Source organism: Pangasianodon hypophthalmus, chromosome 14 (genome assembly GCF_027358585.1).
Source record: "Pangasianodon hypophthalmus isolate fPanHyp1 chromosome 14, fPanHyp1.pri, whole genome shotgun sequence".
NCBI lineage: Eukaryota > Metazoa > Chordata > Actinopteri > Siluriformes > Pangasiidae > Pangasianodon > Pangasianodon hypophthalmus.
In genome coordinates this window covers 19485867-19555279 of record NC_069723.1, presented here as the reverse complement: position 1 = coordinate 19555279, position 69413 = coordinate 19485867, and the positions used below count along the sequence as shown (strand labels likewise).

Here is a 69413-nt window from a genome sequence, read left to right as displayed (position 1 = left end):
TTGATAACTAATAACTAACTAATGCAGGTCTTCTTTTTAATTACATATACAGTATCTAAAAATGAGCACATTTTGAGGAATCCAGCTGGCTATCATAAATTATGCTGTAAGATTACAGAGTGATACAATTAAAAAAAAAAAAAAAAAATTACAGACATGTGATGCTTGATTCAAACAGCTTTGTTCAACTTTTATATTTATACACTCAACCACTCGTACCATACTAAAGTAAACAATAAACTGAATGACTGAATGGCTTAACTGTCCTTTTGCAAAACAAAAGGCCACTAAAAAAATGACAAAAAAGTAACTTTTAATTCAATCAAACAAACAAACAAATAGAGGTCATTATACCAGTCCTGGCCTCTAAATAGGACTTATAAACAATGAACTGATGAAACATATAAATTTCAAAACACTTCCAGTTCTTATTTCCAGAGAATTGGAAGAAGTGGCCCATTTGCCTTCATGCGTTTAATTTTATTCTTTGTTATCTCTTGATGTGGGCAGCACATTGTTTTGCAAATGCAGCCAGGGTCTCATTATATAGCAAAAACAAAAGAATTAACCTTGCCATTCCAGTACTTATGAAGGGGACTGTACTTTTGTGTGCATTTATGGGGACTCATTTATAGCCACAAAATGTTTTACAAATCCACTTACAGAGAAGAAGAGCCCATGCCCTTATTCAGTCACAAATCTGGTCTTGGGAGAATATTAATCAAATGAACAACTGTAACGGACAAGTTACCATTAAATCCATATGCTGGAGATTTATTAACAATAATGTCGACAATCCAAAACTCTTTACCAGGCCAGGGTCAAATGCATTGGGCACAGAAAAAGAGAACAGATCCAAAGAGAAGTCAGAGAACCAGACAGGAGTCAAACACAGTGATAATCAATGAATTAAAAATCCAAGGGATAATCCAAATGAGTAAATGGAGAGTAAAGACAAGGGTCATATACAATAGGCAGATAATAAACAACAGCACAGAACATTAAAGGTAACGATCAGAAAGGTTTTCGCAGTGTGTGTATGTGACCATGTCCTTTATATAGTGTGTGAACAGGAAGTAATTTTCACAGCTGATTGGTACTTCCTCAGAATTTGGAGGAGGGTGCCCTCTTTTCTGTCATGGTGGTGAATTGTCCCAGACAGATGTGACAACAGCACACAGAGCATTATTAAACAATGGAAAGAATATGGCACAACCATAACACTGCCTAGGGGAGACCAGCCCCCAAAGTTCAGTGACCAGGTAAAGAAGCAACCAAGAGGCCATGGGTAATGCTTGACATGATGCTACCACCAACATGCTTCACTGTGGGGATGGTGTTCTCAGGGTGATGAGCAGTGTTGGATTTGCTCCAAAAGTAGCACTTTCTGCCAAAGCCTGAAAGTTCAATTTTGGTCCCATCAGATCAGAGATACGTTTCTACTTGTTTGCTGAGTCTCCAATATGCTGTTTGGCAAAGTCCAAACAAGATTTTATATGGCTTGCCACTCTTCTATAAGGGCCAGGTTTGCAGAGTATCTGGACTATGGTTTTCCTGTGAACAGCTGTAGATCTCTCCAGCTCCTTCTGAGTTGCCCTTGCACTCTTGGTTGCTTCTCTAACTAATTCTCTCTTAATATGATCACAGGATTTTGGTGGACAGCCTCATTTAAACAGAATTGCAGTTGCACCATATTCTATTAATGTTTTAAAGGATTTAAAGGTGCTCCCTGGCATGTTCAAAATTTAGGATAGTCAATAGTGTGACTCATATTTGTATATTCTGAGTGGCTAAATCAGAGAAAGTTCAGGAGAAGGAGGTATTCTGTATTTACATACAGAATTTGAAATTGTGTATGCAGCATTTGGCTTATATTAGTGGAGAAGTATGAGGACTAACAAAGGTGCTATTATTTGTGATCAACTTATTATTATTAAACAAACACTAAGTATGATATAAATATTACACACCTTTTTAAAAATATTGAATGTTCTAGAATTATTTTGCCATTTCTGAATTTACCATTTGCCATATAGTCCTGAGTGGATCTTCATTCTTATTTTCTTTTAGACAGATATTCATGTGCCATAGGATCTAGGACATCTGATGCTGTAAACCATGAGCTGTAAAGAGCTATAAAGATCGTGTGTGATTTTTGAAAATCATATTAAAAATAAAATTAAAGAAACTTAATAACCATGTCTGTCCATATACTGTATGTGCTGTGGTAACTAACATCAGTTTAGACTTAATATGCACTCACAGATTTAATATGATAGAAACATTTAAAAGTTTTAAACACATATTCTTATGTTTTTACTGAGTAATGAGTGTTGTGTAATTAGTGTACAAATGCACTAATTTCAACCCTTAATTTTATTTGGGTGTTACCAAATAAGGACAAGTAAAATGTAAAAAATAAAGATGAAGAAGTTTTAAAATATTTTTTCCTCTTCAGATTTTTGTTTCTTCTAATATCCTTTTCTTCTGAGTGCTACTCATTTTCCATGTGACACTCAAAGGGCAGATCTTGACTTTGATAGGACCCAGACCTCTCTGTAAACCAGCCAGTTAGCATTCTGTTACTGCTTGCATTTTAATCAAGACAAATCCCCAAATGATGTGATATTGCAGTGGCTGCCAGGTCTGAAGGGTTTAAAGCATTAAAATGTCTTTTAATCCCATTAGATTTATATTATTCTTCTCACCCATTGGCTTGCCCTGTGTTTTTCCCATGGCAAGTATCCATGAATCTGTTCACTTGGGCTTTAACGAAAGGACTACCCATGAATTATTTACTTATAAAACAGCAAGCTGAGATAAATTGTAATGACTTTACCTATTCTGAAATGATGGGCATTTGAACGGTCCCTAACATAGACTTAAACTGTACAATATTTGGCTAAATATTGTGATCAGAGATCTGGGGTTAGCAAACTACTTGTCTTTTTGAAACACTTATTTAATTAAAAAAAAAAAAAAAATCAGCACATATTTTAGGAAATCTGTGTGTGCATTTGCATTTAGATAACTTTTTTCTTTTTTTTTTTTTTTTTTTTTAGGTTATTTCATCTTGCCACACAATAAAAAGAAGGATAATGGATTCCAACATGTCAATATATTCAACTGTTCTTACTTTGGAATCACTGGACATATCACCATCTAACATTTTACCAGTGTTCATGTTTGGAGCCCTTACATATTGTGCTATTTTGTTTTTCAATATGACATTACTGCTAACAATTGCTCTGAACCAAAAACTTCATAAACCTATGTACATACTGTTGTTTCACATGCCAATCAATGACATTGTAGGTGCCTCTGCCTTTTTTCCTCAGATGATTTCTAGTATACTGTCACAGAATAGATCAATCACTTATTCTGCATGTTATGTGCAAGCCTTCTTGGTACATTTGTATGGGTCTGGAACCCTTCTGATACTGACTGCTATGGCATATGACAGGTATATTGCAATTTGTTACCCATTGAAATATAACACCATGATGTCCCCAAATAACTTGTTAAAGATAATCCTTACAATATGGTCCCTAGATTTTACAATGATTGGTTTACTACTTGCACTGAGCTACCGTCAAGAGATTTGTAACACAAGAATAGTAGACACTTTCTGTAATAATCCAAGTTTGATGAAGCTAATTTGTGGGGACATAAGGTTGAATAACTATTATGGACTGTTTATCACTGTTTTTCTCCAAGGACTATCAGTGTTCATAGTGTTATTCACATACATCCAAATCCTAATCACCTGTATCTCTAAAAGACAAACTGATGCGAAAAGCAAAGCAATTCAGACATGTGGTACACACCTAGTTGTTTTTTTATGTGTAGAGTTCAATGCACTCTTTGCCTTAATTTCACACAGGTTTGAGAATGTATCCCAGTACTTAAGAAGGGCCTTTGGTATGTCTGTAATGATATTTCCTCCTTTTCTTAATCCTTTAATATATGGATTGAAAACAAAGGAAATTCGACAGAACATTACTGTCTTCTTCCATAAAAAGATCTTTCAGTCATAACAAAAAATCATTATTTAGTGTGATGTTTAATACTGCAATGCAATATTTATATGTAATTTAATATTTATAAGTATTTATTTATTTATTAACCACACTATTAAGAATAAAGGTGCCAGAAAAGGTCTTTAGAGCAATGCTTTAAGAGAAAAACAAATAATACAAAAACATTTTTGTTTCTCTAAAGAATCTTTCAGTCCATGGTTTGTTAACCATTTGTCTTGTTATTACAATGAAGCTACAATGAATAGTCATTTTTCATAACAAAGGTCTTTCTTTATATTGGTTATATTTATAGTTTTCTGTGGCACCATAACTGGATAAAGATCAATAAATAAAAATGTTGTTTAGCATTAGCAAAACATTACAGCATAATATTGTATTGTATTGCTTTTCTTTCTTTCTTTTGATTCTGTTTTGCTGGCATCGTTTGGGTCCACTTAACCTCTTAGAGGGAAGATTTGCTGCAAATTAATACAAGGTTTTTCTTCATCATCATTGTTATCGTATGATGAAACATTTCTATCTTGACCAGCTCTTGGTGGCTCATCCCCTGACCATGACACTTTTTTTTCTCCACCTTAATTTGTCATCCATCTGTACAAGCACATGATCCAGAGAGAGTGAATGCCATGCTCAAGGGCACAAAAGTGGGAGCTTGCTGTTGCTGGGATTTTAACTTACCACATTTTGATCAGTATGCCAGAACCAGAACTGTTTTTCTACACAACCATTACAATTTTTACTTGTCTCAATAAACCTGCCTGCTCTTTGAAAAGTGTGCTGAAAATCAAAAATTATGAAGTGATGAAATTGTACTTTGTTCAGGTTAAGTTGTCAGAAACACATATTCATTCCACTTGTGTTTAATTGTGATTGTATCTACTATATTGTTCCTTCTTTTAACTTAAGCGCTTTATCCTGGTCAGGGTAAAGGTGCATCCAGAGTCTATCCCAGGGAAGCTGGTAGGGAAGCAGTTACTGGGTCGACCTATTGGATTTCTATTTTATGATCTGTGGCCTTATCCTTTTTGATGTATTTTTTCACATATATTTACTAATTCAAGTACAATTTTTATTTGAAGAGTTTTTTAACACCCATATTTTGCTGTGGCCTCAGATAATGTAGGCCTTTGCAAATTAAGTTTGCAAGGCTGTGAAGGAAGTAAGACAGGGGTAACTGTAAAGAAAAAAAATAAAAATTACAGACAATTTGGCACCCAATAAAATGTGTCTCTGGAAATAGAAGTACTTTGCTTAAAATGGCTGTAATTCCTAAATGGTAAATGTCATATTTTTGTGGAACCTCTTAAAATAAAGCTGAAAATCTACACTTCGATCACATCTTGATTGTTTTATTTCAAATCCATTGTGGTGGTGTATAAAGGCAAAATCACAAAAACTCTTTCATTGTCCAAATACTTCCGGACCTGACTGTATATATATATATATATATATATATATATATATATATATATATATATATATATACACGTGTGTGTGTGTGTGTGGACAGGGGTCAGCACCGGCACTCTGACTGGTCTGCAGCTATGCAGCTTCATACGCAGCAATCTGCGATGCACTGTGTGCTCTGACACCTTTCTATCATAGCCACCATTAACTTTTTCAGCAATTTGTGCTACAGTAGCTCCTCTGTGTGATCAGACCAGATGGGTTAGCCTTCACTCCACAAGCGCATCAGTGAGGATTGGGCGCCCATGACCCTGTCACCAGTTCACCAGTTGTCCTTCTTTGGACCACTTTTGGTAGGTACTAACCACTGCATACAGGGAATCTTGACCCCACAAGACCTGCCATCTTGGAGATGTTCTGATCCAGTCATCTAGCCATCACAATTTGGCTTTTCGTGATCTATTTTGTTAATTCTAAACAAATCAACAGGGGAACATTTGTGTATTGTGGTTGAACTCATTTTAACATGGAGATCATGCAAAATCTGTAGTAGGAAAACCCGGGAAGGGAACAGAAAAATAATTGAACCAAAAAAAAAAAAATCTTTGTCTTGCTTGTTTTTGATCAAAATATCACAATCAATCATTTATTCATTACTTTATCAAAAATATTTTATCAAATAATTCCATTTGTATTCAAAAATCAGATTACTCTAATCTACCCAACACTGGTAACACAAACACATAACACTTTTTTCGTAGATAACTACTCATTAATGGCCACACAGCAAAGAATAAGGTTATCTGTCGTATCTGAGTGCTTAATATGGTGACCATCACACACAGTTCAGTTATTTACGAGAGTGACAACAGCATTTTATAACCAAACTCACATCCGTACATATTCAGAACTCACAATCGCATTTTCAGCGAACCCCTGCTGTGTGAACTAAACTGCACTGGTCAACTAGTTGTCTGTCATGTCATACAATGACCTTTGTGTTGTATGTTTTTTGTGTGTGTGATGCCAAGTTAGGGGCATGTCAATTAAAGAATCAAGGTGCAAGCTAACAGTTTTAAATCATGGGAAATTGTAATTGTGAATGCTGACAGTACAATGTACGGTACTGTGCAAAAGTCTTAGGCACCCTATTTTTTTAGTACAAACTTTGTTATAAGTTTTTATTTTATGAGTTCTGTATTATCGAGTCAGTACAAAAGCATTTTAGATTTCCAAACATTAGTTTTCCAGCACAAAATTGAATGTTACAGAAAAATTTTGTATGTCAGTAAAGAAAGCAGCATATTACATAAGAGACACTTTTCAGACAAAAAAACATAATAAAGGCTGCTGGGTTTTGCTGCAAAAATAAGAAGCAAGTGTGACAGTCAAAGTCTCCAGAAGAACTGTGGCTGGTTCTGCAAGATGCTCAGTAAAACTTACAGCTCATTTCCTTATAAAACTGCACAAATTGTACCAGAGACTACTATTTTTTTTTTAAAGTGAAGGAATGTCACACCAAATATTGACTTTGTTTCACTTATTACTGTTTACTGCTCTTTATGGTATTTTTTTTAAATATAGAAACATTTAATTTCATTATTTTTGAAGGCATCTTTGCTCTACAGCATTTCTTTGCATGTGGCTAAGACTTTATACACTATATTGCCAAAAGTTTAGGGATGTCTGCCTTTACATGCACATGAACTTTAATGACATCCCATTCTTAATCCGTAGGGTTTAATATGGAGTTGGCCCACCCTTTGCAGCTATAACAGCTTCAACTCTTCTGGGAAGGCTTTCCACAATGTTTAGGAGTGTGTTTATGGGAATTTTTGACCATTCTTCTAGAAGCACATTTGTGAGGTCAGGCACTGATGTTGGATGAGAAGGCGTGGCTCGCAGCCTCCGCTCTAATTCATCCCAAAGGTGTTCTGTCGGGTTGAGGTCAGGACTCTGTGCAAGCCAGTCAAGTTCCTCCACACCAAACTCGCTCATCCATGTCTTTATGGACCTTGCTTTGTGCTCTGGTGCGCAGTCATGTTGGAACAGGAAGGGGCCATCCCCAAACTGTTCCCACAAAGATGGGAGCATGAAATTGTCCAAAATGACTTGGTATGCTGAAGCATTAAGAGTTCCTTTCACTGGAACTAAGGGGCCGGGGCCAAGCCCAACCCCTGAAAAACAACCCCACACCATAATCCCTCCTCCACCAAACTTTACACTTGGCACAATGCAGTCAGGCAAGTACCGTTCTCCTGGCAGCCGCCAAACCCAGACTCATCCATCGGATTGCCAGACAGAGAAGCGTGATTCGTCTGCTCTAGAGTCCAGTGGCGGCGTGCTTTACACCGATGCGTTGCATTGCACTTGGTGATGTAAGGCTTGGATGCAGCTGCTCGGCCATGGAAACCCATTCCATGAAGCTCTCTACGCACTGTTCTTGAGCTAATCTGAAGGACACACGAAGTTTGTAGGTCTGTAGTTACTGACTTCTGCGCACTGTGCTCCTCAGCATGCGCTGACCCCGCTCTGTGATTTTACGTGGCCTACCACTTCATGGCTGAGTTGCTGTTGTTCCCAATTGCTTCCACTTTGCTATAATACCACTAACAGTTGACCGTGGAATATTTAGTAGTGAAGAAATTTCACGAATGGACTTATTGCACAGGTGGCAACCTATCACGGTACCACGCTTGAATTCACTGAGGTCCTGAGAGCGACCCATTCTTTCACAAATGTTTGCAGAAGCAGTCTGCATGCCTAGGTGCTTGATTTTATACACTTGTGGCCATGGAAGTGATTGGAACACCTGAATTCAATGATTTTTGTATATATATATATATATATATATATATATATATATATATATATATATATATATATATATATATATAGTTTATAAGTTTACATATGTCTTACTGAATCTGCAAAATGTTACAAATTAAAAAAAAAGATCATAAAAATTGCATTTTTTTTTTATTGAGTACTGCCCTGAATATGCTATTTCACAAAACAGGTGTTTACATATAATCCACAAGACACAATAATAACTGAATTTACACAAATGAAACAGTTCAAAAGTTTACATATTCTTGATTCTTAATACTGTGCTGAAACCTGGATGACCTCAATTCTTCCCTTAGCATTGGCTATGTACCTAAATCTTTTAAATTAGCAGTTATCAAGCCCCTGATTAAAAAACCTGACCTCAATCCCTGTCAACTGTCCAACTACAGGCCAATATCAAACCTCCCCTTTATTTCCAAGGTCCTTGAAAAGGTTGTAGCACAGCAGCTATGCTCATACTTACATAGGAATAACATTCATGAAATGTATCAGTCAGGATTTAGGCCTCATCATAGCACAGAGACAGCACTGGTAAAAGTTGTAAATGACCTACTACTGGCCTCTGATCAGGGTTGTGTCTCCTTGCTGGTGCTGCTTGACCTTAGTGCAGCTTTTGATACCATTGATCATGCTATTCTCCTCAATAGACTAGAAAATGTAGTAGGCATTAAGGGAACAGCCCTTTCCTGGCTCAGGTCTTATTTGACTGATCGTTATCAGTTTGTAAACGTAAATGGTGACTTCTCTTCTCATGCTAAGGTAAAGTTTGGTGTTCCGCAAGGCTCTGTTTTAGGCCCACTGCTCTTTTCTTTATATATGCTACCTCTGGGCAAAATTATTCGTAAGCATGGTATTAGCTTCCACTGTTACGCTGATGACACACAGTTGTATGTTTCAGCAAAGCCAGATGACAGACACCAGCTTAATAAAGTTGAGGAATGTGTAAAAGACATTAGAAACTGGATGCTTATTAACTTTCTCTTACTTAATTCTGACAAGACAGAAGTACTTGTACTAGGACCACATGCAGCTAGAAGTAAGCTTTCTGATTACATAATAACTCTGGATGACCTTTCTGTTTCATCATGTGCAGCAGTAAAAGACCTTGGTGTGATTATCGACTCTAGTCTTTCTTTTGAAGCTCATGTAGATAATATAACTAGGATTGCTTTCTTTCATCTCAGAAATATTGCTAAAATAAGAAATATATTGTCACTACACGATGCAGAAAAATTAGTTCATGCTTTTGTTACCTCTAGGTTGGATTATTGTAATGCCTTACTGTCTGGATGTTCCAGTAGATGCATAAACAAGCTCCAGTTAGTCCAGAATGCAGCAGCGAGAGTCCTTACTAGAACCAGAAGATATGACCACATCACCCCTATCTTATCCACACTGCATTGGCTCCCAATCAAATTTCGTATTGATTATAAAATACTACTATTGACCTATAAAGCACTAAATGGTCTCGCGCCACAGTACCTGAGCGAACTTTTGGTTCAGATCAAAAGATGCAGGCTATTTGTTGGTACCTCGAATAATGCGGGCTACAGCTGGGGGTAGAGCTTTCTCATACAAAGCCCCACAGTTATGGAACAGCCTTCCACTTAGTGTTCGGGGCTCAGACACAGTCTCAGTGTTTAAGTCTAGGCTGAAAACATATTTGTTTAGTCAAGCCTTTTGTGAATAGTTTTCTTAGGTACAGGGGCAGGTCTGGAGGGTTTCACAGGCATAGAGTGTTGTGGTGAAATGGGATGTTTGGATGCTGTCGCCCCCCCACTCTCACACGTTCACTCAGGTTTGTCGACGGTGGAGTGGCTGGCTGCCTTATGTCCCAGGGTGCCCTCATGTCTGTGTTAGCTTCTGGCTCTCCCTTTCAGTTATGCTGTCATAGCTAGTCTTGCCGGAGTCCCTGCTTGCACTCTGCATGCAAAGTACATCGTGCTTAACCATTAGAGGACAAAAGCTCACCTAACAATCTCTTCCTTTCTCTCCATCTCTCTCTCTTCCTCACTCTCTGTCGAGCTACACATGCTACTTCTGAGATGCCAGTGATGCCAGTGATCCTGACCCCTTCTGCTCCTCCTCGCTGCCTGACCCATCCTGATGCCCTACTTCTGGTTGGAGTTCTCATCGGTTGAGTTCGCTCGCTGCTGCTGGGGGTGGCCCCATATGGACTGCGTGAAGAACTGTTTGGATTGCTGGGGATGGCGCCACCTGGGGGCTGTGGAGATGGCTTGGGGATCACATATGGGGAGCTGTACTGTAATGGCTTGGGACTGCGATTGCTGTAGTGGCTTTGGGGCTGCAGTTGCCACGAGCAGCTTCGTACTCAGGACTCCATCAGTGGACAGTGGATAGATTTTAACCAGCCGGACCTCTTGCAAATACTGTGATGAATTTATTGGTTGCACAATTGCACTATTTGTCCATATAGTACACAATAGAAGGGATTTATTTATAATTGCACTATCCGTTGCACCCAGATGAGGATGGGTTCCCTTTTGAGCCTGGTTCCTCTCAAGGTTTCTTCCTCATATCATCTCGGGGAGTTTTTCCTTGCCACCGTCGCCACTGGCTTGCTCATTAGGGATAAATTCACAGTGATTAATTTAAATATTTACAATATATTTTTGTGAATCCATTTATTTCTGTAAAGCTGCTTTGTGACAATGTCCATTGTTAAAAGCGCTATATAAATAAAATTGAATTGAATTGAATTGAATGACGATCAACGACTGTTTTTATGTTTCATGATAGTTGTTCATGAGTCCCTTGTTTGTCCTGAGCAGTTAAACTGCCCACTGTTCTTCAGAAAATCCTCCAGGTCCTGCACATTATTTGATTTTCCAGCATCTTCTGCATATTTGATCTCTGTTCCACAGTGTTTACATGATTATTTGATGGTTATTATTTTGTTTTAAGGTCTTTTTTTTATTTAATACTGCCCTTGAGAAGCTACATAAGATACTTACATGTTTCCCAGAAGACAAAATAATAACAATTTACACCGATCATCCTGAAACATGAATTGAAGTACCATGATATATTAGAGGAGAATTTAACCTTATCGGCCAAGAAATTGAATCTGGGGAGAAGACATTTCAACAGTCAGTGAATTACCCCAAACATACAGCCAAAATAACTCAATAATGGCTTGCATGGCCTAGCTGAGCCCCTGGTTTAAATTAAATCCCATTAAAAATTCTTTGAGGATTTTGCAAGTCAAAAGACATTATTTTTCAAGTCAAAAAATATTATTGTAATTTTATATACATACATATATATATATATATATATATATATATATATATATATATATATATATATATATATATATATATATATATACACACACACACACACACACACACTGAAGGTATATGTAAAGTATTTTTATATTTGCAAAATGTGTAAGCAATCAGAAACATAAGTATAAAGAGGACATGTATGTGTACATCCATCTATATTGGACATTTTATAAACGTTGTTATAATTCTATAAAACATTAAATATTTTCATTTGCTTTCTACATAATTAATGCAAAGTATCAGCCAATTGTTTTATTTATATTATTTCTTTCATCTACATTAAACACACACACACACACACACACACATACATACATACATTATTATTGATGCCTGTTAAAAGAATGTGAAACATTGGTTTATGAAAGTTTCACAAGAAAAAAGGGCCTTTTTTTAATATTGGTTGAATGAGACATTTATAGAAGTCAAAATCCATTGCAAATTGTTATTTTTATCAGGTAAAGCAAAACTGAATGTTTTCTATTAAAGCTATTGTTTATTAAAAGTTAAAATTTAAAGTAATGTCTGTTGTGCCTCTATTAAGTGAACATAACCTTTCGTTTTTTTAACACTATCAAGAATGCTTTTCTAATGTCTCTTGTTTTTGCCCCATATAAAATTGGATTAACAACTGGAAGGAATGTGAAAATCAACATACCGAATATCTTTCGTGTATTCGGGTGTACATTCTGAAACCGATATGAAAGTATTGCAATACTAGAAACTAGTTCATACAAAATAAATGAAATTACTTGTGCTAAACATGTGTTTACAGCCTTAATTCTAGCATCGGTTTGTGTGTGATGAAGGCAGACCTTAAGGATTTGTACATAGGAGAATAACTGAATGATCAAACTAATGCCCTGCATAAACCCTGTTATTCCTAACCCATAGATATTGTTCACAGTAAAGTCACCACCACATGACAGTTGGAGCAAAGATACATTATCACAATACACATTAACAATAAATGTCTTACATTTTGGAAATCTTGCCTGAAGGGCAAACAACACAACTATCATGACAAAATCAAGGCCCCAAGCCAGAGTTATGACACTACTAACTGTGTATGGATTCATTATCGAATTATATCTGAGTGGCTTGCATATTGCTATGTAGCGATCAAATGACATGGCTGCCAGAATAAAAAGTACACTACCTCCATACATGTGAAGCAAAAAAGCCTGTAGGACACATGTTGGATAATAGACCACACTTGTTTGGGTTACAACATCCACGAGCACCCTGGGAAATGCACATGTGATCCCTATTAGATCTGCCAGAGGAAGGCTGAACAAAATGTAAAACATTGGTTTGTGAAGACTTTGCTGAGTAACAATCAATGCTAAAATAGTTACATTACAAAATACAGCAAAAAGATATATCAAAGTTCCAGTGACAAAAACAGGATAAATAGCTTCTGGTGAGACATCAAATGTGGCAATTTGGAGGGTGAAACTAAATGTGTCATTTGAAGGTTGTAGCTCCATTCAGAATCTTTGGGGAAAAAAAAAAAAAAAAAAATATAATATCAGTTCCTGATTTGCCAGTGTGCACATGTCCCTATCATGACACCCTATTCACAATATTGATTATTTAAATCAATCCAATTACTGTCTAGCAATTATTATGTCTTTTACATTAGCCTTACCCTGTAGAAGATCTTCTAGTTGTATTGATAGAAGACAATGACACAGTACATTTATATGCATCTACAGTATGCCCTCCAAAGACCATGTGAGAGACTCACACGTCACCAGAGGATATCAGCAATCTTTACTTGAAACTGAGTAGAACTTTATCTCAAACTTTGGATGTGTAACTTATAATAGCAAATTGATTAATACACATGTTAGCTTAGAAAACATTAATTGGGTCTTTTGCATTACAGAATTTATATAATGCCTGCCAGTTTCTTTTGGGCCACCATCATTTTCATTTGTTTGATAGCTTGGCTAAAAGAGCTTCTGGAATGACTTATGTAATATCTCAATATATTTATGTCTGAGCCATGATTTCTTTGGTTATTAATTACAAAATCCAACTTAATTTATTCTTGTTTTTTGTTTTTTCAAAGCAGCAGTCTTTTCATCGTCTAGCAGCTAGACATGGCCATGTAGAATAAGCCTTCTATTCCCATCGTCAATAAAGAGATGTCTCATCATTATGAAAATATGGTAAGAGGAACAGCGCTTTGTTTTTTATGATTTTATTGGATTTTGAAAATTTCATACTGCAAGATTTTTGTTGAAGACACTTAATAATAAAATTCAGTACAGTGTGATGGTGTAATGTGACTCATGATTGCCTCACATTGTTTGGACATCTTCCAAATCGGTCCAAAAGTTTGAAAATGTTACTCTGTACTTTATCGTATACGTGATAATGCATTAAATTGCCAAAATTATTGTAATACTCTACAATGCTTGTTACTTAACAGCTATAAAGAGAGTAATGCTAACTAGTTTAATGTTTATATATGTTAGGTAAGATACAATTTATGCTAATTCAAATTGAAGCTGAAAGTGAGATGAAGCTAATTATCCAGCTAAATTAGCTAATTGGCTGCAGTGTTCACATAAATGTAACTCGGAATCACTTATGTTATATGCTATGCATTTGTCTTTAGTGTGCAATTGAGGACGCCAGTAAAAACAGTTTGTGTAATCTTCAGGGTTGCCAGGCCATGATGTTCCTGTAGAATAAGGATTTATTTATGTATTTCTTTATTGCTTACTTGCTGATTTTGTCAATGGGTTGAAGTCATCGTGTTTTGCATACCTGAAAGCAAAGATAAGTAAGTAAAAGAAATTATTAATTCTGATTGAATTTAGTTGTTTAATTATACTCGGATCTAGTCGATCCTCACAGCAGTCACAAGAGAAGGCCGGTCACTCACTGTAAAGCAGTTCCAGAAACTGCTGGGTCTGATGGCAGCTGCGTCCAATGTGATAGCTTTTGGCCGCCTGTACATGAGACCCCTACAGTGGTGGCTCAAGACCAAGGGGTTCTCCCCGAGGGGAAGCCTGCTTCACATGATCAAGGTCACGCGACGATGCCTACGTGCCTTAGACATGTTGAGGAAACCTTGGTTCTTGTCTCAGGGCCCGGTGCTGGGAGCGATCATGGCGATCATCTCCAGGTGTTTACATATAGTCCACAAGACACAATAATAACTGAATTTACACAAATGAACCAGTTCAAAAGTTTACATATTCTTGATTCTTAATACTGTGCTGAAACCTGGATGATGATCAACGACTGTTTTTATGTTTCATGATAGTTGTTCATGAGTCCCTTGTTTGTCCTGAGCAGTTAAACTGCCCACTGTTCTTCAGAAAATCCTCCAGGTCCTGCACATTATTTGATTTTCCAGCATCATCTGCATATTTGATCTCTGTTCAACAGTGTTTACATGATTATTTGATGGTTATTATTTTGTTTTAAGGTCTTTTTTTTTATTTAATACTGCCCTTGAGAAGCTACATAAGATACTTACATGTTTCCCAGAAGACAAAATAATAACAATTTACACCGATCATCCTGAAACATGAATTGAAGTACCATGATATATTAGAGGAGAATTTAACCTAATCGGCCAAGAAATTGAATCTGGGGAGAAGACATTTCAACAGTCAGTGAATTACCCCAAACATACAGCCAAAATAACTCAATAATGGCTTGCATGGCCTAGCTAAGCCCCTGGTTTAAATTAAATCCCATTAAAAATTCTTTGAGGATTTTGCAAGTCAAAAGACATTATTTTTCAAGTCAAAAAATATTATTGTAATTTTATATACATATATATATATATATATATATATATATATATATATATATATATATATATATATATATATATATACACACACACAAACACACACACACACACACACACACTGAAGGTATATGTAAAGTATTTTTATATTTGCAAAATGTGTAAGCAATCAGAAACATAATAAGTATAAAGAGGACATGTATGTGTACATCCATCTATATTGGACATTTTATCAACGCTGTTATAATGCTATAAAACATTAAATATTTTCATTTGCTTTCTACATAATTAATGCAAAGAATCAGCCAATTGTTTTATTTATATTATTTCTTTCATCTACATTAAACACACACACACACACACACACACATACATACATACACACATACATAATTATTGATGCCTGTTAAAAGAATGTGAAACATTGGTTTATGAAAGTTTCACAAGAAAAAAGGGCCTTTTTTTTAATATTGCTTGAATGAGACATTTATAGAAGTCAAAATCCATTGCAAATTGTTATTTTTATCAGGTAAAGCAAAACTGAATGTTTTCTATTAAAGCTACTGTTTATTAAAAGTTAAAATTTAAAGTAATGTCTGTTGTGCCTCTATTAAGTGAACATAACCTTTTGTTTTTTTAACACTATCAAGAATGCTTTTCTAATCTCTTTTGTTTTTGCCCCATATAAAATTGGATTAACAACTGGAAGGAATGTGAAAATCAACATACCGCATATCTTTCGTGTATTCGGGTGTACATTCTGAAACCGATATGAAAGTATTGCAATACTAGAAACTAGTTCATGCAAAATAAATGAAATTACCTGTGGTAAACATGTGTTTACAGCCTTAATTCTAGCATCGGTTTGAGTGTGATGAAGGCAGACCCTAAGGATTTGTACATAGGAGAATAACTGAATGATCAAACTAATGCCCTGCATAAACCCTGTTATTCCTAACCCATAGATATTGTTCACAGTAAAGTCACCACCACATGACAGTTGGAGCAAAGATACATTATCACAATACACATTAACAATAAATGTCTTACATTTTGGAAATCTTGCCTGAAGGGCAAACAACACAACTATCATGACAAAATCAAGGCCCCAAGCCAGAGTTATGACACTACTAACTGTGTATGGATTCATTATCGAATTATATCTGAGTGGCTTGCATATTGCTATGTAGCGATCAAATGACATGGCTGCCAGAATAAAAAGTACACTACCTCCATACATGTGAAGCAAAAAAGCCTGTAGGACACATGTTGGATAATAGACCACACTTGTTTGGGTTACAACATCCACGAGCACCCTGGGAAATGCACATGTGATCCCTATTAGATCTGCCAGAGGAAGGCTGAACAAAATGTAAAACATTGGTTTGTGAAGACTTTGCTGAGTAACAATCAATGCTAAAATAGTTACATTACAAAATACAGCAAAAAGATATATCAAAGTTCCAGTGACAAAAACAGGATAAATAGCTTCTGGTGAGACATCAAATGTGGCAATTTGGAGGGTGAAACTAAATGTGTCATTTGAAGGTTGTAGCTCCATTCAGAATCTGTGGGGAAAAAAAAAATTTAAAAATATAATATCAGTTCCTGATTTGCCAGTGTGCACATGTCCCTATCATGACACCCTATTCACAACATTGATTATTTAAATCAATCAAATTACTGTCTAGCAATTATTATGTCTTTTACATTAGCCTTACCCTGTAGATCTTCTAGTTGTATTGATAGAAGACAATGATATGGTATATTTATATGCATCTACAGTATGCCCTCCAAAGACCATGTGAGAGACTCACACGTCACCAGAGGATATCAGCAATCTTTACTTGAAACTGAGTAGAACTTTATCTCAAACTTTGGATGTGTAACTTATAATAGCAAATTGATTAATACACATGTTAGCTTAGAAAACATTAATTGGGTCTTTTGCATTACAGAATTTATATAATGCCTGCCAGTTTCTTTTGGGCCACCATCATTTTCATTTGTTTGATAGCTTGGCTAAAAGAGCTTCTGGAATGACTTATGTAATATCTCAATATATTTATGTCTGAGCCATGATTTCTTTGGTTATTAATTACAAAATCCAACTTAATTTATTCTTGTTTTTTGTTTTTTCAAAGCAGCAGTCTTTTCATCGTCTAGCAGCTAGACATGGCCATGTAGAATAAGCCTTCTATTCCCATCGTCAATAAAGAGATGTCTCATCATGATGAAAATATGGTAAGAGGAACAGCGCTTTGTTTTTTTATGATTTTATTGGATTTTGAAAATTTCATACTGCAAGATTTTTGTTGAAGACACTTAATAATAAAATTCAGTACAGTGTGATGGTGTAATGTGACTCATGATTGCCTCACATTGTTTGGACATCTTCCAAATCGGTCCAAAAGTTTGAAAATGTTACTCTGTACTTTATCGTATACGTGATAATGCATTAAATTGCCAAAATTATTGTAATACTCTACAATGCTTGTTACTTAACAGCTATAAAGAGAGTAATGCTAACTAGTTTAATGTTTATATATGTTAGGTAAGATACAATTTATGCTAATTCAAATTGAAGCTGAAAGTGAGATGAAGCTAATTATCCAGCTAAATTAGCTAATTGGCTGCAGTGTTCACATAAATGTAACTCGGAATCACTTATGTTATATGCTATGCATTTGTCTTTAGTGTGCAATTGAGGACGCCAGTAAGAACAGTTTGTGTAATCTTCAGGGTTGCCAGGCCATGATGTTCCTGTAGAATAAGGATTTATTTATGTATTTATTTATTGCTTACTTGCTGATTTTGTCAATGGGTTGAAGTCATCGTGTTTTGCATACCTGAAAGCAAAGATAAGTAAGTAAAAGAAATGATTAATTCTGATTGAATTTAGTTGTTTAATTATACTCGGATCTAGTCGATCCTCACAGCAGTCACAAGAGAAGGCCGGTCACTCACTGTAAAGCAGTTCCAGAAACTGCTGGGTCTGATGGCAGCTGCGTCCAATGTGATAGCTTTTGGCCGCCTGTACATGAGACCCCTACAGTGGTGGCTCAAGACCAAGGGGTTCTCCCCGAGGGGAAGCCTGCTTCACATGATCAAGGTCACGCGACGATGCCTACGTGCCTTAGACATGTTGAGGAAACCTTGGTTCTTGTCTCAGGGCCCGGTGCTGGGAGCGATCATGGCGATCATCTCCAGGTGTTTACATATAGTCCACAAGACACAATAATAACTGAATTTACACAAATGAACCAGTTCAAAAGTTTACATATTCTTGATTCTTAATACTGTGCTGAAACCTGGATGATGATCAACGACTGTTTTTATGTTTCATGATAGTTGTTCATGAGTCCCTTGTTTGTCCTGAGCAGTTAAACTGCCCGCTGTTCTTCAGAAAATCCTCCAGGTCCTGCACATTATTTGATTTTCCAGCATCATCTGCATATTTGATCTCTGTTCAACAGTGTTTACATGATTATTTGATGGTTATTATTTTGTTTTAAGGTCTTTTTTTTTATTTAATACTGCCCTTGAGAAGCTACATAAGATACTTACATGTTTCCCAGAAGACAAAATAATAACAATTTACACCGATCATCCTGAAACATGAATTGAAGTACCATGATATATTAGAGGAGAATTTAACCTAATCGGCCAAGAAATTGAATCTGGGGAGAAGACATTTCAACAGTCAGTGAATTACCCCAAACATACAGCCAAAATAACTCAATAATGGCTTGCATGGCCTAGCCAAGCCCCTGGTTTAAATTAAATCCCATTAAAAATTCTTTGAGGATTTTGCAAGTCAAAAGACATTATTTTTCAAGTCAAAAAATATTATTGTAATTTTATATACATATATATATATATATATACACACACACAAACACACACACACACACACACACACTGAAGGTATATGTAAAGTATTTTTATATTTGCAAAATGTGTAAGCAATCAGAAACATAATAAGTATAAAGAGGACATGTATGTGTACATCCATCTATATTGGACATTTTATCAACGCTGTTATAATGCTATAAAACATTAAATATTTTCATTTGCTTTCTACATAATTAATGCAAAGAATCAGCCAATTGTTTTATTTATATTATTTCTTTCATCTACATTAAACACACACACACACACACACACACATACATACATACATACATACATAATTATTGATGCCTGTTAAAAGAATGTGAAACATTGGTTTATGAAAGTTTCACAAGAAAAAAGGGCCTTTTTTTAATATTGGTTGAATGAGACATTTATAGAAGTCAAAATCCATTGCAAATTGTTATTTTTATCAGGTAAAGCAAAACTGAATGTTTTCTATTAAAGCTACTGTTTATTAAAAGTTAAAATTTAAAGTAATGTCTGTTGTGCCTCTATTAAGTGAACATAACCTTTTGTTTTTTTAACACTATCAAGAATGCTTTTCTAATCTCTTTTGTTTTTGCCCCATATAAAATTGGATTAACAACTGGAAGGAATGTGAAAATCAACATACCGCATATCTTTCGTGTATTCGGGTGTACATTCTGAAACCGATATGAAAGTATTGCAATACTAGAAACTAGTTCATGCAAAATAAATGAAATTACCTGTGGTAAACATGTGTTTACAGCCTTAATTCTAGCATCGGTTTGAGTGTGATGAAGGCAGACCCTAAGGATTTGTACATAGGAGAATAACTGAATGATCAAACTAATGCCCTGCATAAACCCTGTTATTCCTAACCCATAGATATTGTTCACAGTAAAGTCACCACCACATGACAGTTGGAGCAAAGATACATTATCACAATACACATTAACAATAAATGTCTTACATTTTGGAAATCTTGCCTGAAGGGCAAACAACACAACTATCATGACAAAATCAAGGCCCCAAGCCAGAGTTATGACACTACTAACTGTGTATGGATTCATTATTGAATTATATCTGAGTGGCTTGCATATTGCTATGTAGCGATCAAATGACATGGCTGCCAGAATAAAAAGTACACTACCTCCATACATATGAAGCAAAAAAGCCTGTAGGACACATGTTGGATAATAGACCACACTTGTTTGGGTTACAACATCCACGAGCACCCTGGGAAATGCACATGTGATCCCTATTAGATCTGCCAGAGGAAGGCTGAACAAAATGTAAAACATTGGTTTGTGAAGACTTTGCTGAGTAACAATCAATGCTAAAATAGTTACATTACAAAATACAGCAAAAAGATATATCAAAGTTCCAGTGACAAAAACAGGATAAATAGCTTCTGGTGAGACATCAAATGTGGCAATTTGGAGGGTGAAACTAAATGTGTCATTTGAAGGTTGTAGCTCCATTCAGAATCTGTGGGGAAAAAAAAAAATTTAAAAATATAATATCAGTTCCTGATTTGCCAGTGTGCACATGTCCCTATCATGACACCCTATTCACAACATTGATTATTTAAATCAATCAAATTACTGTCTAGCAATTATTATGTCTTTTACATTAGCCTTACCCTGTAGAAGATCTTCTAGTTGTATTGATAGAAGACAATGATATGGTATATTTATATGCATCTACAGTATGCCCTCCAAAGACCATGTGAGAGACTCACACGTCACCAGAGGATATCAGCAATCTTTACTTGAAACTGAGTAGAACTTTATCTCAAACTTTGGATGTGTAACTTATAATAGCAAATTGATTAATACACATGTTAGCGTAGAGAACATTAATTGGGTCTTTTGTATTACAGAATTTATATAATGCATGCTAGTTTCTTTTGGGCCACCATCATTTTCATTTGTTTGATAGCTTGGCTAAAAGAGCTTCTGGAATGACTTATGTAAGGTCTCAATATATTTATGTCTGAGCCATGATTTCTTTGGTTATTAATTACAAAATCCAACTTAGTTTATTCTTGATTTTTTTTTTTTCAAAGCAGCAGTCATTTCATCGTCTAGCAGCTAGATATGGCCATGTAGAATAAGCCTTCTATTCCCATCGTCAATAAAGAGATGTCTCATCATTATGAAAATATGGTAAGAGGAACAGCGCTTTGGTTTTTTATGATTTTATTGGATTTTGAAAATTTCATACTGCAAGATTTTTGTTGAAGACACTCAACAATAAAATTCAGTATAGTGTGATGGTGTAATGTGACTCATGATTGCCTCACATTGTTTGGACATCTTCCAAATCGGTCCAAAAGTTTGAAAATGTTACTCTGTACTTTATCGTATACATGATACTGCATTAAATTGCCAAAATTATTGTAATACTCTACAATGCTTGTTACCTAACAGCTATAAAGCGATAAAGTAATGCTAACTAGTTTAATGTTTATATATGTTAGGTAAGATACAATTTATGCTAATTCAAATTGAAGCTGAAAGTGAGATGAAGCTAATTATCCAGCTAAATTAGCTAATTGGCTGCAGTGTTCACATAAATGTAACTCGGAATCACTTACGTTATATGCTATGCATTTGTCTTTAGTGTGCAATTGAGGACGCCAGTAAGAACAGTTTGTGTAATCTTCAGGGTTGCCAGGCCATGATGTTCCTGTAGAATAAGGATTTATTTATGTATTTATTTATTGCTTACTTGGTGAATTTGTCAATGGGTTGAAGTCATCATGTTTTGCATACCTGAAAGCAAAGATAGGTAAGTAAAAGAAATGATTAATTCTGATTGAATTTAGTTGTTTAATTATATCCATGCAATCTGAGGCAACTGAAGCTGTAGTGGAAATTCATGCTGCCCGTATCATACACTAAAATGTGATTAATTCCAAGTTTTTACAGTAAAGATGGTTAAAGTAAGACACAAGGCATTTATGGTATGAATTGAATTGAGAGTACTGTACAGTGATAGTACTGCATATTCCAGCATTATCATACTCTTCTTAAACTGTGACATTTGCAGTACATATAGTTTTATAGTTGTAGATTGTAATTATTGCAAAGACTTACTGGCTACATAATTGCCAGTAATTTACTGCACACACTACAGGACATTTTTGTACACTGTGGATACTAACGAAAATACAAATTATATAAATGGATGTGTCTGTGCAAGTAATTCACAGCATCAACACTCTTAGTCTTTTAAGATAAGCAGATAACTTGAGCCTAAAATGAACATGATTTTCAGTGAATTAGTATTAATACAGGTGAGATGTGATCATTTTCATAATTAATGATAATACAGTTTCTACAGTTTGTTGTTGTTCTTTCCAGGGACTTAATTCATAGACAATAATTGCAATTGCAAATAGAGCAATTTGTTTAATTTTCATATTTCTTTGGCTTAAGGAATGAAGCTGACACATAATTTTCATATATTCATATATTCTGACAGACCTATTAATTAGGATATTATATTTGTCATTTGTAGCAAAGACAAACAATGATAGCAGAATTTATACTTTATGTAATTATCCTTGCATAGTGTATTTACCAAATAAAATCACAGTACATTACAGTTTATGGGTTGCTCACAACTGAATTGAATGTTTAATGTTTAAACAGATCCACCTGAGCCTGGCCAAACAATCTCCATATCTGCTTCACCACCTCGGGGTGAAGCCTCCATTCCCCGGGCCTTGGCCCCTGCCTCGACAGGAAGTCTGCTCCCATATTGAGATGTCCAGGGATGTAAACTGCTCTCAGTGAGAAGAGTTTCTCCTTGGACCACACAAGGCTCTGGTGCGCCAGCCTGTAAAGGAGGCGCGAACGCAGACCTCCCTGGTGGTTGATGTAAGAGACCACTGCTGTGTTGTCGGTGTGCACCAACACATGGCGATCTCTTAGGTCCAGGAGAAAGTGTTTCAATGCTAGAAACACAGCCATCATCTCCAGGCAGTTGATGTGCCACGTGAGATGGCAGCCGCTCCACATGTGTCCGTCGCTAACAGCAACAAGGAGCTCCCTGAGACAAGAACCAAGGTTTCCTCAACATGTCTAAGGCACGTAGGCATTGCCGCGTGACCTTGATCATGTGAAGCAGGCTTCCCCTTGGGGAGAACCCCTTGGTCTTGAGCCACCACTGTAGGGGTCTCATGTACAGGCGGCCAAAAGGTATCACGTTGGACGCAGCTGCCATCAGACCCAGCAGTTTCTGGAACTGCTTTACAGTGAGTGACCGGCCTTCTCTCGTGACTGCTGTGAGGATTGACTAGATCCGAGCAGGAGACAGACATGCCTGCATCGTGGTTGAATCCCACACCACGCCCAGATAAGTGGTTCTCTGTACTGGAGAAAGCACACTTTTCTTGGCATTTAATCTTTTAACCCCAGCTCTTTCATGTGGGCGAGAACGACATCTCGATGCTGAACCACCGCCTACTTTGATTGAGCTAATATCAACCAATTGTCGATATAGTTCAGGATGTGGATGCCCTGGAGCTTCACAGAGGAGTCAGAGCAGCATCCACACACTTCGTGAAAGTGCAGGGTGAGAGTGCCAGGCCAAACAGAAGAACTCGATATTGGTAAGCTTTGCCCCCGAAAGCAAATCTCACGAACTGGGGAAGGGTGGAGATATGGAAGTATGCGTCTTTTAGATTGATTGTGACAAACCAGTCCTCAGAGCTGATCTGAGGCACAAATTGTTTGATTGTGAGAATCCTGAACTTTAGTCGGATGACTGGGCGGTTCAGTTGGCGCAGATCTAAAATGGGACGCAACCCTCCATCCTTCATTGGAACGATGAAGTACCAGCTGTAGAACCCGGACTCTCTGTTGTGAGGAGGGACCACCTCGATGGCCTCCTTCCTCAAGAGAGTGTTTACTTCTTGTTCCATTACCAGAGCCTGCTCGGGGCCCACCAGAGTGGGAAGAACCCCTCAAAAACGAGGCGCTTGTTGGCGAATTGGATTCGGTAGCCTCTCTCAACAGTATGCAGGACCCATTGAGACACATTTGGCAGAAGTTTCCACTCTACCAAATAGTCTACTAAGGGAATCAGTCTCGAGAGACTGACCTCTGGTGTAATGAGAGCGGCTAGCTCGGTGCCCTGAAGTGGCGGACCGGCAGGGGATGGCCGAACTAGCTGCTCTGGAGAACTCCGAAGAGGTAGCAAGCCTCCCAGTACCTCTATGTTCCCGGGCGGAAACTGAGAGAAGCGCTTGCCGGAGACTGCTGCGCCCTGAAGCACCATGGGTGGCAGGATTGGCAGATCGATCTCCTGAGGGCACTGAGGAGAGACAAGCACCGTATGATAAGGTGTACACCGCTCTTCCCCTGCCCTCAGAAGTCCTGGGCCTCCTGGTATGAGGAGCTAGATGACCGGGGCTGCTCCCGCTCAGCAGCCCCAAAGACCCAGGAACAGCGAGGGAGGAAGCGCTGGAATGCCGCCGCCTGCTGCTTTGCCTAGATCTTTTAGCAGGTCTGCCTCGTACAACTGCAACAGCACCATGGTGTGCAGACATGCACCGGCCTGAACTGCCACCGTATAAGCTTTCCCAACCAGGCTGGACATCTATCTCATCGGCCTGGGGGGACGCTTTGGGGCCTTCGGGGACGATGTCGAAGATGAGGAGAGATAGCTCGTGAACGTCTGCTCCACCTCCGGCATCGCCCCGTATCCACTCTTTTTCAGCCCCGTGATGTTCGAATAATTCGAAACAGTAGAGCTGAAGAGTCGGAAAGAATATGGTTTCCCCCACGATCTCAACAACTCGGCATGGAGATCAGGGAAAAACGGAAGGCCCCATCGTGAAGGCTGTGACGTAGCTCCCAGGAAGTGCTCGTCCAGCTTGCTTCTGGGACAAACGTCCCACTTCCCGGCCGGCCAATCGATGTTGAGCTTGGCTACGGCACGAGTCACAACCTCCACAAGCCCCTCATATGCGAGCTCACAGTCTCCACAGTATCGACGCTCATCACGTCAACCTCCTCGGAGGAAGACAGATGAAACGTCTCGCTCTCTCTCCGGGGGGAAGAAACTGCGGGGTGGGCTTCCAGCTTTTTTTTTTTTTTCGAGAGAGAGCCATGCATCCAGCGGGTGAGGACCGAGAAAAGGACAAGCCCGTCTCGGATCCCCTCGGGCCCCGTCTCGGACCAGACCCAGCGGGATCGCGAACCTGGCAGCTTTCATCAAAGACGGCTAGACGGGAGCGGAGCACTCGGAGAGGAAGAAGCTCACAATGATGGCAGTTAGCCCCCTCCCAAACAGACGACGTACAAATCGCGTGTATCCCCACTCGAGAGATAGCATGGGCAGGGAGGAACACATGATATGAAGCGCCGTCCGCCGTCCTGGTCGCTATGTCACCCCACCTGTGATATCTTGCCCATCCATTGGACTGATTACACATGTGATTCAGAGCGTGGTCACGCTGAGGGCATTCCCATAGTGTAACACGGCAGGTGCCTTCTCAGGCAGATCCGCGGCCACCTGCACAGGCTTTTATAGCGCGGCGATCTCAAGAAGGTAATCAGCGTAAACGTGCAGCACCTGGCCGCGCCTCTTTATAAGCCCTCTGATTGCCTCACTCTGCGTGCGGACATAGATCTGTGCCAGGTAACAGAGCAGCGCCACGCTACTCTGATTGGTGATTTTGATATGTAAAAAAGAAAAGAAGAAAAGAAATAAAATAAAATATTTATGTTTAGAAGGAAAAGGAAAGGGAGAGAAATTATTGAGGGAAAGAAAGAAAAGGGAGCTCAGGATTAAAAGAGGAAGTAGGCACAAAACTAAAGAGGAGGACAGACTGAGAGTCCTCACTCCCAAATAAAGATTCAGCCATCTTAAGTTAGAGATTTTATCTCATTTGGTGCCTTTAAGTTCGGCCAGAAGGAGGGCCAGTTTTGAGTTGTGTTTTTCCGCTGCGCTGCGGCGCTTTGAGTTCAGCCGTTGGAGCTGAGCTTCCCAATCCAGTTTCACAAACACTGCAACACTCACAAACTCCTGCTCAATATAATTAGCACAGTGGGTAACGTTACGGCTTGGGGTTCACGACCTCCCCGGTTCGTGTCCTGCTTTAGACAGCCGTGATTTTGGCGGAGTCTTTTGATCCGTCTCCGCACTTGGCTCCTCTCATACTATATATGGTCCTCTCGGGCAAGCAGGGCCTGCCCGACACTTTTTGAACATCTTATCGCCTAGCCCCATAACAGTATGTCCGCACCAACACTGGAACCAGCGGATTTAGGACGGATAGCGGAGATTGTGGCCGGTCAGGCCACTGCTCTGGGGAAGCATGAGCAAGCGCTGGCGGCACTGTTTTCAGAAATTCAGGGTGTGTCTGAGCGGGTTGCACAGATTCAGTCCATATTGCAGCCCCAACACACTTCCCCAGTGGATACAGAGCAAGAATCGACCCGTCCAACCCCTCCCGACCCGTGGGTCTCCCTCTACCCCTGCTGAGACAAGGTTGCCCGCTCCCCAGCCCTATGCTGGAGAGGCAGCGAAATGTAATTCTTTTATAATGCAGTGCTCACTGGTGTTCGAAATGCAGTCCTCCCAGTTCCCATCTGAAAGGGCGAAGATCGTCTTTATGATTTCTCTCTTAACTGGAACAGCGCTAGCATGGGCCACAGCAGTGTGGCAGAATAGATTAGCTGACCACCCCACTCTGGATTCATTTGTGTCAGCACTAAGGAGCACCTTTGACCATCCACTCACGGGGGGAGGCATGACATCATCCCTTCTGCGACTCTGTCAAAGTAGCCGCTCAATGGGTGATTATGCTGTGGAGTTCAGGACTCTCGCGGCAAGCTCAGGTTGGAATACCCAAGCTCTCCTAGCTGTATATGTGCAAGGCCTCTCTGAGAAGTTAAAGGATGAACTGACTACTCGTGACCCTCCTGATGATCTAGAAGCATTATATGATTTGTCAATCAGAATTGATAACCGCCTGCGTGAACGACGCAGGGAACGCCGTTCAGCCACAGGGAACATGCTGGCTAACAAGTACAGACAGGCTTCCATAGGCCTCTCCCGTGGGCCCGAGTCTGACGACTCTTCGGTAGAGCCTATGCAATTGGGCGCCGCTGGCTTGCCTCCTCATGAGAGGGAAGCTCGTAGAAGTGAGAATAGGTGTTTGTATTGTGGGCAGATGGGTCACTGGCGTTCACGTTGTCCCCGCCTGATGCCAAAAGGCCAGGGCCATCCCAGGAAAAGGGACCTGTGATGGCCCCAGACACTGTTCCTCACCCGTCTGGCCTCTTCATTCCCGTTGTCATTGATTGGGGAGAAGGCAAAGAAACCATTCTGCAGGCCTTTGTTGACTCAGGGGCGGCTGGCAATTTCATGGATGAGACTCTAGTCAAGCGACTAGGGCTCCCAGTAGACCCACTTCCCCATCCCATACCCGTCTTCGCACTTGACGGACGGCCATTAGGCTCGGGACCCATAACCACCCAAACGTCACCGGTCACTCTACAGTTAGGCCACCACACAGAACGACTGACGTTCTATGTGACTCGGGTTGCTCCTAGTGCTCGGGTTCCCTTGGCTTCAAGCACATAACCCCCGCATTGACTGGTCTACCAGGTCCATTTCTGTTTGGGGCTCTAGGTGTTCCCAGAGCTGCCTCAAAGGAACACACACTCTACCTCCAACTACTGTGGAACCAGTCGATTTATCCCACATGCCCCAAGATTATTGGGACCTCCAGGAGGTCTTCTCCAAACAAAAGGCCTAGACACTGCCGCCCCATAGGTCCTTTGATTGTGCGATCAACCTACTCCCAGGATCTGCTCAACCTAGGGGCAGGTTATTCTCCTTGTCACCCCCAGAACACCAAGCCATGGAGGACTATATTAAAGAAGCCCTGTCCTTGGGGTTTATCCACCCATCCACCTCCCCTGCAGGGGCGGGGTTCTTTTTTGTCAAGAAAAAAGAAGGGGATCTGCGGCCTTGCATTGATTACCGCGGCCTTAATGCCGTGACGCAGAAGGATAGGTACCCACTGCCTTTGATGAATTCTGCATTTGAGCGCCTACAGAAGGCGAAAATTTTCTCAAAACTGGATCTACGAAGCGCCTACAATCTGGTCCGCATCAGGGCAAGGGATGAGTGGAAGACCGCGTTCATCACGCCGTCTGGGCACTATGAGTATTTGGTCATGCCCTTTGGCCTGATAAACGCCCCCGCGGTCTTCCAGCGGTTCATTAATGAGGCCCTCCGGGAGGCCCTGAACCATTACGCCTTCGTCTATCTAGATGACATTTTGATTTTTAGTAGCTCGCTGGAGGAACACGTGGTTCATGTACGCCGGATCCTTCAGCTCCTCCTCCAGAACCATCTATATGTCAAGCTAGAGAAGTCCCAGGTTCATGTAACCACTATCTCCTTCTTGGGCTTTGTTGTGTCCCAAGGGAGACTTAGTATGGACCCAGACAAGGTAAAGGCAGTCACACAGTGGCCACAATCCACCTCAGTCCGGCTGGTACAACGCTTCCTGGGGTTCGCAAACTTTTTTCGACGCTTTATTCGGGACTTTAGCACCCTGGCTTCCCCCCTTAGCGCACTGACCAAGAAGACCCAGGCTGGGTTCAAGTGGACTAGAGAGGCACAGCAAGCCTTTGAAACTCTGAAAAGGAAATTGACGACAGCCCCTGTGCTGCACATGCCTGATCCTGAGGCTCAGTTCATAGTGGAAGTCGATGCCTCAGATATAGGAGTGGGTGCCATCCTCTCCCAGCGTTCAGGGCCAGACCAGAAATTACATCCGTGCGCATACTTCTCCCACCGTCTAACCCCGTCAGAGAGGAATTATGACGTTGGGAACCGTGAACTCCTGGCTGTAAAACTGGCATTGCAGGGGTGGAGGCACTGGCTGGAGGGTGCCAAGCACCAGTTCCTTATTTGGATGGACCACAAGAATCTGGCCTACATTCAGGAGGCCAAGCGTCTGAACCCTCGGCAAGCCAGATGCTCCTTGTTCTTTACACGTTTTAACTTTTTCTTGTCTTATAGGCCAGGGTCCAAAAATCTTAAACCGGATGCACTCTCTAGGCAATGGGATATACCCTCACGGGAACCCAGCCATGAGCCTATAATTTCCCCTCCCCGAATAGTGGCTCTCTTGCGCTGGGGCCTGGAGGAAGCCATCCGCACGGCACTCTGTCAGGAGCCGGACCCGGGTGGAGGTCCCCCAGGAAAACTGTATGTACCATTGACCATACGGCCTCAGGCCCTGTCTTGGGGTCATACATCTCCATTTGCAGGGCACCCTGGGGTCACCAGAACCCTGGAGTTTTTGCGCCGACGCTTCTGGTGGCCCAATATGGAAAAGGACGTCCGGGCCTATGCGGCTGCCTGTCAGGTCTGTGCGCAGAACAAGGAGCCACATACTCGCCCATCTGGTTTGCTTCATCCCCTTCCCATACCCTCTCGCCCATGGTCCCACCTTTCACTGGACTTCATTACAGGTCTGCCATTGTCCCAGGGGATGGCAGTTATACTGGTCATCGTGGATCGGTTCTCAAAGGCCTGTAAATTCATTCCCTTACCCAGAGTCCCTTCAGCCAAGGAGACGGCCAAGCTCCTACTGCAACACGTGGTCCGGGTCCATGGCTTTCCGACTGACTTGGTCTCCGACCGGGGACCACAGTTTACCAGCCGATTCTGGAAAGCCTTCTGCCATCTCTTGGGGGCTACAGTTAGTTTATCCTCAGGTTTCCATCCTGAGTCCAATGGCCAAACCAAGAGAGTCAACCAAGATTTGGAGCGCTCCCTCAGGTGCCTGGCCTCCTCCAATCCTTCATCCTGGGTGGAGCACCTCATGTGGGTGGAGTATGCCCACAACACTCTCTGGCACTTTTCACTAGGTACGTCACCGTTTGAGTGCCTATCCACCACCCTTGTTTGCAGAGCAGGAACAGGAGGTTCTGCCAATCGTCCAGGACAGCGGGTGTGGCTGGCGACCAAAGACCTTCCATTGCGGCTAGAGTCCAAGAAATTGGCCCCACGGTATATTGGGCCTTTTAAGATCCTTAGGAGAATCAATCTGGTGGCATACCGCCTAGCACTCCCCCGCACTATGAGAATCAACCCTACCTTCCATGTCTCACGTCTAAAACCGTTCCTGTGCAGCCCCCTGGTGACTTCCACCCACCCATCCCCACCTCCTCCTCGTTTTATTGATGGGGCCCCAGCCTTTACTGTGAGGCGTATCCTGGACTCACGCCACCATCATGGGGGCACTCAGTACTTGGTGGACTGGGAGGGTTACGGTCCAGAGGAACGCTCCTGGGTCCCAGCTCGGCACATCCTGGACCCGGCGCTCATCGGGGAATTCCGCAGGAACCAAGCAGCTGGTATGGGAACGTCAGGAGCCGTTCCTAGAGGGGGAGGGGGGTAATGTAACGCGGCAGGTGCCTTCTCAGGCAGATCCGCGGATACCTGCACGGGCTTTTATAGCGCGGCAATCTCAAGAAGGTAATCAGCCTAAACGTGCAGCACCTGGCCGCGCCTCTTTATAAGCCCTCTGATTGCCTCACTTTGCGTGCGGACATAGATCTGTGCCAGGTAACAGAGCAGTGCCACGCTACTCTGATTGGTGATTTTGATATGTAAAAAAGAAGAGAAGAAAAGAAATAAAATATTTATGTTTAGAAGGAAAAGGAAAGGGAGAGAAATTATTGAGGGAAAGAAAGAAAAGGGAGCTCAGGATTAAAAGAGGAAGTAGGCACAAAACTAAAGAGGAGGACAGACTGAGAGTCCTCACTCCCAAATAAAGATTCAGCCATCTTAAGTTAGAGATTTTGTCTCATTTGGTGCCTTTAAGTTCGGCCAGAAGGAGGGCCAGTTTTGAGTTGTGTTTTTCCGCCATGCTGCGGCGCTTTGAGTTCAGCCGTTGGATCTGAGCTTCCAAACACTCACAAATCCTGCTCAATATAATTAGCTCAGCGGGTAACGTTACGGCTTGGGGTTTGCGACCTCCCCGGTTCGTGTCCTGCTTTAGACAGCCGCGATTTTGGCGGAGTCTTTTGATCCGTCTCCGCACTTGGCTCCTCTCATACTATATATTGTCCTCTCGGGCAAGCAGGGCCTGCCCGATACTTTTTGAACATCTTATCGCCTAGCCCCATAACACATAGCGTTTCGATGCAGCTCGAGTTCCTGAAGGGGAACTATATTTACTGCAAATGTCACAGTTTAAGAAAAGTATGATAATGCTGGAATATGCAGTACTATCACTGTACAGTACTCTCAATTAAATTTATACCATAAATGCCTTGTGTCTTACTTTAACTGTAAAAACTTGGAATTTTACTGTATGATACGGGCAGCATGAATTTCCACTACAGCTTCAGTTGCCTCAGATTGCATGGATATAAATAAACAACTAAATTCAATCAGAATTAATCATTTCTTTTACTTACCTATCTTTGCTTTCAGGTATGCAAAACACGATGACTTCAACCCATTGACAAAATCAGCAAGTAAGCAATAAATAAATAAATAAATAAATAAATAAATAAATAAATCCTTATTCTACAGGAACATCATGGCCTGGCAACCCTGAAGATTACACAAACTGTTCTTACTGGCGTCCTCAATTGCACACTAAAGACAAATGCATAGCATATAACATAAGTGATTTCGAATTACATTTATGTGAACACGTATGGAACCAATTAACTAATTTAGCTTGATAATTAGCTTCATCTCACTTTCAGCTCAATACCATATTTTCATAATGATGAGACTTCACTTTATTGGGCACGGTAGCATACTGTACAATTTTTGATTTAGGGAAATGTGAATCCATGTGCAAGATGCTTTAAATACAGTAAAATAGTAAAATGCACACAATCAAAAATGTAAAACCCAAAATGTCTTCATATATTGTAAAAGGAAAAAAAAATCACAAGCAAACAATAGCAACAGAGACGTCCACAGTCAGATGGAGATAAACAATCCAAAAAAAAAAAAAAAAAGAAAAAACAACTACAATCCAAAGAAATTATTAATAAGCTGCACATGAAATTAATCAGTGTCCATGGTGACAATAAATACTCTAGGGAGCACTACCTGTGTTGGGCAGATGGGGCTTAAACATGGGCTGGTGAGATAGACCCTTGTCCCAAATAGAAGTCCAGCAGAGCCCAGATCAAGTATAATTGAAACTGAAATTTTATCAGAAGGGGGAAACTGTAAGAGATAGAAAGAGGCTGAGTACCCCCCTGAGAGGATGGGAGGAGAAGGCTCATTCTACATGGCCATGTCTAGCTGCTAGACAATGAAAAGACTGCTGCTATGAAAAAAAAAAATCAAGAATAAATTAAGTTGGATTTTGTAATTAATAACCAAAGAAATCATGGCTCAGACATGAATATATAGAGACCTTACATAAGTCATTCCAGAAGCTCTTTTAGCCAAGCTATCAAACAAATGAAAATGATGGAGGCCCAAAAGAAACTGGCATGCATTATATAAATTCTGTAATACAAAAGACCCAATTAATGTTCTCTAAGCTAACATGTGTATCAATTTGCTATTATAAGTTACACATCCAAAGTTTGAGATAAAGTTCTACTCAGTTTCAAGTAAAGATTGCTGATATCCTCTGGTGACGTGTGAGTCTCTCACATGGTCTTTGGAGGGCATACTGTAGATGCATATAAATGTACTGTGTCATTGTCTTCTATCAATACAACTAGAAGATCTTCTACAGGGTAAGGCTAATGTAAAAGACATAATAATTGCTAGACAGTAATTGGATTGATTTAAATAATCAATGTTGTGAATAGGGTGTCATGATAGGGACATGTGCACACTGGCAAATCAGGAACTGATATTATATTTTTAATTTTTTTTTTCCCCACAGATTCTGAATGGAGCTACAACCTTCAAATGACACATTTAGTTTCACCCTCCAAATTGCCACATTTGATGTCTCACCAGAAGCTATTTATCCTGTTTTTGTCACTGGAACTTTGATATATTTTTTTGCTGTATTTTGTAATGTAACTATTTTAGCATTGATTGTTACTCAGCAAAGTCTTCACAAACCAATGTTTTACATTTTGTTCAGCCTTCCTCTGGCAGATCTAATAGGGATCACATGTGCATTTCCCAGGGTGCTTGTGGATATTGTAGCCCAAACAAATGTTGTCTATTACCCAACATGTGTCCTACAGGGCTTTTTGCTTCATATGTATGGAGGTAGTGTACTTTTTATTCTGGCAGCCATGTCATTTGATCGCTACATAGCAATATGCAAGCCACTCAGATATAATTCGATAATGAATCCATACACAGTTAGTAGTGTCATAACTCTGGCTTGGGGCCTTGATTTTGTCATGATAGTTGTGTTGTTTGCCCTTCAGGCAAGATTTCCAAAATGTAAGACATTTATTGTTAATGTGTTTTGTGATAATGTATCTTTGCTCCAACTGTCATGTGGTGGTGACTTTACTGTGAACAATATCTATGGGTTAGGAATAACAGGGTTTATGCAGGGCATTAGTTTGATCATTCAGTTATTCTCCTATGTACAAATCCTTAGGGTCTGCCTTCATCACACACAAACCGATGCTAGAATTAAGGCTGTAAACACATGTTTAGCACAAGTAATTTCATTTATTTTGTATGAACTAGTTACTAGTATTGCAATACTTTCATATCGGTTTCAGAATGTACACCCGAATACACGAAAGATATTCGGCATGTTGATTTTCACATTCCTTCCAGTTGTTAATCCAATTTTATATGGGGCAAAAACAAGAGACATTAGAAAAGCATTCTTGATAGTGTTAAAAAAACGAAAGGTTATGTTCACTTAATAGAGGCACAATAGACATTACTTTAAATTTTAACTTTTAATAAACAGTAGCTTTAATAGAAAACATTCAGTTTTGGTTTACCTGATAAAAATAACAATTTGCAATGGATTTTGACTTCTATAAATGTCTCATTCAACCAATATTTAAAAAAAAGGCCCAACAAATCTTTCACAAACCAATGTTTCACATTCTTTTAAAAGGTATCAATAATGTGTATGTGAGAGTTTAATGTATATACAACATCTTACTATATATGTTCCAAATAGATCATATAAAAAAAATAATTAGATAAAAGAAAATTTATAAGTAAAATAATTGGCCCATTCTTTGCATTAATTACCTAGAAAGTAAATGAAAATATTTAATGTTTTATGACTTATTGTTTATAACTTATTGTTCTTTTGATTGCTTACACATTTTGCAAATATTGTTTTACTTTTCATATACCTCCAGTATATGTGCGCATATATATATATAGTGTATATATATATATATATATATATATATATATATATATATATATATATATATATATTACAAAGATAATGTCTTTTGACTTGCAAAATCCTCAAAGAATTTTTAATGGGATTTAATTTAAACCAGGGGCTTAGCTAGGCCATGCAAGCCATTATTGAGTTATTTTGGCTGTATGTTTGGGGTAATTCACTGACTGTTGAAATGTCTTCTCCCCAGATTCAATTTCTTGGCCGATAAGATTAAATTCTCCTCTAATATATCATGGTACTTCAATTCACGTTTCAGGATGATCGGTGTAAATTGTTATTATTTTGTCTTCTGGGAAACATGTAAATATCTTATGTAGCTTCTCAACGGCAGTACTAAATGAAAAAAAAAAGATCTTATAACAAAATAATAAGCATCAAATAATCATAAACACTGTTGGAGTTCAAATATGCAGAAGATGCTGGAAAACCAAATAATGTGCAGGACCTGGAGGATTTTTCTGAAGAACAGTGGGCAGTTTAACTGCTTAGGACAAACAATGGACTCATGAACAACTATCGTGAAACATAAAAACAGTCGTTGATCATCCAGGTAACAGCACAGTATTAAGAATCAAGAGTATGTAAACTTTGAACTGGTTCATTTGTGTAAATTCAGTCATTATTGTGTCTTGTGGACTATATGTAAACATCTGTTATGTGAAATAGCTTATTCAGTGCAGTACTAAATAAAAAAAAAAATGCAATTTTTATGATCCCTCTTTTTTTTAATTATTAACATTTTCAGAATGTCAGACATTTTGGAAATCTTGCCTGAAGGGCAAATAACACAAAAATCAAGGCTATGTGAAGTCCCCAAGCCAGAGCTATGAGACCACCAACTGCATATGGACCCATTATAGAGTTATATCTGAGTGGCTTGCAAAATGGCTGCCACAATAAAAAGTACACTACACATAAAAATGAAGCAAAAAGCCCTGCAGGACACATATTGGGTAATAGACCATATTTGTTTGGGTTACAATTTCCACGATCACCCTGGAAAGAGCACATGTGATTCCTATTAGGTCTGCCAGAGGAAGACTGAACAAAATATAAAACATTGGTTTATGAAGGCTTTGCTGAGTAACAATCACTACTAAAATTGTTACTTTGCAGAACACTGCAAAAATCCAGTGATGAAAACAAGATAAACTGCCGCTTAAGACCTGCAGTAATACTGACAATATGCCCGAATGCTAGAAATAGAAAAAGGCCTTTCTGAATTGACAGGCAACATAGTTGTTCTTTGCACTGATTGGCTGGATGTTGGTGATCTACATAATTTATATTCTAGCTGATTCCACTGTGCCAAAAGAGACAGGAGCTTCTTCTCTGAGCCGAGACAGTGCCCCTTGAACATTTCCACATTTGGTAGTGTTACAATGTGGAACTAACTGACTTTTTTCATTTATATATGACTTTGTTAATTAAGAATCTACACAAAATAGCCACTGAGATCAAAGTGGTTGGAAAAAATAATATAGTTAGCAAAAAAGCATATGAAATGCCATGTTGGAGACTCAGCAAACATGTGGAAAAATATTCTCTGGTCTGATGAGACCAAAGTTTAACATTTTGGCCCTGGTACAAAGCACTATTGTTATGGGGCTAGGCGATAAGCTGTTCAATAAATGTCGCACAGGCCCTGCTTGCCCGAGAGGACAATGGTTTGAGAGGAGCCAAGTGCGGAGACGGATCAAAAGACTCCGCCTAAAATGCAGCTGCCTAAGGCGGGATGCAAACCGGAGAGGTTGTGAACTGCAAGCAGTGATGTTACCCACTGAGCTGATTTTATTGAATGAAATTTATGAGTGTTGCAGTGCTTGTGATACTGGATCGGGAAGCTCAAACCTAACGGCTGAACTCAAAGCGCCGCAGCGCGGCGGAAAAACACAACTTAAAACTGGCCCTCCTTCTGGCCGAACTTAAAGGCACCAAATGAGACAAAATCTCTAACTTAAGATGGCAGAATCTCTATCTGGGAGTGAGGATTCTCAGTCTGTCCTCCTCGTTAGTTTTGTGCCACTTCCTCTTTAATCCTGAGCTCCCTTTTCTTTCTTTCCCTCAATAAATCTCTCCCTTTCCTTTTCTTTCTAAACATAAATATTTTTTAATTTTATTTCTCTTCTTCACTTCTTTTTCTTTTTACATGTCAAAATCACCAATCAGAGTAGCGTGGCGCTGCTCTGTTACCTGGCACAGATCTATGTCCGCACGCAGAGTGAGACAATCAGAGGGCTTATATAGAGGCGCGGCCAGGTGCTGCACGTTTACACTGATTACCTTGTTGAGATCGCCGCGCTATAAAAGCCCGTGAAGGTGGCCGCGGATCTGCCTGAGAAGGCACCTGCCGCGTTACAACTATGTTTGGCGAAAACTAAGCACTACTCATCACTCTGAGAATACCATCTCCAAATCGAAGCATTATGGTGGGAGCACCATGTTGTGCAGATTGCTGTCAAATCTTGAGCAATTTTTCCAAGAAGAATGGGGAAGAATATCAGAATCCAGTTGTGCAAAGCTGGTAGAGACCTGCCCCAGACAACTTGAAGCTGTGATTGCAGCCAGTGGTGGTTCTACCAAGTATTAGGGGTTCACAAAGGTTAAGTAAATGAAGAAAAAACATGCAGGGCACCATTCACACATACAGTCCCCTCTGAAAGTTTTGGAACAATTCTTTTATTTTTGCTATACACTGAAGACATTTGAGTTTGAGATCAAAGGATGAATATGGGACGATAGATCAGAATTTCAGCTTTCATTTCCTGATATTTACATCTAGATGTGTTAAACAACTAGTTAAACCACTGCAAGGAACCATAGACACATATTCACGCACTTATTCATACCTAGGGGACATGTACAGTAACCAGTTCACCTATTAGCATGTTTTTTTATACAACAAGGGGAAACTGAAAAACCCAGATGAAACCCATACTGACACGAGGAGAATATGTGCAACTGCACAAACTATAATGTGAGCTCAGGAGCCCTGTAGCTGTGAGGCTGCAATTTTACCCACTGCACCACTGTGCAGCCCTAATCCAGATAATTATTTATTCATCTTCAGTAACCAGTTTGTCCTGATCAGGGTCATTGTGGATCTGGAGCCTATCCCGAGCCTAACACTGGGCCTGGGGCAGAAATGCACACTGGATGGAATGCCAGTTCACTACAGGACACCATGCACACACATTCATTCATATAATGAAATAAATTAAATAAGTGTTTGAATGTTAAAGACTTAAAAACAATTACAACTATTTGATGCCCACAGATATCAGAAAAGTATCTATATTAAAATAATAGCCATGAATTTCAGAATACCAAAATTAACAACCTATGCCATCATGTTACAAGTGTTGCTTTTCTTGTCTTCTGGGACATTTTTAGCAAAATCTTACATCATCCTAATACAAGCTTTTCATTAATGAGACAAATGGGGAATTCCATTAATGAAGTCCTAAAAACATAGGTAAATAATTGACCTTTAGGGACATGTTCCCAGTCTCCCAGTTTCTATCTTGTACATAGACTATCTACTAATAAACAATGTTGCTAATAATGCCACTGGGATGGGGTACCTTGAGATTGAGTTTGAACATGTTTTATTATTATTATTATTATTATTATTATTATTATTATTTGAGATAAGGTTATCCAAATAATCTTATTAGTTTTATTTTTTGCAAAACTTTTACTGTAGTTAAAACACAAATGTAGTACATACCTTAAGATACTGGCAAGCTATAAGGTATTTTTTTTGTTTAAGAGCAATTTTTTTTCTATTGTAATTCTTACTGTGAATGTGTGCAATAAATGTAAAAATATTATAAAATGAACAAAAAAAATAGCATAAAGACATGGACATTCGACCACTGTGGGTTTTCTTTAATTGATTTTGATACATAGTTTGTTGGAAAGTGTAATCATCCTCAAGCATGTATTATGGGGTCACTGCATTGTGCCCACTTGTATGTCTTTTGCTTTGCCAAGTTGCAGCTATAAAATTTGAATTGCATATCTAAATTCATTATTCTTATCATTCTTCAGAAACAACTTTATTTTGGTCAGGGTTATCGTGAATCCAGAGCCTATCTCAGCTACACTGTGTGCAAGGCCAGAGAATTCACCCTGGATGAGACCACAGCCCATTACAGGGCACCATGCACACACATTCATGTACTCAATCACACCTTGGGGCAATTTAGCATAACCAAGCATCTTACCTGCATGACAGATGAAACTAAAAATTAGTATATGGATGCAAGGACCATCTGGACTATTGTTTCCACGGAATGTAAAAATAACCTTAACAGAATAGCTGGTCTAGTTGTATTCTGATGTCAAGGCAGCCACTAAAAAAGTTTCATGAACAGATTAAATTCCTTGAATGATTGTATAAACTTGGTCAACTCCAGTCACTTTGACATGACATTTTAGATGACCTAGGTTTCTAATCATTTTTATTGACATCAAAATAATGTTTGTCCTCAACATATAATAATAATAATAATAATAATAATAATAATAATAATAATGTTATACTCATTTGAATATGGATTTGAGAAAGTATGTTAGAGACTGGAATCTAGCAAATTGGTTTGGGAGGCACTTGTCACCCACTGAAAAGCTGTCTTGTGGTGGTGGTTGCCACTTATATCACTTACTAATCATACTGGGCTAAAACATTGTCCTGGACTACTGGGACTAAGGGGCCAAGGGTTCTTCAATTAGTTGCCAGCGCCTTGGTCAAGGAACACCCAAGAGGACTAGAAAGTAATTTAATTATGCTATAGTCACTGTTATCTGTACAGAGGTTTGAGTATTAGTATTAGCCAGCTGTGTACTGGATGGATCTTATAAGCAGCTCTAATTGTTCCTCTGAAAAGGCCATAATTGCCACTGAGGCCCTTGAACCAAAGGCTCAAAATGCTCTATTAACATACAGATCATTTCCCTCAGAAAACCATACTATAACTTTTATATTAGGCTGTTCTTCTTGCAAATGTCACTTTCTTTTGGTCTTTTTTTTTTTTGTCATCAAAACTTTTTACAGCTTTTTTTGCACTTTGATTGGATTCTGTTTTATGAACACTGATTTAGATACATGTGTCAAATGTGTACCCTTTTGTGCTATAGTTAGTGTTTCAAGCAGCATTGCACAGTTGTTGAGAAAAGCAAAAAAGACATTTTTGTATTTTTTTTCTAAACCAGAGCATGGCATTATCTTGCATATTTCTCAAACCTCAGCCAAAATCAACAGATGTGTGATCAACAGAAACTTATGCACATTAAAGTCCATTTACTTGTCTTCAGTGTCTTGAGCCTATTATCCAGGGAGCAGTCTAATTGCTCTCATGTGTTTTGTTATTGTTTCGAAACACGTTGCTACTGGAACAGTAGCAACTGTTATTCTCACAGCTATTTCAGGGCAGTTACTAATAAACATAACAATAATAGGTACAGATATTTGACCTCAGAGATTGTTAATCCCATGTGAATATGCAAAACATTGTGAAATACAGTGCTGTCCAAAAGCCTTAGGCACCCTAATGTTTTATACTATTTTTTATCTTAGATGTTCTTTTTATGATCTCTGCATTATTGGGTCAAAAAAAAAAAAAAAAAAAAAAAAAAAAAAAGAATAAAATAAATAAATAAATACTTTTTAAATAAAGTAACATGTAATATACATTTTTTCAGGTGAAAAAAAAAACAAGCAAGCAAACAACAACAAAAATCCCGAAGCAAATGTGACAGTCAAAGTCTCCAAAAGAACTGTAGCAGATTCTCCATGATGTTTACCAGCCAATTTCCTTATAAAAGTGCATAAAGTGTACCTTAAACTACTGATGTGTTTTTAAAGATGAAGGGTTATCAAACCAAATATCGATTTAGTTTAGTTTAGTGCTGTTTGTTGCTCTTTATAGACTTTATATATATATATATGTAGAAAATACATTTTTACAAAGTAAAGTATAATTCTGTATTTTATAGAATTACAGAATTTATACAGTTATACAGAAATAAAATTGGAATAAAATTGCTTCTATAAATGGATTTAGGATCTCAGCAGTACAATACATTTGAAAAAGCAGTACCTTTCAATTAACCAAACTTAAATTCTTGTAACAGATAATTTGCTCTCTTTTTTTTAAGAACACTTACAAAGATGGAGTAGTTCACAAACATTGAGGACAGTGTGGTGTGGAAAAAATTTCTTGTTAGTGAAGGCTAGGCCTAGGGTGGTCTGCAGCTCTACTCCATGCCAGTTACTGCTCTGGTTTGTTGCCCATCAGGTTAAACGCAGTGGTAGGAGATTACCATTGCAATATCCAATGGCACTCGATGTGGAGTCACATTTTAACTGTGGCTGCGTATAGTTAAGATTTACAAGCAGCTCCGCTTCTTTTGATTTTCTACCTCTAAAGGCAAACAACCTTATCATTGCCATAATTGTATAATGTTTATTTAAATTTTTATTACAGATAATAATAAATCTATTCTAAATTACAAGCTAGGCTATTTAGTTAGCTAATACTAGCTAGGACCAATGAACGTGCTATTCAGTACATGAGCCTTCTTTAAATTCATATCAGCACAAAAATTGCTCTGGCCAGCACTTTTTTTTTTTGTAAGAAATAAAAGTCAAGTGTGAAAGCAAACTTTGACTGCAGATCCTCTTTATTGTGCTCCCCAAAGCTCATGGTCAGTGACCCTCCATCTGGCTAGCACTTCCTCATAACATACAGCTGGACTAAGTGGAGTCACATCTGCAAGAACTGATAGGTTTATTTATTATATACTGCAACATTAACAGCTTTGGCAGAAATGCTGGTTTCAGTCACAGCATGACATTATAACTCTAGCACCCAGTGCAGGCACTGCATGTGACCAATAATCTGCCGATTTCACTGACTAAGCTTGCTGTAGTGATGGCCAGTAAACAAGCTGGTAAAACTTTATGATAACTTTCATGAATACATCATTTATAGACATGAGGAAATTCAATATTCAGAATTTGACAGATTACAAATGAAATGAAATGTTTATAAATGACACTTGAAGTAGTTGTTAATGTGTGTAATACATGTATACACCTGATTTATATGGTGGACAGAATGGCAGTTGTAAGAGGGCATTTAGGATTCATAGCTCTAGAATGGAGTGGATTCTCCCTCCTTTGTTTTAAATTTGAAGTTAGCTTCACACACGATACCTTGGAACAAACAAGTCTCAGACTTGTATTGTTTAAAGACAATCACAAGTGGGCAACAACTTACCAATTAGGAGAAAGATGAACATGATGGGGAACCAAATTTACCACAGATACATGTTCTGGTAGTAATTATAATGCTTTAATTCGTTAATTGTAAAAGCCATGAATATATCTCATGCATGACCTGAGTGCTAAGAAAAAGCAACAATGGGCTAGAGAAAAATCTTCATGCCACTGCTGTGAAATGTATAATAACAAAAGAAATAGTTTGTCTCATGAAGACAAATAAACTAACCTGGTGGTTTTGAGCTACTGCATATAAATTGCATATTAAGACTTTATAAAGCAGCAAAATTCACAAAATGCATTTCATATATACTGTAAATATTCAATTCAGTCAGTACCTATAACTTTGAAAAGTGCTTTGTCTGCACAGTTGCAGATGATGAAGGACTCTTATCCACAATGTCCTATTTATTAAGAAACTTTGCATGATACTGGAATAAATTATTCTTTCTTTCTTTCTTTCTTTCTTTCTTCTCTTGCTGTATATACAATGTCCTAACTTAATATTCAATCTTTTATTTGAACTGATCAACATATTGTTGTGAGTAGGCTGTACTAAGGTACTCCGGTAAATACTTTTGTTTAAGAACACCATTCAGTTTGAGCAGACATATAAACTAAGAAAACTGAAAAACATTTAACATGTTAAATGAAAACATTTAACATAGCATGCTATGTACATTATGCTGTTTTCTTAAAGATCCTGTTATTTGCTACTGTGAAAAGTTTTCTTATGTTTTTCTATAGTAGTTTAATATGTGCTAGATAATTAGTCTTTATTAGTCTTATGCCCTTATGCCCACACTATAATATCCATCTATCCATTCCATCCATTCTCTGTACTGCTTACCCTACACAGGGTCACAGGGTAGCCTGGAGCCTATCTCAGGGGACTTGGGGCACAAGTTAGGTGACACCCTGGACAATTGCAGGGCACAATAGCACACACACCCACACACCACGGACAATTTGGAAATGCCAATCAGCCTACAACACATGTCTTTGGACTGGAGAAGGAAACGGGAGTACCCAGATGAAACCCCTGAAGCACGTGGAGAACATGCAAACTCTGCGCACACAGGGTGGAGGCGAGATTCGAACCCCCAACATGTGAGGCAACAGTGCTAACCACTAAGCCACCATGCTCCCCACACTATACTATTTCTTTATCTTTGATCCTGAACACAGAGAGAAATGGCTGGTCAGAATGTTCTGGCTCTTATGCATGGCAGGTGTAGAGGTAGGTGCTGCTCAGGCTCCAGTTAGGGGGGAAGTCCTGACTTGGATGACCTTTCAGGTGCTTCTGCATGGTGACTAGGCTACTGCAGAACTCTAAACACAATGTGCACTGATATGGTGTGGCGCCCCCATGAGTACGCAGGTGCTTGATCATAGCAGAGTAGTCACGTGACCGCTGACCGCACAGCCGACACTCAAATGGCTTCTCACCTGGAAAAACAGTGAATGAAGGAGAAAGAAATTACAGAAACATGTTAACTTCAAGAGACAGAAAAAAGTGAAGCTGGAGTGAATGACTTTATAGCTTTATAATGTAAGTGATAAGAGGAACTTACTTGCTCCATTGACATTCCATAGCATTAAACATAACTTTAAATGGATAAAACATTTTTTAATAAACTAAAAAAAATTTTATTGTTGGCAAATTGTTGTGGTCCAAGAGGAATGAAACACTGAATGCGCTTTTATAGGAAAATAATCAACTTTGGGGTAACTCTGCTTTTCGTTGGACCGCATCACACCACCCTTTATAATTGGTCATTCCCCCTCTATCCTGTCTATCAGTGAAAAATTGACTACATATTATTCTAGTGGTAGTCCATTCTCTGACTTGGTAGTGTGTGCAGTGCTGGGTGAATCATGAGTGTATCAGGCCCAGAGGCGTTATTACAACCATTTGTGCACTTTCTGACAGTTGAGGAGGCTGTTGATTATATATATATATATATATATATATATATATATATATATATATATATATATATATATATATATATAGTGTATATATACACACACACACACATAACCTACATAAATAACTCATTGTCCTGTCCTTTTTTTGTAAACTTTTCTTCTTTTTCTTCTTCTTCTTCTTAATAAATTTTTTTTAGGTAACTTAAATGATTCTGTGTTTGCACCTGACATCAAGACAAATTCCTAGTACTGTAGAGTGTCCTTTACTGTACCTGGCAATAAATTGTTTCTGATTCTGATTCTGATTGTTTCGTCATTGACAATTTCTGATTCTGATTTTTTTAGTCATTGACAATTTCTGCCCACTAGGGGAGGCCAAACACAAAAAGAAACTTGAAGTCACTGCATCACAGAGCACCTGATCACACTAAATGCTCTCTTTCATATACATATCTAGTGCAGGGGTTTTCAAACTTTTTGTAGCCGTAGAATAAATTTCACAGAACGCTTCAGTACAAGTTTATTTCAGGACCGTTATTTCAATCTGTACAATAATATTTTGTCTATTAATTAGAGCCATAGTGATTTTTATTCCTGAAATATATTTTCTGGTAGAATATATTATTTGTAGGCTACTTGCTTTTATTGTTAGACCTATTCATTTTTTGATTAAACCCTTACAATCCATTGACAAGTCAAATAGGCTAAAAACTACACTTTTGATAATGGCGGGTTGTGATTTTTTTTAAATATATATATATAAATATATATATATATATATATATATATATATATATATAATTATATAAGTATATATCATATTATTAATAATATAAAAAAATACATAATAATAATTTACTTATTTTTTATTTAATTTCACCTGTGAAAATCACAACCCGCCATTATCAAATTTGTCATATTTTCTTATCGAGTTATTGTAGTTTTTTAGCCTATTCGACCCCTGCACTAGATATGTATATGGAAGAGAGCATTTAGCGTGATCAGGTGCTCTGTGATGCAGTGACTTCAAGTTTCTTAAACGAAGCATGTGTTTGGCCTCCCCTAGTGGGCAGAAATTGTCAATGACTAAAAAATCATTTAAGTTATCTAAAAAATTAATTAATAATAAAAATAATAATAATAATAATAAGAAGAAAAGTTTAAAAAAAAGGATAGGCCAATGAGTTATTTATGTAAGTTATGTGTGTGTATGTATATATATATATATATATATATATATATATATATATATATATATATATATAATAAAATTTATATATAATAAAAATAATATCTTGGACCCCCGGCTATACCACTTTGATAACCAATGATCTAATGTCGGTATAAGTGTCGTAGGATAGAGCAATTTCAATGAAATCCTCTTCAACTCCTGCCTATGAACAGCTGCATGGGACTTAAACAAGCTGTCTCCCTTTGATAGGGATTCTACCACTTGGAAAATGAGCATCAGAAAATGAAACAGTTTAGCTGAATATAAAGTATAAGTATTAGAGTAAGGAGATCACTAAAATACAGTAGAGCTAAAGCATCACACTTGGGGAATAGCGGTATAAACAAATTCTGGAGACATAACTAGAATGATGAAGTCATTTGTGCCCATGTGCTGTACCTGTATGAACCCTGAGATGTGTATCTAGCTGGTGTTTCAGACTGAATCTCTTGTTGCAGTGTTTGCACTGGTAGGGTTTCTCTCCTCCGTGGCCCCTTCTTAGTGAGCGCAGTGAACGCTTCTCTCTCATACCCCTCTGACAGAACTTACACTCAGGAAGAAGCTCCTCTAAACCTAGGAATAAGCGAGAGAGAGTGTGATCAGTGAAGACATACAATCATGGCTGTAAACACTGTAAAAATCCAGTTTCACCAATGTCTCATATCATTTCTTAGCAAATTTTGACAAATTCGTCAGTTTTATTTTGAGCTTTTTATTTAAATTATATCAGCTCATCCCTGGAAATCCAGTAATCACTTCCTACTCTTCCCATTTTTAAGTCAAATCCAGCTTTATTCTCATTTCCACTCATCTCAGCCATGAGTTCTCTGGCATCAGGGACAGACAAGCCACTAAAGCGACAATAGTACAAGTCAATAAATAAAACATACAGATAATAAGGTATTCAATACACTATGAAATGGAGCCACTGGTGGTGAATGAATTTACAGCAAAATAAGTATCTGGCCATGAATCATAATGTTGTGCCCATGAGACACGAAAGTTGTGGTGATGAACTGTGTAACTTGAGCCCACAACTTAATATATTGTGGGAACGTTATACTTAATCCTTTCATGTATGGTGGTCATTCCAGTGGACAGATATTTAAAAGTCAATATTTTGTATAGTCAAGGTTGCATGCTAGCCTCTTTAGTGGACATTACTCAAAAGCACCACAGATCACCACCTACTGGCAAGTAACTGTAAGTACAACAAAAGACTCCAGCTGAGAATCACTAATTACTTCAGGGATTTATGTACATAAGTACATTAAGTACATAAATAAAATATGATCACAAAAAGTAATGTCTAAGGAGCCATATAATTGTCATGTTTGTCAAATTTTGTGTAAGCAGCAAATCACGATTAGCCATATGTCCACTAAACTGGACATCATGCATCCTAGTAATTTTCCAAGTAACATCTATGTTACAATATAAATGCATATTTTGGTGAAAATGCATATTCTTTATTTATATTTGCTCTGCAAATAAATCTTTCAAACCCTGGGGTCTGAAGGTGTTGGTGAGAGCAGGAACCTCTGGAAACATGTAGATTCGAGTACCAGGGTGCAGCTGGGTATAGTCAGATCAGTGCAATGGGAATGTGTGCAGATGTAGTTGTGTGCCTTTGTGATGACATCCAGAATAAAAATCACAAAGTGTTCTTTGGAAATTTCTTTTGTACTGTTCCACTTCTTCAGATATTTCAACGACAGGGCATTTATGACACAGGGACATGTCAAAAAAGGCTCATGGGAGCACAGCTGAAACTATAAAATGAAAAACAGCTCAAAGAAAAGGGAATGGGTGCATTGCTTAAATCATTGTCACATGATGGTTAGACAGCTCAGTGATCCATATTGCTTCATCCTGTGCTGGTCAGTGTCTGCAGGATTTGGCCCAGAGATGGAGCAAGAAAGAAAAAAAATACATGATGAACATCCCCAGGCCATTTTCAGTAAGGCTGTACAATAAACACATGAGAGGAGTGGATCTCAAGGACCAGTGTGTCTCAATGTATCCCCATAGATGCAAGACCAAATGGTGGTACATCCAACATCTTGCATTTTTTGTATGTGATGAATGTGGATGCCTGGCACCTTTATCGAAATTCAGGATTGGAAAATTAGGATCTTCTGCATTTCAAAGCATGTATAGCTCCTTTACCTCCTTTGAAGCACAGAGGGTGAAGCACCCTGGGTGTTTTGGCAATTTTCATAGTAAACAGAACTCATGTACAAACTAAATCATTCAAAAACACTCAATAAAAGACCTCCTGATTCTAATCTACAGATTTTTTTTTTTTTTGGGGGTGGGAGGAGGTTGGATGGAGGGTTGATTACAAATATACAATATTTTCTCAGGGAAATGTACTATAGTTGCTGTTGTTGTTGCTGTTTTTGAGATAGTCCAGAGTGTTAAAATGTTATGCAAAGTTTTACAATATGAAAATGTGCATTTTACTTTATTTGATTTCCAATAGTTATTTGTACAATAGTTTTTATCATCCTCACCATCCTCACAAATGAGCCAGTTAATTATTTGGAGGTAATGGGTGAAAAGACTTTAAAAATTTGCATAGGGTGAGATGGGCTAATTGTATATCCATGTCAGTGACATTAGTATGTCTTTATAAGTCATTCCAAATTTGCAATTAAAACTTTATTTTATCAGCATTTCATCAGCACGATCACAAGTCAAACATGTCCAAAACAAGGTGGGTGTTTACTCATATAATGGTCATCTCATGACTATAGCTTGCCATTTCCCCTACGAACACAAGCTTCTTAATGTTTCCGAGCTCAACAAGTTGTCTCAATGCTTTGATGTGGATATAACGCCATTCCTGTGAGCTGGCCGCATATGAGACAAAAAAGTGTGTGTGTGTCTATGTGTGTCTGTGTGTGTCTATGTCTCTGTGTGTGTGTGTGTGTGTGTGTGTGTGTGTGTGAGTGTGTCTCAGGCCACAACTGCAGGTGTTCTGATGATGAATTTTGAAATTAAATAACATCTCCATCGAGCGATAAAATGGCTTGAAGGAAACAAACAGTATTTAAGTATCTGTGCACAGCTCATAGCAGAACACTGTATTAAGTACTGTATATACATTATGCTGTTCTTTTTTGTAATTTTAGATCATAAAAATACTATATTTTCAAAATTTATTTTAATTATTTTGGCATATAAGTGGAAAAAGATAAGCAGGTCATTGTGGTCAGTTCACTAACAGACACAAATGACACCAATTTCCACCCTGAACTAACCTATTTCTTTACACGATACAGGTTAGGTCTATCTATCTATCTATCTGTATATTTGGCTATCTGTTTATCCATTCCACAGTTTTTTTTCATGTAGGTCCCCACCTCCCTAATATTTCTTTAATCATGCATGCATAATATATTTGAACTTTTTGATCCCACTTTATATTAAATGTGTCTAATTTCTGTGTAGTTACAAATAAACTATACATGTAACTGTAAACTGTAATGCACCAATGGAGGATGTTTGCACTGTTGCAGATGGATTACTTTTTTATTGTGATAATATCTGCTAGAGGTGAAACACTTTTTGTATCTGTAACTGTTTAGTGCTTCAAATATAAATATAAACTTTTTTTACATTATATATGAACCCTACTGCTATACCACCGCAACTTTCTTTGCAAGCTTCATGTCTTACTACTCCCTCACACCCACAAGCTTCATAACTGACCACTTGCCTGCATGAAGGCGAAAACCTCCGGCTTGTGTTACCTATTTGTTGCATCTCTAGTGCTCTTTTGCACACCTCTATTCTCAACCAGGTGTCCTGTGAAAAAAAGTGCAACTCCTATTTGCAGTTGTATTTGTATCTATTTAGCACACATTATCTGTTCACTCTGAACAATGCATTCATATTCGGTTACATTCCTAGTATCTGCATATTAACTACACAGAAATCATTTGAATATCTAAACAACATATAGATGTTACTCTACAAAAAATGTGTGTAGTTTGTATGTAAGTACTGTGAAAGTACAAATTTGTATGAATCCCTCTGATTTTGCTGGGTTTGCAGGTTGTAGTTTACATGCTGCACAAGAATTACATAAAAGTTAGACTTTAAATGGTGAAGATAAACTTGACCATGTACATGAGCCAATCTAATTTTTAGGTGACATTATTATTGATTTTTTTTTTTTCACAGGTTAGCATTATAGCATTATAATGGCAGCTTGTAGGTCATTTTGTGTTACACTACACAACATTTAAGGTTAAGTGTGAGATGTGATCAAAACTAGGAAGTGACATTCCAAAGTTGCCATGCTGTGCTAAGGGGCCCATTTTTAGATAAGCACATCCTGTGGCAGCTTTCAGTGTGCAACCTTCTGTACTGCTCCATGTGTCCACACACACAAGCACACACACATGCACACACACACACACACACACCACATCCTCTCTCAAGTCAAATGATGATGAAAAAAAAAACAAAAAAAAAAAAAACGTGGTTAACACTTTTGTCTTTGTTTAGATACCAAGACAGTTTCTGAGAACTACAAACATATGGATGGATGCCAGTGTAACTTTGTACTATATGGCAAGAATGACATAAAACCTTTTGGTGGGTTATCACCTATTTTTGAACTGTCCCTCTCTTTTTCTTGTGCACACACACACACACACACACCCACCCACACACAGGATGCTACGCAGAGAAAAAAAAAAAGAAAGAAAGGAAGCGATGAAAACAAAAACATTAAAGTTCCCAGAGTGTGAAAGTACCATTGCACTTTGGATGTTTGTTGCAAAGATTAAAATTTATATACATTTCAATCTATTCATCATGCACACACAGAGTTCAGGGTGATATGAGGGTGAAAGGTGACATCTGCAATGTTTCCATGTTGTGTGCACTGTCAGTATGCATGTGGAAAGTACTGTACGGTGTTTACAGTCAGGCAACCGCAGTAGTGCACCAACGTACCACAAGAGAGAGCCACAACATTCTGTCTATCTATCTATCTATCTATCTATCTATCTATCTATCTATCTATCTTTCTTTCTTTCTTTCTTTCTTTTAGTCTGCCTGTTACCTTGGATTATCCTCACCAATGTAAGTAAAGCATACTTAGGGTGTACTGCTATTAGAAAATAATCAGCGACACGGTTGTGTAATGCGTGAAGTGCGGCCCTTGCTACCACCCAAATTTGATTCTTTTCCTATAGCAGTGCATCTTGAATTATTTTATTCCTCTTATATCCACAACAATTTGCTAACATTTTTTTGTGTTCATAAACATGACATATTTCTTATCCCATCATAGTTATGTTTAAAGCTGTGGATCATCCATGCAACAAGTTATCACTTATGTAATAGCAGCTAAAAACAGACATTCCCTCATCAGCCTCTATTTTCTCTCCCTTGAAGTCAGTGAGACAAAAACAATGCAGCTAGTCATGTTACCACAAAACTAGAAAGCACAAAGTCCTGAAGTCCTACTAACAGTTAGAAAGCACTGATAATGGAGACTACCTCTGCAAATGTTAAACATCTCCTTACAGAATATAAACAATTGTATGTTTTTTTTTATTTGTTAAATAACACTAATAATGTTATAACAATAATAATAATGTTAAATAACATTAATATTATTTTTTTAAGTTTATTATTAGTCTTAGATTATGTGGATCACCTACAATACAAGACTCCTTGTCAGTTGATACTATAGAAACCATAATGTATTAGAACGTATGCATTTATATAAACTTGTGATTTGTAGCTGCACTACTGTCCAATCTGCTGTTACATTAAAAAAAAAAAAAAAAAAAAAAATTAGAATCAAAACCTTCTCACCAAACAGAATATAGAATTCAACAGTGTTGTGGTGTAATGCAGAATAATATAAAGTATTAACTACTGTTTTAAATACTACCTATATAAAATCATACTGCGTAACTACTGAATGCTTTGTGTCAAGTGTTTGCAGCATGCCAGAGTATGAGCATATACTGCAACTATCATGCTCAGTTTCAACTTTCAATATTCTTCATACAGCTATGTTACACTTGTTTCTGATCAGGTAATGAAACTCTCACTGGCCTCACTGTCAGCTCCTTTAACACATCTGTGCTTTTGTAGTATTAAACCTCATTTCTAAGTCTCTTTGGGGAAAAAAAATTAACAAAGGTGCAGTATTTATTTCTACTTAAACAAGTCAGTGTACACTAAGTCTGTAAAAAAAAAATTCATCTATGTGTTTATAAAATGTCAATCAAAGTGCGCACATGTGTGTATTATTTACCTGAGGATGATGACCTGGTGCTCTGTCTCCAGGAGTTTTCTACCATTGGCTTACTGCAGTGTCTACAATGGCTCTCCTTATCTGACTGCACCTTTGACTTCCTGTGGAAAGAGTTAAAAACTAGGTTTAAATGCAGCAAGACCTCTTCCATCTTTGTATTTTCCCCCCACAAAAAAAGTATCTAGGGACACTTTTGGCAAGCAAATAGACATAATAATAATAATAATAATAATAATAATAATAATAATAATAATAATAGAAGAAGAAGAAGAAATGTCTACAATATACATAAACAAGGCAGAGGTCAATGTGTCATTTTTTTAAGCCTCTCAAATTTGAGAGTGATTTTCTGTCTAAAAATCTATAAAACTCCTCTTATAACGGTAAAACAGGCCACTGAATTAGAGGTGACTAAATATGTAGAAATGAGTTGCATTATTTATAATAGCATTTCAGACTTGTATTTCAGTTGGAATGACCACAGCTAATTGTGACCAGTGTGAGAACAAATACAAAGTCCCTCGCACACAGAAATGAATTACAGTTACATGTGCTTAAGCCTTAGGGCCAAACATGTCCGTTGGAATATTAATCTGCAATTTTATAATTGTAAACATCCTCTGAGATAAAAACTGTTTTAACAGTTGCTTTAACAGTGCACTGTATTGCATCATTTGGGTCAGATGTGCTTTCTTATATCTTTTGCAGAGGATGAAGTACTATGGAACACATTGAGTACTGAAATGTTGTGTAACACTTCACCACAGGCATGCAAATAAAATGATTAATCTTGTGGGTTGATATGTGGAGCATTTACCTATACAATTGTACTGTTCTGCAAAAAGTCTTTCTCAGAAAAGTTACTATCATGCTTTTTTCCACCCATCTGCTTAAATCATGCTTGACATTGTCAGCAGGCTTTTTGACATTTTCTTGTCTTTCTTGTCATTCTGTAGGTTTCATAAAAATAAATATATATATATATATATATATATATATATGTATGTGTGTGTGTGTGTGTGTGCGTGCGTACGTGTATATATATATATATATATATATATATATATATATATATATATATACATGTACTTGAAACCTACAGAATTTCCTGAACTGTAATATGTTTTTCTTTTGCATGTATTACAACCAGAAGTAAGGTTCTAGCACTTCTACTTTCCAAACTAAATTGATTAGGCTTTTATTATTTTATTTGATTAGGTCATTTTTGCTATGACACGCTATCCAACAACTTGATCAAATCGTGACATTCATTATGTGAGGAAATCACACTTAGCTAGCAAGGTTTTAGACATTTCTAAGTCGTTTCAGAAATATAATTATGCTTTCTTCTTTGAAATGTCAAATGTCAATAGAATATATATATATATATATATATATATATATATATATATATATATATATATATATATATATACAGAGATTAAAATCTGGAGAATGAGGGAAAAAAATGCATTAATAAATTTCTTGCCTGACTAATTTTAGCTAATAATACTGACCTAAATTTAGCAAAAAAATGCAGCACTCACAAAGTAACAGAGAGCTGAAACGATATCAGATAACATAACAAAATTAACTGGAAATAGCATAATGCAGGTATAAATGGACTAGCAGGGATAAGTCCTGCCCATCTCTTCCAGATAAACATTTCTTTATGGGAATCCACACTAGAGTTTTTGCTGTTAACAAATGTCTTAAGGCAGATTATACTGGATTTTTGTGGAGCCAAGCGCAACAGCACCACCAATGCTCATAAAAAAATATGCAGAATTATATGAAAATGCAAGACTGGGGCTGATTTCTTTCTAGCCCAGACCGATCCATGCAGCCCACCAGTTGTGTCAGGTGATTACGCAGAGTGAAATGCCCCCTAGATTTCATATTCATTTGGCCTGATATTTTTCAGCCAACTTTGCTACCGCAATCCGTAACGTGTCATCAATGGTGATTGAGAAGGCATATGTGAAATACAGTCGTGGATGTAATTTATGCAAACTTCTATCATCATTTTTTCCCCTAAAATGCCTGTGGTGGAGAAATTAAAATTAGAAAAAATGAGCGCAAACTGTATGAATGAATATGAAATAGTTTTTGTTTTACACTTGGAATCAATGCAGTAGGGCATTACAGACTTAAATTAGAAATCACAAATTTTATTGCCCTCACCATTCTTATTATACCATCAACGAGACCTTGTGATGTAATACATTGCTCAACACTAATAGCTTCACTAATAGCTTCAGATATTTTAATTTCGACCTACCATCTCATTTCACAACCTGCTATCACTGGCATTGTGGTTCATTTTCTATATTTGTTTCAGCTATTGTTTGTTTATTTAGTCTGATCATGAATTGATATGAAACAAGTGTTGTCAGAAAATCACTTCATGAATGTATGCATATAAGAAACAAACACTGGCTAAAAATGAGACTGAAAGAGTACATAGTGCTGTGATGGAGATGAAAAGAGACTTTCATATTTGCCATTTGGGTAATAAGGGGGAATGAAGGGATCTCCCCTCAGTTTCTCCATCCTGATAGTAATAGCACTTTTTGCTCCATAACACTTCACACAAAGGAACTGAGTGGGCAGTACAGTGCAAGGGTTCACACACTGACGTACAGTGTCTGTGTGAGGTTTGAGCAAGTAGCGTGTAGGTGTGCCGATTAGCATCTACTCTGCATACATTCTGCAGATTTTTAGTATCAAAGTAATCAAATCAAATTTTCACTATCAAACTTGTATTTCATTGTTATAATGTATAAAAGAAGCAAGGCTGTCTATAAGTATAGTGGTATTTGTGATTAACTGTGTGTAGGTGGAGGGGAGGCTAAGGAAAATGTGTCTATTGGAAAGACACTGTCAGTACATACATATTCATACAGTAACATAAGTTGTGGTTGAGACTCACCCACAAGTTAAAAAAATACATATTTAAAGGCATTAATGAATCTTTGTAATACACAAACAGATTCAGTTATATCTGTTATTTGTGTGCTTTTATGGATCTTTATATGTCACATAAAAAAAAAAATCATTATAACAGTTCTTATAATTCTTTGTAGGTTGATATTAATTCCTTGTAATCATTTTTATAAGCTCTAGTAATGCTTCATAAAGCTGTAATAATGTCCTATAAGTAATTCCTTGATAATAAAGTGTCATTATTCATTATAATGCTATGATCTGTACTGCAAACCTTATTATTATAAATTATAAACATTATAAAACATTATAACGTATGTACTCGAGATTAATTACAAAAAACACACACATACTGACACATTAATAAAGTGTGAAAAATAATTCATGTCTAATTATATTAATATTAATAATATTGTATTATTATAATAAAATTATATTAATATTAATATATAATTGGAATTACTGCTTTCCATATTACACTAAATAAATAAATAAATAAATAAATAAATTCAACCTACTTACAATCAATAATTTATAATTAATAATTAATTATTTACAAGTCATTATTAGTCATATTATTATAAATGAATTATAATGAATAATAGCACTTTTATAACAAATGTATGATTAGAGGTTATTAAGGAATTGCAGATTATATCACATTATTAGTGTTTATAGAAATGCTTATTAAGGAATCATTACCAACTTATGAAGCATTATAAGCATATTTATAGTTCATAAATATGGGCTTCATAGAAAATGTTACCAATTGTTACTAGTAATTTCCTGTATTGATTATTTATTAGACTTATGTGAAAATCACATTTTCCATTTTCATACAGTTAAATAGGAGCTACATAGTCACATTTCTTACTCATTGTGGTCGTACCTTTCTTTTTCCTGTGACGCTGCTTCTGGCAGCACTGCACTGATGAGGTCAGTCTTCCGTTTGACCTCTGGGACAAGTGGACTATCGAAAGCCAGAGGCCTAGAACGTAGAAGGTGTTGATGAGGATGAAGCAGACCTGTGTAGCCCACTAGAGATGAGGGCATCTGGAGCTGGAGAGAGTGCTGTAAGAAGGGGTACATTGGTGTGGGGTATGAACATGCCACCATGTGCTGGAATGCCATGAAGTCGGTATAGGTAAGGATCATATGGCGTGATGGGTTTACTGGGGGCCAGTGGAGTGAAGGGGTCTGGGCCAGTGAGGGGGTGGAGGAAACGGGTTCCCTGGAGGCAGTGGGAGATGCTACGGTTACGGACAAGGGGGGTTTCTGTGGTGGGGGTGACAGGTTAGAGACACGCTGTGACCTTTCATGGTCAAAGTGTGTCAGAGAAGGAGATTCTAAAGAAGAACTGAGAGACACTTCATCAGAAGAGGGGATTTTTTTTCTTGAATCACGTTCTCCTACGTCAATGTCGGGGGAGGACCTCTCTTCTTCTCTACCTTTAACTCTGTCCTGGATCCCCATTTGCAACTCACACTGCTCCATAAGTGACTGCACCTCCAGGTGCTGAGCTCCCCTGAGCAAATCTGGAAGGTCCCCTTTTGGAACTTCTACACAAGCACTGTACACATAGTCAAGGATTTGCTTAACAGTTTGTGGGGAAATACCATCAACAGTGCAGCAGTAGCCTTTAGCTGGATTCTGGTTGATTAGCTGGCGTTCAAGGGTCTTGCTGGCCCAGGATAGTACCAATGCATGCGCTTTGAAAGTGTAACCCTCCACAGTGAGGACAGTGTCACACAATGTACCTGCCCTCAGAAACATTTCAGTCTGATGCAAAAAAGGCAGAGGGTGGGGGTTGTGGATTCGGATCATCTCAGCGCAGACAGGAAAGTGGAATTCTTGAGAATGGTCGAGGAATTCTGAGGAGCGTTATTACAGTGGATCATGTGCTGGGTAATCTCCATTCAACCTAATGAAAAGGAAATAAAAAAAAAAGTGAGGAGAGTTAGGAGACATTTTTGTTTACAGTACTGACACCCTTATCCAGAACGACTTACAGAAGTGCTTTGTAGTTGATCATAATGATATCCTCATGCTAGTGCAGCGTTAGGGAGGAGTTTGTACAAGTTGGTACAGCAAGAAATACAATACGATTCAAGGTTTATTCACTTATTTATTTATTTGTTTATTTATTATTACTCCACCGCTATGTGATGGAGGCATTGGGCTGTTGGGTTGTCCATGCGTCCGTCAGTCTGTCCCCTAAGATTCGCATTAATGCAATATTTCAAGAAGGAGTGGTTGAATATTTAACGGCTTTATAAGAAATTATCATTGCAACCAGCAAAGGAATTGATTAGATTTCGAAATTGATCCAAACTGGATCATGGTTACAGAGAGGTCAAATGCTTTAAGGGTATTTGAGGCATACAAATTAGTAGGGACTAGACTAAAATTGCTGGTGGCAGAGGCATCCCTGGTGGTGCCATTGGTGTAGAGTTCTATTCTTTAATTCATTTATTTTTAGAGATGACAATCTTTAGCTGACAATGGTTTACAATAATGACTCATACTATGTCTAGTACATCTAGTAGTATACTAGAGAAAATGGATAGGAAAGTATTCTTAGCTTAAGGTTCTACACAGAAGGGTTCCCCAGGTGGAATGATATTACCACTACTCTCTCAAATTACATACTGAAACTCTTCAGGGGTTCTTCAGAGGTTCTCTGGATAATTAATGCTTCTTAGCTACATCTTAACACCATTCTCTCAAATTACATATGCTTTGTCTGATAAGAAGAGCTCTAACTTTACTGGCTCTTAATGTTTTAATGAATGTTTTACTTAATATTTTAGAGAATGATAAGCACTAACCCATATTTTCTCTGGTGGTATATTTTTTCTGGTAGTACACAAAACAGGTGGGGGTGGGGGTTGTTTCTATGGATCTTGAAGGGTTATACAGATAGGAAAGGGTTAGCTACACCTAGGCACAGTTCTACAGTTCTACACAGAAGGGTACTCCAGGAGGAATGATGACAATGTGACAATTTGTTAGTCTTGCTTTTGTTAAGCGCAATTCCCACCCAGCATTCTGACGTGTCTTCAGATTAAAACAGACTGTAGGAGGTGTTTGTCTACAAGTCTAGCCATGTCACAGCCGGAGAACACCACTCACACTTTGCATCATCTTTGAAATTTCACTCTAAAACTCGGACCAAAGCCACAGACCTCCTCAGAATGTGAAACTATGACTAATGCCTGTACACAACTTCTCATAAAACAAAGCATCAAGTTTTGTTTGATCAACAAAAAAATGGTGATACAGTAGGTTGGTTAAGATATACATCTACTGTAGTAACAGTGTGATGAGGCGACTAGTACATCGTTTTGATTACATGGCAATATGCATGTATAAGTTAAATAAAAAAAAAAAAAAAAATTCCCGTATTACTGTATGCTCTACTAATGGAAACTTGAGATGAATCGAAGTCGAGCTCAGGGTTTAAATAAAGTTATAATTTAATATAATGTTCTGGGATGGAACAGGAAATAAATAATGCTTATCTGTTTTTGACAACTATGGTCATACATTTTAAACTATAGTACAGACTTTTAGTAAAACATTTGACATTTAGCAATGTAGAGACTCTAGATTTCCAACAAAGTTCAGAAGTTCAGTACTTCGTTACTGATGCTAGTCAGAGAATATCGAATTGATTTTCCAAAGTCAAAATTCAGTGCACAAAATTGCATTTCCTTTCTGCTGTCTACAATACACTATGCCTATTGACTCCCATGTGTTCAGTATGTTCAAGAATTTGCTAAACCTGCATGCAAGAGCATATGCAAGAGATATGATCACTCCCCCTCAGTTTGTTCTTGATGATGTTCTTGATGATGATACTGGATTGGGTGGAAAGTATATGTGGTGAAACCTTATTTGGTGATTTTGCAAATTACATTGATAACAAACTGTATTTATTTTATGTATATATTAGCATGTTTGCGCATCTTAGTAGAAATCTTAAGAATAAAAGCATGGGCAAGCACAGGTAGCTACAGTTTATAAGAAAAAAATGCTCAGACAATATTACAACAAAATGTGTTGCAATGACTTCATGCATGGTTAAAATATGACTGTAGTGTTGTGGCTATTCCGTTTTTTTTTTTTTTTTTTTTTTTTTTTGCAACAGTCTTCTCGGTTTCTTTTATTTATTTATTTATTTTTTGCAAGTGTCATTGTCTCACACTGGCCAAACATTTCTGTTACATAGAGTCAGAAGTAACAAAATTGAGGTGCAAGTAACAAAAACGACCCACGCTAAATAATGAACGAGGCTGAACACGCAAAAATTACGCAACATTATTAATTAAATACTTGTTTAAATGATACAGGTAACAAAAATGACACAATAAAATGGTAGATGGTTGTCAATTTCCATTACTAATGACATCTGAGTTTTGTTTCTCACTGTTTGATGGTGGCTTCTCAGTGGTGCTTTTTTCCATTTTTGAATTATGGCTTTAATTATTGTTTATGACACCCATAAATACAATAATATGTTTTATACTCTTATTTAGCTCTGTGAAAGGTCAGTACATTTTTATTTCAGGTTGTGTGATTTTTCTGATTTCACTGAGTCTTTGCTGCTTTCTGCAAATATCTTGAGCCTGTTTATATTTTTCACGCAATAAATAAAACTATTAGTTCATTAGAAACTTTGGCACATTCAAATTAATGAACTACAACATGGAAACGGGGATGCAAACTTTTGAATTGCTAGAAAAAGTAACTGCTGTCTTAAACACTGTTGCGGTAATATTTAGGTCATGTTGCAATGGGTTTTCTAAATTTAAAAAACAGTATTAAATAAAAACAGGATTCTGGTTATGTAGATCAACTGAAAACAGAAACCAAAGGAATTAAATTTTTTGTACTTAACTGAAACTTAGCCATGCTATGGAAATACTCTTAATGCATTTATTTGTATCACACGCATTACTTTCTGAATTCAGGAGTCCACCAGAAGTGAACAGTGAAAAAAAATTAATCTGCTCTAGCAGCATATACACACTTAATATATATATATATATATATATATATATGCATTTTCAAAATCCACTGTAAAATCTATAAACAGACCGTTGAGGCAAAAATAATGCCTTAATTAGCACAAATATATTATGCAGACTCAGATTTTACGAAAGTGATGTATGCTAATAAGGCCATTATTGAACAAGCATGTGTTTAAAATATGTACGCATGTCAAAAATATGTGAATTCTCTTTACTAATCATGTGAACTGTCCAGAGGAAGTGAGCTTAGCCTGTGAAATCCTGCGCTGCATCAAAGAATTTTCAAATTATTAAAAAATATAATAATAATAATTAAAAACATGAAGAATTTTAATTATGCAGATCTCAGATCTTCCTTGCAACAATATCGAAGCCCTATCAGTAAAACTTTATATGTTTATCTCCTCAAATATGTCATCAAATATAGAACCGAACTGCTGTCTCCTAAAACATGTAACTCCACGGGCATTTGCTAAGTCAAGTCGACATGCTAAGTTTAGTTCATGTCAGAAACAATAGGAAACGAAAATTACAATCGCTACAATTGTTAAGAAATAGATTTACTAAATATGACAGCTACAATTGAAAATACTAATTAGAAACTAGTTGACAACTTACCTGTTGTGTATTTCCTACTTTATATAACATGGCTACTATACAAATGAGTGAATAGTCTACTGCTGTATATTGACAGATAATTATCACTAAACGCTTAACGATGTTCGTAATAATAACCACTACTTAGACTATACTGCATGTTTGTCATCTTATAATGACTAACAAAGTCTACACAGTGTGCTCTTATTAGAAGTCACTGGCAGGTTGACAACTTTTTACAGAAAACCAAACCTGCAAAAAAGTTTAGGTCCAGACAGTAAGAGATAGATAAATTGAGAGAGACAGACAGAGAGAGAGGCCCACAAGTAAAAAGGGGAAAACCTCTCAGCAATGACACATCCTCTCCAGGCCTGCAAACTAAGGCTCTCCACACACACACATTTACAATCAGTGTGACACTTGCGCGGAAGCTTTTAAGCTGATGTTTTTCACTTAACAAGTAGCAGATAGAGAGAAGAGAGACCTACCGATGCATTCGAGGTTCAGGCTACGTCCTGAAGTGGGCGACGGTACAGATACACACACACACACGCGCGCGTTGTGGCTTTACCCAAAAATTAGCCTGGTGGAGGATTAAATGTAGGTGAGTTACAGCATGGCCACCTCTGGCCAACCCCTCCCCTCACTCACCAGCTGCCTCTGATTGGCCCGTTTACTGAACATCAGTATAAGCTAATCAGTTCATCTCATAGCTAAAGTTAGAGCATTGAGTCAGTGTTAATGTAGCTGAAGGAAGTAGACATTATCTGCAAAAACACATACAGTACTTATAGTAGTTAATAAAACAAACAGAAATGAAAGCAATTTAGAAACTGTATGGTGAAGAATAATACATTCTGCTGTAGTAGGATGAACAATGAATGCTTATATGTCTTGTGGGTTAGACACAAAAAGTGCTTTCTGTTATGAAGAGTGAAAGTAACATGCAGGTGATCATGCAGATGGTTACTAATAAAGTAGTAATAGATTAATGTGAATTAAAAGTAAATTAGTCATTAGATGGGTGACTCTATAATCATTTATCATTTTATTGGTTACTCTGTTAGCGTTTGTCTACTGTTTGCCATGGGTCATTTTTTGTTCATTCAAACTTATCATTTGCCATGGCTCATTTTTTTGTTACTTCAAACTTATTTATCACTTGTCATGAGTCATTTTTGTTACTTCCAATTTATTACTTGCCATGGATCATTTCTGTTACTTCCAACTTATTTATCTTTGCAACGTGTCATTTCTGTTACATCCAACTTATTTATCGTTTTCCATAGCTCATTTTTATTACTTCCTTATATAACTTATTTATCATTTGGATTGGGTGATTTTTGTAAGTTCTAAGTTATTTTTCACTTGTCATGAGTCATTTTTGTTACTTCAAACTTATCATTTGCCATGGGTTAATTTCTGTTACTTCTACCTCGCTCATGATTGGGCCTGGGTAATTAGGTTTGTATGCAGCATCATTATTTCTTTTTTATGCTTTTTTGACTGCAAGATGTTTGAAAGGCATTGAGAACAAGTGTCGCTGTCTTGCCCTGGCCAAACATGGCTGTGTTATAGAGTTAGAAGTAACAAAAATGAGGAAAAGGTAATGAAACTTACTATCGGTAACTAACAATACTCACAATAAGTGATTAATGAGGTGGATGAAAATGCTTAAATGAGATGTAGTTAACAAAAATCACACATTAAGATGACAGATAATTATTAGATTACATTTCTAATGACAACTAAGGGTTTTATTTTATTCCAAGCCTTTTAGCTGACCAGAAAGTCAATGACCTTTTCTTTTATCAAAGATAAAAGAAAGATAAGTATAGATAAAAAAGATAAGATATATATATATATATATATATATATATATATATATATATATATATATATATATATATATACATACACAAACACACACACACACACACACACATATATATATATATATATATATATATATATATATATATATATATATATATATATATATATATATAGTAATGATAGTTGCCTTCACTAGTTATATTCTTTTCCAGTCTTTCCTTAAATACTAATCATTAAATTATACACTACACCATTCTTCATTTTTTTCAGCTGCCCACTCACGGTCAGATGAACAATCCACAAATTGAAAATGTCAAGAGATGGAAAATAGTCAATAAAGGGAAAACTGTCAAACGACTCACTGCTGAGCCTCAAATGAAACCTACTGAGATTCTCGAACAGTGCACACTCCCTCACAGAGGCATCTAAAATCCCCCTGTTCATCTAAAAACAGCCCAGTCCTCAAGTGTGTGAGATCTTATCAGCTAGTTTTATATGTGCAAACATAACAGGATATAATATACAACATAGCCTCTACATCTAGACCCAGATCAGTGTTTAAGATCTACAATTAAGCCCAAAGTACCCATTTTAATGTTTTACTAGAAGCAGAAGCAAAAAACAGTGCATGTGTAAGTGTGTATGTACCTCTAATATTTATGTTACAGAGATGATAAAGAGATGGGTCCGAGATGGGCTTTAGTCAATTTAACTTGAATAATTAATAAACTAAACTAAGTGATGTAAAATATATGTTGACTTTAGCCGTGGTCATATTACTTTCACCTCCCCCCATCCCCCATCTCCTGTTTATACTCCTACATGTACACCTACACACATGTACACCCCCCCCCCCCCCCCGCCCCCCCCCGCCCCCCCCCCCCCCACACACACACACACTCACACACACCACCCTTTCATTTGGAAGATAACTAATTTTGTGTGCCAGTTTCCATAAAGTGTTTTTATATTTAAATTTTTATATATAAAATAATCACAAGAGGTAACCTGGAGCAATGGTACCTATTGCTAAACAGTGGAGGGACCACAGATTAAACTTAATCTCTCTCTCCCTCTCTCTCTCTCTCTCTCTCCAAATTAAATGTGTATTGCAGCTATACATATTGAATATTTAAATCTGAAGGTGGGCTTCCCGCAATTTTTGCCCCCCTCTCTTTCTTGAGAATCATGACTATTTTTCTTTCATATGTCTGGTTATATCAGAAATAGTAACTGAAGAGCATGTATTACATAGTCCTGATTAAGTGAATGGTCTTATCAGAGCAAAGATGCCGTAACCCATTGTTACTCAATTGTTCCTCGGTTATTACGTATTTTCTTTTATGTTATTCAGTAACTATTAGTAACACAGTAAATTAACGGAAAAGATGAGAGTGATAAATGTAAATCTGGACTAGCCGATGAGTTAATTCATTAGCATAAATCACTCAAAAGTGTTTGAGTAAAATTTTTTTTAACCAAAATACAGTTTTATAATAATAATAATAATAATAATAATAATAATAATAATAAGGCAATGTCCACGTAGTGTAAGGAGCAAATGTAACAAATGCAGCAATAAAAACAGTCAGTCTGACTAAATGTGTCTAAAACCTTGATAGCTAAGTGTGAATTCATCACACAGTGAACTGTTGAATAGATATGTGTCATAGTGAAATGGTCATAAACCTAATCAATTCAGTTTGAAATTGAAGATGATTGTCTATTATGCTCCTGCACCATCATATCATTATCAAACCACAGAATAGTGCTAACACGATCTGTACAGGTGACAGTGGACAACGTTTTAAAAATGTTTAATTAACCTAATGAAAATACAAGAAATTTAGTCAAGAGAACCAACTGACTGAATTAGTCAGATATTATTTCCTTCCACCGATGTTAACATCAACACAGATCAGTTGCGTGAAGAGATGGGGCTCATGTTTAAATGCCGTGAGTGACTTAAGATGAGATAGAGATTGATATGCATGATGTTTATAATCAAAGTGAGAACTCATTTTCCATTGTAAAGGCTACCACACATACAGTATATCAGCATTTTCACTACTGTTTTTTTTAATTCCAGGGTAATCATCATCTTCAGTAACAGATTTATCCTGGTCAGGATCTCGGTGGATCCAGAGGCTATTCCGGGAACACTGAGTGTGAGGCGGGAATACACTCTGGATGGGCCAGGCCATCTCAGGGCACCATGCACACACACACACACACACACACACACACACACAGGAGTGATTAATGTAGCTAATTTGCTTACTTGTATGTTTTTGGGATGAGTGTCTTTGTAATGTACACTGCATTTTAAAATACAATTTCATTTTTAAATGATAGCACAAAAAAGGAAGACTACATACATTCTAATAAATTGGAAAAGTGACATTCATTTCTCAGAAATGCAAACTAGACCAAGCAGCTTGTTCTAAAAAAGTGAGATGTCTTATGTGACCACTTTCCATTTGTTCATCAGCTGTGTGTATACCTGTGGTGTGTGATGGTGTGATGGTGAGAAAGAGCTGATAAGGCTGTAGTTGACAGGAAATGGCATCTTAGGGGAAATGACCATCAAATACTGCTTTCCTTTACTCTTTAAAAGAAAGTGAGAACCATTTTAACTTCTTATATATTAAAATCAACAACTACAATCTAACGAGATATGACCTTGTACTTATACAGATAAGACGGAAGCTAAATAGAACAGCAACTGCGTCTGAAAGCAATGCAAATTTGACATTAGTGGCAAATTCACCTCCAATTTCTTTTATCTTTATTTTATATTACACACTTTTAGATTATGTTTATTAATTTGCATCCAACCTGGCTATTCACAATAGTTCTGTTTGCAGATTTATTCTCTTTTAAGTCATTTAGGAACTGTCACAATTTGTAGAAGTGAGATGCATTACAATAGACCATATGATGCGTAAAATGTTTCCTGATTTGAATGGTCCAGTGATTTTTCAGACTACTCCTCTTCCCCCAAACATTTTAGAGGAAAGGCTTTGCATACTGTACTCAACGGCTTTTGTGGCCACATGATGTACCCTGAAACTGTACATCAGTACAGTTGGCAAACTGAGAGATTCTGGGTCCTGTTAGAAAATTTGCACGCTGCACCCCTCTGAATGAATCACAGCTGCTACAATTTATCCCTATAGGTAGGAATTTTGGTGTTCTAGGGGTTTTATAATTTTGTATAAAATATTAGTGGAGGTGCTGAATTTATATCTAAAACAGAAAATTTAGACATGCTTGTTGTTCCTCAAAAGGAACTGTGTAGATTTAGATGACATAAGAGAAACTAGGGACTAAAAAAGGCTATAAAAAAGGAATATTATTACAAGTGGTCTTTTCTTTTTTACTTTTTTTCCCAAATAGAAATATTATATGAAGATATAGACATAGATAGAGACAAATATACACTGTAGATAAGTTTATAGAATGATGAGTTTATTACATGTATTGTTTCATAAAAAAATAGTTTTATTATATTTCTGCTATAGAGGCCCTTCTTTAATATGTAGCACAAAAAATAGGTCCTAATGCATATACAGAAAGTGCAGTATGCACTTTCCTCATCTAACACTATCTAATGACGTGTTGAGACGTATAGGCTGTGCAACTGCATCATGGCATAACTGACTGCACTTCACTGCTCTTCATTATGAATAATACTAGAGAGGACATGCAGACTAAAATGTCACTTGAAAAGCAATAGACCACCGGCATGGGTTTGAGGTCTATACAGTAATCTCAAAAGCCATGCTTTACAAACCTCACTAGCAGTATAACCTGCAACCTACTGGCAGTTTAGCATTTAAGGCCCTGTACCCAAACCTAACCCTGTAGCTGAGTCACTGTGAGAACCGTAAGACAATTTTGCTGAAAGAATGACTCCATGTGCATGTTTAGACAGAAGTACAGATAGATAGAAACAATGTGACCTTCAATATTTCTTTCAACTAGACACATGTTAAAAGGACACTGGAGATACATATGTGTTGTGGTCTGGGAAAATCCTTCACATGGTCAAATTTTGACATTTTCTGCTATACATAGTTCTGAAAACTACAAGCTCTCGTGGAATACAGTATGTTTGAAAGTCTAGTTACTCCAAAAGTGAAAGCTGAGAATATTGCATTTAAAGATTTTGTTCTAGTTCCACTGACAGATTCCCCAGCATCCTCTACATTTATAACCTGATCTACTTATGGATAAACTATATTACTGTTAAAATTGAAAGAATTATAATGTGCAAATTATAATTTGCAAATGCAAATTAGCATCATGCACATCAGTCTCCTCACCTGAGGTAATAGTCACTTATTTAAACACAAGACTCATCATCATCATCTCTTCTGTGACTAATGCCCTCCTATATGCCCACTGATTTTTTTTTTTTTGGTTATTAATCAAATAACCTTGGTCTGCTTGATGCTATTTGTTTAGGCATGTCCAGGAACAGGTGTATTTATATTGAGATCACATGGCACTTCAATTATACACAGATTGACTTCATTCAACAAAGTAAGATGGCAACTGATTGCCCCAGAACTAATTGTGTGGTTTCATAGCAACAGGGGTGAATACTTATGCAATCACAACTATATTTTTTTCCACCGCAACTGCATAATCACAGTGAAGTCTATCTCTCTTCCAGGTTGTAACACTATAAAATGTGAAAACATTCCAAGGGGGTGAATACTTATCCAAGGCACTGTATATCATGGTATCCATTACTGACTCATTAATATTTGAAGGTATATTTATTGCAGAAACATATGAATCACTGTGAGAAAGCTTTCAAGTTTGTGTGGATATGGTGATGCAACATTAAATGAAGGGTTAAGACATTATATTCATGCCACACTGCAGCTTACTTTATTTTAATAGTTCTTAAAAAATCTGGTTGTGTGATTTTTTCTAATAAATTTGTAAATGAGAGTCTATGTCGTTCTAACAGTTGGACAGGGTGAGCATGATTTCACTATAGCATTATTTACTTTAGGCCATATAGTGTATACAAAAATGTCACCGGGGCCTCATATATCAACCATGTGTATGCATAGTTTTGTGCGTAAACGGTGCATATGCACATTTGTATGCACTGAATGGGATTTATCAAGTTTTGCTTATGCGTGAGGATGTGCATATATTTCCACACACTCCTGACCATGCATATGCCAGAACCCCTAGTGGTAGAATAGTGTAATAGCAGGTAAACTGACTGGAGCTTCTACATCACTTATTGTCTATCATATCAACTTAATGAGAGAGTAATAACTGATTTTGGTGCTCACAAGGTGCAGACAGGTGACGTAGATGGAATGTAAAGTCAGATAACATAATTGGGATTATGCCTGTCTTTATGCAGTATTCAACTCTTTACTGCCTCTGATCTCTCTTATTAACAAGGTGTACATGCTTTTCTAATAAAGTGGCTAGTGAGTGTAATGGACAACATACTGTATATCACTCCAGTGCCCGACAAGAGTCATCTGAAATATAGAATAAAACTGTGTCAATGAGAAGAGTTAGAATGGTTGCACGAGTTTATTGTACAGTGCACTGTATGTATGATGCTGCTTGGGGCCCTGGGTCACTGCTCTGCTGTACCATCAGAATATTGTAGCTAAAATATCATATATGCTCTCAGGTAATCGTTGGCAGTTGAATGGACTTCCTTCTCTCTCACCTTGTGCCCTTTGATTAATGTTTCTACTGGTAGTACAAGAAGATAATTTTAGTAATATTCTCTAGCTGAAGACTTAATGCCAGTATTTCTGCTTTAGGTCATCAGTGTCCTATCTGACAAGCTGTCTTGTTACTGAAAACTGTTTAGCATTGTTGCCATTTCACTGATCTGTACCAAAGTACTATGCAATTTTCATCTAAACTGATAACTGAGTATATTAAAAAACACATTCTGACATAAACCTAGCATTTAATATTTTACCTGTCCTGGAATGTACTGGGTGACATGGTGGTGTAGTGGGTAGCTTTGTCGCCTCAGTGCTCCAGAGTTCCAACTTTGATCCTGAGCTTGGAGTACTGTCTGTCTGGAGTTGCATATTCTCCCCATGTCTGTATGAGTTTCCTCCATGTTCTTCTTTTTCCTCCCATCTCCGAAAACCATCGTGGTAGATGGATTGGTTATGCTAAATTGCCCCTAGGTGTAAAAATGTATGTGATCCCATCCAGGGTGTATTCTCACCACAAGCCCAGTGTTCCCGGGATAGATGATGATGATGATGTAATATTTTGTGGCACAGCATTGCATCTTATTGCATCAGTATTTTTAGAATTCTCAATAAATCACTGCTGTATTGTTGTGTAACAAAGCCCTGGCACAAAAACAACAACTAGCACGCATTGTGCAAAAACAGCATGCAACCATTGGGAATCCCTATTGCAATCAATGAATCCTGACCCTTCTCATTGGTGTAGTTCTTATTCTTTACTTTAGATGACTTGTGCCTGTCATTGGAATGCTCCATGTTATCCATTAGGAAGGTTATTTGAAGACAGAGTGCAAAGTTTTATGATTTCAACAAAGCAATTATCTTTCTATCAGTGGGAAACTAGCATCATTTTGTATGACCACAATGGCTTTACCTAGTGAGTCAAGTATCTTCCTAGTATTGAAAGTAGAGAAATCTAGGGAACAGATGTATCAATGGTTAGGTTGGATTTTTGTCTTAAGTGTCACTTTAAATAGTATATATTCTCAGTTTCAGCATTTACATAAACAAGTAGAAAAAAAAAAAAGTTTTTGACCTGACCCTCAGGAACACAGAGTTTTCCTTTTCAGGAAAAGTTCCAAGTAGAATTTCTTCAGAAAGCAAGAACAATTGACCACTCAAAAGACCCTTTGTGGAACCCTTGTTCTATGAGTATAGTAGTGTTTCTACATTCTACTATACATAAACACATTCATACACAGACATACAAAAACATTTTACCTTTACTAAAAAATGTTGGGTATTTTCCACACTGAACAATAGATATAGATGGGGTTAAATATAACTGCTCTGTGGTTTACTGTCCAAGTCTCACAAGATGAACCATGAACAAATAACTAGATTGTGCACAAATGGCATGAATGACAAAACCCAAATGTAAGTTACCACAATAATGCTAGTGAGGCAAACACACATTGCTGAGAATTGTGGTTGCATGATCTGCAATTTGAGTGAGAGAGGTGAAGGAAAGAAAAAGAGACAGAGATAGAAAAGGAGAAAAGTAGAATGAATGGTAGAGTCATCCGTGTGAAATTCTTTGTAATGTGTAGGTGTGAGCAGAGAGAGAGAGAGAGAGAGAGAGAGAGAGAGAGAATGAATGTGACAGTCAGCCATTTACTAGTCAATAGAACCACAGACTGGGAAATATGACATTTTTCCAGTTCATAAGAAAATGAGGTACACTTTCTTCAAGTTTATTCTCAGGGATTTTTCTTGAGTGGCCTCATCACCAGGTGAAATGAGGTAATGACAATGGAAAATACATACAAAAAGTTTAACACTATACATTTAAAACAGCAAAGGTGGACAGCATTCACTTAGTATGGTCATTAACTATTACATTCAACTGCTATTT

General features: G+C 37.5%; 6 protein-coding genes across 6 annotated transcripts; 2 read left to right on the top strand and 4 right to left on the bottom strand.

The window, feature by feature from the left end:
* The first annotated feature begins 2908 nt into the window (after positions 1–2908).
* LOC113539091 (olfactory receptor 51I1-like) lies at positions 2909–5328 on the top strand. Its single transcript, XM_053239843.1, has one exon. It carries the CDS (start codon positions 3099–3101, stop codon positions 4035–4037), a length of 939 nt encoding a protein of 312 aa, XP_053095818.1. The 5' UTR covers positions 2909–3098; the 3' UTR covers positions 4038–5328.
* Positions 5329–11952: 6624 nt separating this feature from the next.
* On the bottom strand, positions 11953–13117 carry LOC117599105 (putative gustatory receptor clone PTE03). Its single transcript, XM_034310882.2, has one exon. The coding sequence runs from the start codon at positions 13096–13098 to the stop codon at positions 12148–12150; it is 951 nt and encodes a 316-aa protein (XP_034166773.1). The 5' UTR covers positions 13099–13117; the 3' UTR covers positions 11953–12147.
* Positions 13118–15795: 2678 nt separating this feature from the next.
* On the bottom strand, positions 15796–16947 carry LOC128320226 (putative gustatory receptor clone PTE03). The gene has a single exon (XM_053239897.1). It carries the CDS (start codon positions 16945–16947, stop codon positions 15997–15999), a length of 951 nt encoding a protein of 316 aa, XP_053095872.1. The 3' UTR covers positions 15796–15996.
* Positions 16948–19795: 2848 nt separating this feature from the next.
* Positions 19796–20746, bottom strand: LOC117599104 (putative gustatory receptor clone PTE03). Its single transcript, XM_053239926.1, has one exon. The coding sequence runs from the start codon at positions 20744–20746 to the stop codon at positions 19796–19798; it is 951 nt and encodes a 316-aa protein (XP_053095901.1).
* Positions 20747–33048: 12302 nt separating this feature from the next.
* LOC117599103 (putative gustatory receptor clone PTE03) lies at positions 33049–34138 on the top strand. Its single transcript, XM_034310880.2, has one exon. It carries the CDS (start codon positions 33188–33190, stop codon positions 34136–34138), a length of 951 nt encoding a protein of 316 aa, XP_034166771.1. The 5' UTR covers positions 33049–33187.
* Positions 34139–41332: 7194 nt separating this feature from the next.
* zbtb32 (zinc finger and BTB domain containing 32) lies at positions 41333–60565 on the bottom strand. Its single transcript, XM_026934746.3, has 5 exons — positions 60449–60565; positions 55220–56251; positions 51385–51485; positions 45495–45668; positions 41333–43381 (listed from the first exon to the last, which is right to left on the bottom strand). The coding sequence occupies exons 2-5, from the start codon at positions 56152–56154 to the stop codon at positions 43152–43154; spliced, it is 1440 nt and encodes a 479-aa protein (XP_026790547.3). The 5' UTR covers positions 56155–56251; positions 60449–60565; the 3' UTR covers positions 41333–43151.
* Positions 60566–69413: the final 8848 nt, after the last annotated feature.

What these genes read in the sequence shown, in the direction of transcription:
- zbtb32 (XM_026934746.3), bottom strand. Translation starts at nt 56,154, where the DNA reads ATGATCCGAATCCACAACCCCCACCCTCTGCCTTTTTTGCATCAGACT. An exon ending in GCGTCACAGGAAAAAGAAAG is followed by an intron (nt 51,486 to 55,219) that starts GTACGACCACAA and finishes CTCTTTCCACAG; the next exon opens with GAAGTCAAAGGTGCAGTCAG. An exon ending in CACCAGGTCATCATCCTCAG is followed by an intron (nt 45,669 to 51,384) that starts GTAAATAATACA and finishes GCTTATTCCTAG; the next exon opens with GTTTAGAGGAGCTTCTTCCT.
- LOC117599105 (XM_034310882.2), bottom strand. Translation starts at nt 13,098, where the DNA reads ATGGAGCTACAACCTTCAAATGACACATTTAGTTTCACCCTCCAAATT.
- LOC117599104 (XM_053239926.1), bottom strand. Translation starts at nt 20,746, where the DNA reads ATGGAGCTACAACCTTCAAATGACACATTTAGTTTCACCCTCCAAATT.
- LOC117599103 (XM_034310880.2), top strand. Translation starts at nt 33,188, where the DNA reads ATGGAGCTACAACCTTCAAATGACACATTTAGTTTCACCCTCCAAATT.
- LOC128320226 (XM_053239897.1), bottom strand. Translation starts at nt 16,947, where the DNA reads ATGGAGCTACAACCTTCAAATGACACATTTAGTTTCACCCTCCAAATT.
- LOC113539091 (XM_053239843.1), top strand. Translation starts at nt 3,099, where the DNA reads ATGGATTCCAACATGTCAATATATTCAACTGTTCTTACTTTGGAATCA.